At 33.5% G+C, this 72,089-nt stretch overlaps 1 protein-coding gene across 1 annotated transcript; it reads left to right on the top strand.

Annotated features, from left to right (window-relative positions):
• Window positions 1–26,001: 26,001 nt before the first annotated feature.
• XRCC2 (X-ray repair cross complementing 2) lies at window positions 26,002–63,465 on the top strand. The gene is made up of 3 exons (XM_003771777.4): window positions 26,002–26,394; window positions 49,355–49,436; window positions 61,549–63,465. The coding sequence occupies exons 1-3, from the start codon at window positions 26,356–26,358 to the stop codon at window positions 62,271–62,273; spliced, it is 846 nt and encodes a 281-aa protein (XP_003771825.1). The 5' UTR covers window positions 26,002–26,355; the 3' UTR covers window positions 62,274–63,465.
• Window positions 63,466–72,089: the final 8,624 nt, after the last annotated feature.

Raw genomic sequence — 72,089 nt, 5'->3', positions numbered from 1 at the left:
GTAGTTTGTGTTCAACTCTCAGTAACTCCCCTCCCTCCTTGGGGTATGGCAGATCTTCCTGAGCTATTTTATAAGCATCATGAAGAAGCAATCATTCCATAGGGATGTTAATAGTCTTTTGGAGGAATAATGAGAATTCTTCCCACTAAGCCAAATCCCAAACTACAGTCTCAGACTTTTAAGGTCACCACCTTGAGCAAGTTTTCTTGATCAACTCTATACACAAAAGTCAGCCCCCAAACCTGACATACTTTCTCTTCACAGAAAATCTTTGACTTCCTTTAAAATGTTATCCTCAAGGCTTGAAGCTTAGTTCAGATGTCACCTTCTTTGGAAAGCCTAAACACCTGTTCTCTATTATAGTGCACTCTTCCTCTTTCATTATCCCTGTGCTTTACTTTTTTATGTATTTATTGTATCTTCATTATCACTGATTTCTCTTATCTTACTCTTTGGTTCCAATTTTTCCTGGTCTTGTTTCTTGAGTTTTCCTCATTGTATTTGGTCCTTGGCTCCCCAAATAGATTTCCCTGTTATGGCTTGATGTTCAGTGTGACTCCTCTGTTTGAACAATAAGTGCCCTTGAGGTTGCCAACAATTGGTATGACTGTGGCCCTGCTTCTGCTTTTCCATGAACATCCTATTCTTAGACAACATTTATGAAACCAGCTATTTATCTTTCCCATTCTTTTTCTTTGTATAAGTGAAGGCACTTCAGAAATGCATAATGTTAAAAACTGTTTTTAACCAATGCAGTCAAAATTAGAAGGGAGGCAGAAAACTGAGGGAAAAGATTTTACATCCAAGACCTCTGATAAAGGCCTCATCTCTAAAATAGAGAATTGACACAAATTTATAAGAATACAAGTCATTCTCCAATTGATAAATGATCAAAGGATAGGAACAGACAATTTTCAGATGATGAAATCAAAGCCATATCTAGTCATATGAAAAAAATGTTCTGAATCACTATTGTTTAGAGAAATGCAAATCAAGACATCTCTGAGGTACCACTACACACCTCTCAGATTGGCTAAGATAACAGAAAATATAATGACAATATTAGAAAGGATGTGGGAAAACTGAGACATTAATATATTGTTGGTGAAGTTGTGAACTAATCTAACCATTCTGGAGAGCAATTTGGAACTATGCTCAAAGAGGGAGCAAACTTTGCATGCCCTTTGATCTAGCAGTGTCTCTGTTGGGTCTGTATCCCAAAGAGATCATAAAAAAAGGAAAAGGGGGCACATGTGCAAAAATGTTTGTAGCAGCTCTTTTTGGAATGACAAGAAACTGAAAAGTGAGTGGATACCCAACAATTGGAGAACACGGCATATGAATACATTGGAATATTATTGTTCTATAAGAAACAATCAGCAGATTAATTTCAGAAAGGCCTGGACAAACTTGCACGAACTGACCCTAAGTGAAATGAGTAGAACCAAGAAAACACTGTACACAACAATAAGATTATGTGATAATCAACTCTGATGCACTTGGCTCTTTTCAGCAATGAGATGATTTAGGCCAATTCCAATAGACTTATGATGGAGAAAGCCATCTGCATCTAGAGAGAGGACTATGGGGCCTAAAAGTGTATCATAATATAGTATTTGCATTTTTAAACTTAATTGTATTTTTTACTATTGCTTTTTTTTTTTACTTTCTCATTTTTTTCCTTTTTTGCTCTGATTTTTCTTATGCAGCACGATAAATATGGAAATAAGTTTAAAAGAATTGCACGTTTATCCTATATTGGATTGCTTGTTGTCTAAGGGAGGGGGCTGGAGGGAAGAGAGGGAGAAAAATTGAGGGTATAGAGGTATTTTACAGAGGTGAATGTTGAAGACTATCTTTGCATGTATTTTGAAAATAAAAAGCTATTATTAAAATTTGTTTTTATGTGTAATTGGGGCAAAATGCTATTTAAATACAATATTTAAATTGCATAATGTACTATAGAAATGTATGTAAATAATAAAGTTACAAAGTAAGGGAAAAACACCATGTGTCTCCAAGTCTTTCAATTCCCTGCTCAAGACTTCAAAATCACTAGATACATTCTATTTTTGGGGGTCATATTATATGTTCCTACATGAACCAGCAAAATTTAGGTTGGTGGATTTGAAACATCTTGTCTTGATGTCACATCATAGATATGGTGCTCTAAAATGATGATCTATTTTTTTATTAATCATGTCAAGTTCATCTTGCTATCTCAATACCCTTCAACATATCTTAAATACTCAATATATACTTAAATACTTAAATGTATCAAGTTGTGGAGTGTTCTCTGACATAAAGATGAGACTTATTCTGATGTCTCTTGAGCAGAAACAGGAACAGTGGGTAAAAGTTACAAAGAGGCAAATTTAAGATTAATGTAAGAAAAAAGTTACTAACAAATTAGATAGGGAAGAGATCTGTGATTTCATCAATTTAGGAAACTTCTGGGTTAAGAAACTTCCTCTATAAATGCAGGTCAATACCTTGTTTTCAACTTATCGTCTTGAGGGATGCCTAGAACACTGAGATGTTTAATACCTTGTTCAGGGTCAGGTGAGCAATATACCTCTGAGGGAGAACTTGAGACTGGCTATGTCTTTCTCACTTCAAAATTAGTTCTCCAATTATCCTGCCACAAATAGCAATTTAGAGCAACTCCAAGAGCAAGTTTGCTTTTAGAAGTAGTAGATTACTCACTACCACCACTGGACATCTTTAAAATAAAATCTACATGACTATTTGTGGGATGAGTTCATGAGGACATTCTTATTTAGGTATGGATTGAACTAGTTGTGAACTAACCCATCAAACTTTGAAATCCTGGGATTCTTCCTCCTGGGACCAATAACAACCAGTAAAAAGATTCCTTGAATTTTCTAGCATCTTCAAGCTGTTCTTATTGTTCTTTGGGATCTGATAATCAATTGCTTTTATAGAAGCCCAATATTTAATCTTGATGAGAAAAGTTTTACTGCATGATGTTCTTGGAATCAAGAAGACTTGAATTCAAATCCTACTTCAAAATTCTTCTGTTATAAGATCTTGGGCAAAAACCAATCTCTCTGAGCCTTTATTTGTTCGTTGTAAAAGAGGGTAACTAACAGCATCTATTTCAGAGAGTTGTAAGAAATAATATATGTGTACATATGGTTTGCAAAGTGTAAAGCCTTATTTAAATATCAGATATGTTGTTGTTGTTGTTGTTGTTACATAGTGCCCAGAGTGACAAGCTTCTTATAGACTCACTAAAAAGTAATCTAGAGATCACCTAGTTTAAAACTGTCATTTGACAGATGACCAAACTGAGGCCTAAAAAGGTGAAATAGAAGATAACCAACACAGAAAGAAGCAGAACTAGGAAAAGAAGCTCATGATTGACAAAACAAATAAATAAATAATAAAGATAAAATAATTGTAGCAAGAGTCTCTAATAAAGCTGTAGTGTTCTTTGTTTCAGTTTTCTTGGGGGTCTCTGGGAGCAGCCTTCCTTTCAGTTCAGTAATCATCATGAGAACAGCTAGGTGTTAAAGTCCAAATCCTTTATTGACTTCTTGCCTGGGTCTGGACAGCTTTCTTAGAGGCCTTCGAGAGTCTTGGTCTTAGTGGAGAAATGCAGGAGAGCCTGCCACCAGGAGCCTAATCGAAGATCAAGATCAAATGAATCTCTCCTTGGTCCTGAGAGCTTGAACTCCTTCCCCCAGTCTTTTGTCTTCTCTGCCTCTGAATCTGAATGAACCTGGCTGAGGCTCCCAGCTTATATGCTCTACACTGAGTATAAACCAATCATTATATCACTAGGAAATCATTATTTGTTGTAGGATTAAATCAATCATACTGAACCATGCTAAACTGGATAACCATTGTCTCATCAATTCCACTTAGTTAATACCTTGTAAGCATCCTTGTTTCAAGTTCAGAGTTCTGGCCCATAACATAAAGCTATTCAAAATGTATATGGAATTGATACAATTATATTAAAAACTAGCTGTTCTGCAAAAGATAAGTGGACAAAGGACATTGGATAGGCATTTTTCTTTTTCTTTCTTTTTTTTGAATAGGCATTTTTCAAATAAGAAATATAATCTATCAACAACCATTTGAAAGAATGTTCCAAGTCACTAATAACAAAAGAAATGCAAATTAAAATAAGCTCAAGTTTCATCTCCCACCCAACATATTGGCAAAGAAAAAATAATAAATGCTGGAAGACCTATGGAAATATAGGCATTGTTGGCAGAGCTGTGAAATGATCCAATGGTTTTGGGAAATAATTTGGAATTATACTAGAAAAGTCCTCAAACTGTACATACTCTTTAACTCAGTGATACCTTTACTGTGCATATATACTTAAGAAATAAAAAACAGAGGATAAAGTCTCATATATAAGATCAAGGTGGGGACCTATCAACTAGAGAATGTCTGAACAAATGATGGCATGAGAATACAATAGAATATTATTATACAATAGAGTAGAGGATAGAGCAATAGGCATAAAGTAAGAAAGATCTGAGTTGAGATCTGGCATGTGCCTCTTACCAGCTCTTTTTGCCTCAGTTTTTTCATTTATAAAATGGGGAGCATAATAATACTTATCTTCCTGGGTTGTTGTATAGACCAAATGAAATAAAATTGTGCCTAAGACAATGCCTGATACAATGTAGGTTCTTAATAAATGCCTACTATATTCCCTTTTATGAGAACTAATAAATATGAGTACAATGAAGAACTTATTAATAAAGACCCATTTGGGGGTGCATTCATAAGAGGGTCTATCTAGATCTTCACAAATTATTCCCCATTTAAATGGAAAAATCAGAGAAATTTAGAAAGAGTTGAATGAACTGATGCAGAGAAAAATTAAAAATATTAGTAAAAACTAAAAATTAATATAATTTTTAAAAATCAACAATAAAAGATATCAGAACTTTGATCAAAGTAATGACCAATCTTGACCCCGGAGGACTGGTGATGAATCATATCTCCATCTTTTTAATAGAGAGGTGCTATTTATGGCTGCAAAACTGGACATCCATAATCAAATATATGGCTTTACATAGTTGTACTTTTTTGTGTGTCATTAGGGATGGAAAGGGGAAATCATTAGAAACTGAAGTTTCTTCCCAGCTTCCCAAACATCTCTCTTAAGATCTGAATTGAGGGTCAGAATTTTTTCCCCAGCTACAGCGGCAGTTGAATCTTCTAGAGAGGGAAGGCTATTATTAATCACCAGATTTCATTATGTACTGTACGATACAGGCTTTTCTCAAAATCCTTTAGCATAAAGCAATGGAGAATTCAAAATGAAAAATGTCACCAAAAAGCTATCCAGGTTTTAGGACTAATTTATTGTTGTTTTTCAGTCATTTCTGACTCTCCGTGCCCATGAACCCATTTTGGGGTTTCCTGGGAAGGATGTTAGCTATATAGATCAGTGGATAGAGTTTAAATCCAGCCTCAGACATTTACTAGCTTTGTGACTCTGATCAAGTCACTTACCTATGTTTGCCTCAGTTTCCTCATCTGTAAAAGAGATGGAGAAGGAAATAGCAAACCACAAATTCCAAATTGGAGTCTGACAGAGTGGAAGTCAGGAGTACCTGAGTTCAAATCTGGCCTGGTACATCTATGTGACCCTGGGCAAGTCACTTAACCCCAATTGCCTCAGGGGAAAAAAAAAAGATTGACTTTTTAAACAAAGTCAAGCAGAATACATTAAATAAGAATTCTTTTTTGTTTTCATTTAGGGTATGCCTGAATTCATATCTTTCTTACCTATATACCATTCATTTGGCAACTATTTTTTCCTTACAAGAGGCAGCTACATAGTAGTTCTCTTGTGCAGCAAGAGAATTGTATTGGATAGAGGATCAGACCTAGAGTCAGGAAGATTCATCTTCCTGAGTTCAAATCTGCCCTCAGGGACTTACTAGCTGGGACTCAAGGTAAATCACATAATCTGGTTTACTTCAGTTTCCTCATGTGTAAAATGATCTGGAGATGGAAATGGCAAATTATTTCAGTGTCTTTGCCAAAAGAACCCCAAAGGGGTCACAGTTGGATACAAATGAAAAATGATTTAACAACAAATTCCATTACAACATGTTCTTATATTATTATACTATATTGTTATTTAACTTCTTGTGTATTTTGTCCCATTAACTAAATTAGATGCTCAAATATTTTATGGAATAAAATGCTAGAGCTAGAAGAGACCTAGTTCAATCTATTATATTCTACATATAATGTAGAATTCTAAATATGTAGAATATACTCAGAAGCTCTAGCTATAAAGCGGTAATTTGTTACTTTGTGACTATGGTCAGTTTCTGGAAATCTCTTCCTTATGTATGTCTCTCATGAAGAGGTGTCCCTTCTCTCTAAATGTGCAAGTGATCCCATGCCATCTTGTCTTCTGTAAGACCCTTTCCATCATTCCTACTTTCTCACTCATCCTCTGTTTCTTCCTGTACACTGTATCCTCCCTCATTTGGTCAATATAAACCTTCCTGAGAGTAACTAATAGACCTCAAATATGTTAGTGAAGAGTTTGAAGGTTATCCCCAGTAGAAGGGGCAGATGGAACAATTTGTTCCAATGTCCATGAAGACTGCTGAAACAAATGCCCCCTCTAGAGCACTCGGAGCTTGGTTAGACATTGAAGACACCAGAGTCATCGCCAGGCACCTTGACTTTTATCTTACCTTTGGTCTGTGATGACTCTGGAAGAGACTGAGGGTGATGACTGTTCAACACTGCCTCATTTCAATCCAATTCAAAAATGAATCAAGACAGCTCCCCATGGTGTTATTGGAACTCTTTGAAAATGTGGGATGAACGGCAACAACAATATGCCTTCTGGGTATAGCCCTCTATCTTTCCTTTTCATGGGTACAATCCACAGGAAGTCTTATCTTTGTCCTGTTCCTTCTTGTCATTCTCTTACTCTCTGCAGTATGGCTTTTGAACTCATTATTCAGCTGAAACTATTCTCTCTAGAGTTAATAGTGATTCCTGAATTGCCAAATCAGATGCCCTTTTCTCAGTCCTCATCCTTTTTAACCACTCTACAATGTTTGATTCTGTTGATTGCCCTTTCCTCCTTGATACTCTCTTCCTTCTCAATTTTTATGACATTACTTTACCTGCCCAAATGTGCAAAAATGTTTGTGGTAGCCCTTTTTGTAATGGCAAGAAACTGGAAATTGAATGGATGCCCATCAATTGGAGAATGGCTGAATAAGTTATGGTATATGAATGTTATGGGATATTATTGTTCTATAAGAAATGATCAGCAGGAGGATTTCAGAAAGGCCTGGAAAGATTTACATGAACTGGTGCTAAGTGAAATGAGCAGAACCAGGAGATCATTGTATATGGCAACATTAATATTATACACTCAAGAGAAACATAAATATGTAAATAGAAATCTTGGGAATTATATTTTTGTTATGAGTATACATAAAGAATACATGTTTAATTTGGTTTCACTGTTATAATATTAAAAAAAAAAAAGCTAGAGTTGTAAAGGAAATAGCATAAGAAAAAGGGAAACCTATTATATCTGAGGGAAAGAAGGGAGGGGGGTGAACATAGTGCATATCTTACTTATGTATATATATATATATATATATATATATATATATATATACACCTTTTATTTAAAAGTTATATGCATGGGTAATTTTACAGCATTGACAATTGCCAAACCTTTTGTTCCAATTTTTCCCCTCCTTCCGCCCATCCCTTTTACAGATAGCAGGTTGACCAATACATGTTAAATATGTTAAAGTATAAATTAAATACAAAATAAGTATACATGTCCAAACAGTTATTTTGCTGTATAAAAAGAATCAGACTCTGAAATAGTGTACAATTAGCCTGTGAAGGAAATAAAAAATGTGAGTGCATAAAAATAGAGGGATTGGGAATTCTATGTAGTGGTTCATAGTCATCTTCCAGAGTTCTTTCGCTGGGTGTAGCTGGTTCAATTCATTACGGCTCCACTGGAACTGATTTGGTTCATCTCATTGCTGAAGATGGCCAGGTCCATCAGAATTGATCATCATATAATATTGTTGTTTAAGTTATATCTTACTCTTATCAGAATTGGCTTAAAGAGAAAAATATTAGACATATTCAATTTACAGAGAAACTTCTCCTACCTCATTGAAAAGTGGGTAGGGAAAAGGGAAAAGGGAAGAAGTAAGCTAAATAGAAGGGAATACAGAAATGTAAGGAAAAAGTTTAAGAAAAGGGGAGGGAATCTAGGATGGGGAGATGTGAAGACCGCGTATTTTAAAATCAGCCCAAGTCAGGAATTCAGGTTAGGGGAAAATCATCAGTCTTTATTTTCAGTGAAGAAAGATCGGAGGTGGAAGAGAATGGGCAATAGCAATGTGTGTAGCTGAGTCAAGAAGCTAGCTAGACCAGTAGCCACAAGACCAGCAGCTAGGAGCATAGAACCCAGGCCAATCTCTCCCAGCTTCTCTTCCTGTCTCCCTGCCTCTACCCACCAAAATCGTCATTTCCTATACAACACATCAGGATTTGCACAGAGAGTGGAAGGGTCCATTCTTTATCCAAGCATGTATATTAATAGAGTGTAGTCCAATTACTGTAGTCCAATTATTATTTAGCCTCACGTGCTTGGGACCTCAGTGCATCAACTCAAGCCTCAGCCCATAACAGGGGGAGGGATTCTAAAAAGGGAGGGCTGCATGAGGCAAGTGAAGCTCACAAGTTTAATATTGAGAAGGGGAGTAAGGGGGAAAGAAAAGAGAAAAGCATAATCTGGGGTTAACAAGATGGCAGGAAATACAGACCATAAATGTGAATGGAGTAAACTCCCCCATAAAGCAGAGGTGGATAGCAGACTGGATTAAAAGCCAGAATCCTACAATATGTTGTTTACAGGAAACACACTTGAAGCAGGGCAATACATACAGAGTAAAGGTAAAAGGCTGGAGCAGAATCTACTTTGCTTCAGGTGAAACCAAAAAAACAAGGGTAGCTATCCTGATTTCAGATCAAGCAAAAGCAAAAATTGATCTAATTAAAAGAGATAAGGATGGACACTTTATCTTGCTAAAGGATAACATAGATAATGAAGCAATATCAATATTAAACATATATGCACCAAATCGTGTAGCATCTAAATTTTTAAAGAAGTTAAGAGAGCTACAAGAAGAAATAGACAGCAAATAGTGGGAGTGGGAGATCGCAATCTTGCACTAACAGAACTAGTGCAAATCAAACCACAAAATAAATAAGAAAGAAATTAAAGAGGTAAATAGAACACTAGAAAAGTTAGGTGTGATAGATCTTTGGAGAAAACTAAATGGAGACAGAAAGGAGTACACTTTCTTCTCAGCAGTTCATGGAACCTGTACAAAAATTGACCATATATTAGGACATAAAGACCTCAAATTCAAATGTAGAAAGGCAGAAATAGTAAATGCATCCTTTTCAGATCATGATGGAATAAAAATTACATGCAATAAAAAGCCAGGGGAAAATAGACCAAAAATAATTGGAAACATTAATATTATACAACAATCAATTCTGATGAACATGATTCTTTCCAACAATGAAATGACTGATGCCATTTCCAATGATCTTGTGTTGAAGAGCACCATCTACACCCAGAGAGAGTGTAAAATATTGTTTCATTGCTTAACCCTGAGCAGTCATTTCATTTGCAAAAGCTCTAGCATTACTCAATATTTCACATTGCCAGTCTCTCCTAATTCCCAGGGCGTCAGAGAATCTTTGGCCACTGACCTTTGTGTCAACTAATTCTACCTAGCTGCCTCCACTGAGGTCTTCAGAGATCTCTGGCTACGATTTCTTGAATCATAGTTTAATAACCGATAGCACACAAAGTCTTAAAGTCTTTATTATGTTTGCTCACATAATGCCCTGACTTGTTAACTCCCTAGTGAACACGTGATCTGGAGACCCACATGTTTACTATCAAGCTCCTTACTTCTCTCAGCTATCCATCCACCTGATTCAGCTACCCCAGGATAAAGAGATCAATCTGCTGCTGTGATGGTCTTAAAAAGGGTCTGTGAGGTCACACGCACAACCAATCAGAGAGGGAGCCATCTCCCATTACAAAGCTATCTCTATATGACAAGAGTCCTGCCCACAGGGCAGTCCCTAGCCACAGAAAATTACTTCCAGGCCACTCAAGCCTCCTGTTGCACTGTGCCGACCCATTTAAAGGACCATTACAAGAGAGGACTGTAGCAACTGAATGTGAGTCACAACATAACACTATCACTCTTTTTGTTGTTGTTTGCTTGCATTTTGTTTTCTTATTCATTTATTTTTTTTAATCTGATTTTTCTTGTGCAGCAAAAGAATTGTATAAATGTTTATACATATTGAATTTAGCATAGTAACATGTTTAACACATATTGGATTGCTTGCCATCTAGGGGAGGGAGTGGGGGAAAGGAGGGGAAAATCTGAAACAAGGCTATGCAAGGATCAATTTTGTCAAATTATCGGTGTATATGTTTTGAAAATAAAAAGCTTTATTTAAAAAAAAAAAATTACCTTACCTGGTTCTCTTCCTATCATTCTCCATCAGTCTCTTTTCTTGGATTCTAATCTGGGTCACATGCACTAACTATGGACATTCATCTAGCTTCTGTACTGGCTTCTCTTCTCTTCTTCCTTTATGTTTTTTCAATTAGTGATTTCATCAGCTAACATGGATTCAATTATTATATCTATGAAGATAATTCTAAGATTTATTTATGTACTCATAACCTTTTTTGTTGACTTCTATCCAGCTTTTCATCTCAACCTGGATGTTTTATAGACATCTTAAACTCAACATGTATAAAACTGAACTCACTCTCCTTTCTTCTCAAACTCTCTCTCTCAACTTTCCTATATTATTATAAAGCAGAGCTTCTTAAACTTTTTCCATTCATAACCCCTTTTCACCCAAGAAATTTTAAAATAATCCCAGATATATAGATATATAAAATAGGTATACAAGTGAAACATTTATTGATAATAAATCATAATTTAATGACCCCCCCCCATGAAGTTAAGAGATCCCATATGGGATTTGTTATAGAGGATACCACCATCTTCCAGAAGCTAATAAATTGTCAAAAGTTACACAGTAGTATGTAAAGAGCTGGGATTGGAACACAGTACTCTAATTCAAATCCAGTACTTTCCATTGATGTAGGTTGCCTCTCAATTAAGTTATGGATTTTATACGTGACTAGAAACCTTTGAGTAAATAGCATCCATTTAATAAACTTAATGATTCCATTATAATTTCAAATGAATATATTCAAGATGAAGTATTTCATAAGAAAAATGCTATCTTAATAAAGAAAAATGCTATTTCATTAAATAAAAATGTTATTTTAATATGTGAGCCGTATGAGAAGTTGAGTTTCCATAGATATTGTCAAAACAGGATAAAGGGAAAGGTGAGATATCTTTTTAAGATATCTCCAACCAATCACCCATGAGTCAAGGAACTGGTTAAGCAACAAAGTTCCTGACAAAGAAGCTTAGGGGTTAAACCTTCCCAAACCCGTTAGGGTCCATGAAAGGGCACATGCCTTTAGGAATGGGTGGGTAAAGGGAATTGTAAATACAACCTAATTCACATCTGGATGGTAAATTCGACCAGTAGTAACTAACTTTGATTGTAAATCTGACCAATCTGAAACCTGGAGAACTAAGAAACCAAAAACTAGTAGTATAAAGTTTGCTCCTCCATAGTACTCCATATGTCCCATCCATGAGCATATCAGCTTTTCATGAGAATTGCTGAATAAAATATTCTCTCATTTACAACCAGCAGCTTGTAAGCTTGCACCTGGAAGCCAGGAGCAGCCACAACTCTCCTGGGTTTATTCCTCCATCCTGCTGAGTTCTACGGAGTTTTTTTTTATAACAAATGTTAATGTTAATTGATTTTCAAAAAAATATTTTCTCATAATGTGTTTTCTTTTGGTGTCCAAAACTTTTCTTTTTATAAGGGTGGTAAAATATTTATCAATTGGCATATTATCGGCATATAAAAACCATGGTTTTTGACTTTGGATTAATAATTCTTCAAATGTGATTATAAAAATAGAAGAGAAAAGGAATGGACATTACAGACACCTATTGGAAACTATCAAAGGGGGAAAAAAGTGTTTTCTGAGTCATAAAAAAATGGAAGTTGTAAAGGGTAAACTTTGATAGGTGATTCCCCCCCAAAAAGCAGACCACTATTGTTCATTTACAACTTTCATTTCTCTCTTTAACTATCTGTGACTAAGTAAATTACTTCTGTTTATCTCAGTTTCCTCATCTGTAAAATGGGGACAATAAGGTTCCTCTTTCCTTCTAGGGTTGTTGTAAGGATCAAAAGAGATACTAATTGTAAAACACTTAACCCAATTCTAGGACATGTTAGCTATTGTTATTATTAGTGTCATATTTTCTTTGGAATTGGCAATTATGTTGTAGAAGTTTCAGGCTTTCAAACTCCATATTGCCATCTGCCCAATGGGAATGCTTACTTTGGCACTTTTAACAAGCCAAAACAGAATAATTAAATTGAAAGCAATTCTTTCTCAGTCTTTCAGCTATGCATAATTTATGGCATTAAAACCTAGAAGTTTCTGCCTTTTTCAAGCAAAAGAATTCCTTGTATAAAGTCAAAATATTTTACATATCCTTATATGATAGTAGCTGTACAATTAGTATCTATAGATTGAGGAAATTCCTAATGACAAAATGACTTATGGATCCCAGGAACCCTTGCAGTACTCTTACACCCTCTTGGGGGTCCAGAACGAGTGAGTTTCTGGTCACAGAACATCTTTAAGCTAGGACTGAATGATCACTTGTGAGAGATGTATAAGGTATTTATTTTGCTCTAAATATGGCTTTGACTAAATGATTTTAAGGTGCCTTCTAACTCTAGGATTTCATGAGACTCTACAAATGAATACATATATATTTTGTATATATTATGAATATGTATATAGTTTCTCAAAAACAAAACTGGCACATATATTTCTCAAAACATTACTTTATAGTCACGTATTTCATAATAAATTTTTAGACTGTATATAACCAAGTGTTAAAATATAAAAAGTCTAGACAATAAGAGTACAGGGCCTACTCTTTTTTTTTTTTTCATTGAATATTTTTTTTTATTATTAAATAACTTTTTATTGACAGAACCCATGACAGGGTAATTTTTTACAACATTATCCCTTGCACTCACTTCTGTTCTGATTTTTCCCCTCCCTCCCTCCACCCTCTCCCCAAGATGGCAAGCAGTCCTATACATGTTAGATAGGTTACAGTAGATCTTGGATACAATATATGTGTGCAGAACCGAACAGTTTTCTTGTTGCTCAGGGAGAATTGGATTTAGAAGGTATAAATAACCTGGGAAGAAGAACAAAAATGCAAGCAGTTTACATTCATTTCTTAGTGTTCTTTCTTTGAGTATAGCTGCTTCTGTCCATCCTTGATCAATTGAAACTAAGTTAGATCTTGTCTTTGTTGAAGAAATCCACTTCCATCAGAATACATCCTCATACAGTATCGTTGTTGAGGTATATAATGATTTCCTGGTTCTGCTCATTTCGCTCAGCATCAGTTCATGTAAGTCTCGTAGGGCCTACTCTTATCTTCATTCATATTATGTCATTACAATTCTAGGTTACTAACCAACAATAAAGTATTTAAGGAATGAGGGGGCTAGGTCCCTGTGCAGACTGCCAAATACTAAAAAGTATGATCTATCCAACAAAGATACTCAGGTTACACATAATACACATTGTCTCTTCTAGTAGAATGTGAGCTCTTTAAAAGCCAGGTTTCTCATTTATTTGTGTATGTATCCCTGGTGCACATATCACATAGTGAGGACTAACAATAGTAATGGTTAAAATGTTTATTGGATGATTGATAGATTTGTCAACATATGGGCAGCCATTTGCTCTCCAATGGGATGGTGCTTGTCCTGTTTTGGTCTTTTTCCTCACATCATAATCTGTGGCCTTAAGTTTTTATTACCCTATCCTTCCTTCCTATTATTGATGATGTCTAATGCATACACATTAACAAAGTAAATATTTAAACTTCTTTTTTGTTCAGTGAAAGCATTTGAGGAGTGAGGGATTAGAGAGATGTGATATGTGGAAAGGAAACAGAAATGAGGAATTATTACTTTATTCCAAAGCACAAAAGTGAATTTAGAACAGCATTAACAAGAAAACTAAGGAATTAATCCTGATGCAATAAATTTTTTTTTTAGAGAAGCATATTTTGTACTTCCAGTCAAGATGGAAGAGAGAACCCATACATCTATCTAAGCTCCTTCTTGCTCTCTGAATACTTTATTTCATGACAAGGCCTGAGAATTAGAGATAGACCGAAAAAATCCACAAATATATTACCAAGAGAAGATAGCCTCAAAATTCGCCAGAAAAGGTCTGTCTTTGCTCACTGGCGGGGATGGTTAGATCAGGTGCAGACTGAAGGTAGGCAGCAAGAGCATGCAACTGAGAGTACAGAAGGCAGCTCATCCTAAGCAGACCTGAGGGGGAAGAGTGTGATCTCAGCCATTTCTGCGGGGAGAACTTTACCACAGTGTGGCTACTTTGCTCTGGCAGCAAGCCAGTAGATCAGCAGAGAAGCTGTAAACAAGCTGAAGGGAGTAAAGACTATAACCCTGAAAAGCCAGGGTCTCTCGGCCACACCCACCCAGAATGACTCAGCACACTCTCAGAGTCTCAGAGTGCAGATGCAGCACAGCCATTGCTGTCCTTGGTAGTGCCTCATTGCTGTCCCCTGCAGCCTGTAGACAAAGCTTGGTAATACCATCCAGTTTCTCCCTTCCCCACCCAAAAAAAAGCAGATTGCATTTGTTTTTCTTGTTAGTTTGTTTTCTTTGATTCTTCTTTGACAAAATGAGCAAAAAATTAAAGTGTGCTCTATTGATAGCTTCCATATGGATAGAGAACAGACTTTAAACCCTGAGGAAACTAAAAACAGACTGTGTCCAGATGAATCCCCAAAGGAGGATATGATCTGGTCCTCAATACACAAGACTCTCATAGAAGAAATTGAAAAGGCTCTCACAAGAGAGCTAGAAGAAAAATGGGAAAAGGAAAGAGAAGCTTGGCAAGAGGGTCTGGATAAGTCATCCCACTCATTTAAAGATACAGTGGATAAAGAAATCAAATCCTTGAAAAACAGAATTAGTGAAGTGGAAAAGGTAAACAACTCCAAGGAAAACAGAATTAGTGAATTGGAAAAAGAAAATAGCTGTCTAAAAAATAAAATTGGTGAAATGGAAAAAAATTCCATAGAACAAAACAACTTACTTAAAAACTCAATTGGACAATTAGAAAAACATATAAAAAAGTGAGTGAAGAAAATAATTCATTAAAAATCAGAATTGAAAAATGGAATTGAATGATTCGAGGAGATACCAAGAATGATTCAAGCAAAACCAAAAAAATAAAACATTGGAAAAAAATGTCAAATAACTTCTTGGGAAAACAACAGACCTGGAAAATAGATCTAGGAGAGATAATCTGAGAATTATTGCATTTCCTGAAAAATAGGATGAAAAAAAGAACCTGGCCACCATTTTCCAGGAAATTGTTAAAGAGAACTGCCCAGATGTTATAGAAACAGAGGATAAAATAGACATTGAAAGAATTCATCGATCACCTACTGAAAGGGACTCTAAAATCAAAACTCCAAGAAATATAGTGGCTAAATTCCAGAACTATCAGATGAAGGAAAAAATAGTACAAACTGCTAGAAAAAATCAATTCAAATATAGAGGAGCCACAATAAGGATTACTAAAGATTTAGCAGCATCCACATTAAAGGATTGAAGGGCCTGGAATCCAATATTCCAAAAGGCTAAGAAACTTGGTATGCAGCCAAAAATAACTTACCCAGCCAAAATGAGCATGTTTTTTTCCAGGGAAGAAGATGGACATTCAATGAAATAGGTGAATTTCATCTATTTCTGATGAAAAAACCGGAACTAAACAAAAAGTTTGATCTCCAAATATAGGACTCAACAGAAACCTAAAAAGGTAAAAAGAAATCTTGAGAACTATATTTCTGTTATAAAGATATAAAGAACACATGTATAATTTGTTCTAGAAACTAGAGGTGGAAAGGAAATTGTACCAGAAAAAGGGTAAAGTGGGGGTACTACATCTCACAAAGAGGCAAAGGAAACCTATTTTATCTGAGAGAAAAAGGAAAAACAAAAGTTGATCTTTTACTCCACAGAAATGGTTTAAAAGGGAAAAAATACATTTTGTTAGGGAAATTTTCCTACCTAGAAAAGTGGAGGAAAGGAAAAGGAAAAGTAAAACAATCAAAGGGAAAAGAAACTTAGGGAAAAAATGGGGGAGGAACCTTAAGTGGGGGGATACTAAAAAAAGGAATTAGAAGAGGGGCTCCAATTTAAATGGGAGGGGGGTAAGGGGAAGGAAAGGAGGAAAAGTAAGAAGGGGAAACAAGATGGAAATAAAAAATTAGAACCAAAAGTGGGGGTAAACTTCATAAAGGGAAGGGAAAGCAACTGGATTAAAAGTCAAATTCCAAATTGTTTTTTAAAACCATTGGGGGGGGAATCATAAGGGAAAGGAAAAAGGTTGGAGCAGAATCTATATGTTAAAATTTGAAGTAAAAAAAACAGGGGTAAGCCATCCCCTGATTTGATCAAGCAAAAGTAAAATTGATCTAATTAATTTTTTTGAAAAAATTTTTTAAAGCCTTTTATTTTACAGGATATAAATGGGTAACTTTACAGTTAAAACCAAACCTCTTGTTCCAAAATTGATCTAATTAAAAGAGATAAGTAAGGGCAAAATATCTTGCTAAAGGGTAACATAGAAAGAACAATATTAATATTAAAAATATAATCAAGTGTGTAGCATCTAAATTTAAAAGAGAAATTAAAGAGCTGCAAGAAGAAATAGACACAAAATTATAAATAAGGAGATCTCAACCTTACTCTAAATTAGATAAACCAAACCACAAAAAAAATAAGAAAGAAGTCAAAGAGGTAAATAGAATACTGGTTGATATGATAGATCTTTGGGAGAAAACTAAATGGAGACAGAAAGGAGTATACTTTTTTCTCAGAAGTTCATGGAACCTATACAAAAATTAATTATTTTTGTACACAAATTATACACAAAAATTATGTGTCCATATATTAGAACACAAAAACCTCAAATTCAAATGCAGTAAGGCAGAAATAGTAAATGCATCCTTTTCAGATCACAATGCAATAAAAATTACATTCAATAAAATACCAGGGGAAAATAGACCAAAAAATAATTGGAAAGTAAAAACCATTAAAGAAAATAATTGGGTGAAACAGCAAATCGTAGGCATAATTACTAACTTCACCCAAAAAATGACAATAATGAGACATCATACCAAAATGTGTGGGATACAGCCAAAGTGGTAATAAGGGAAATTTCATATCTCTAGAGGTCTACTTGCATAAAATAGAGAAAGAAAAGGTCAATGAATTGGGCTTTCAACTAAAAATGCTAGAAAAGGAACAAATTAAAAACCCCCAGTCAAACACTAAACTTGAAATTCTAAAAATAAAAGGAGAGATTAATAAAATTGAAAATAAAAAAACTATTGAATTAATAAAACTAAGAGTTGGTTCTATGAAAAAAACAACAAAATAGATAAACCCTTAGTAAATCTGATTAAAAAAAGGAAAGATGAAAATCAAATTGTTAGTCTTAAAAATGAAAAGGGAGAACTCACCACAATTAGAGCAATAATTAGCAATACCATTTGGTATTGGCTAAAAAATAGATTAATTGAACAGTGAAATAGGCTAGGCTTACAGGACAAAATAGTCAATAACTATAGCAATCTGGTGTTTGACAAACCCAAAGATTCCAACTTTTAGGATAAGAATTCATTATTTGACAAAAACTGCTGGGAAAACTGGAAATTGGTATGGCAGAAATTAGGCATGGACCCACACTTAACACCATACACCAAGATAAGGTCACATTGGGTCCATGTTTTAGGCATAAAGAACTAGATTATAAATAAATTAGAGGAACACAGGATAGTTTACCTCTCAGACTTGTGGAGGAGGAAGAAATTTGTGACCAGAGAAAAACTAGAGATCATTATTGATCACAAAATAGAAAATTTTGATTATATCAAATTAAAAAGCCTTTGCACAAACAAAACTAATGCAAACACGATTAGAAGGGAAGCAACAAACTGGGAAAACAGTTTTACAGTTAAAGATTCTGATAAAGGCCTCATTTCCAAAATATATAGAGAATTGACTCTATAATAAATCAAGGCATTCTCTAATTGATAAATGGTCAAAGGATATGAACAGACAATTTTCAGATGATGAAATTGAAACTATTTCTACCCATATGAAAGGATGTTCCAAATCACTATTGATCAAAGAAATGCAAATTAAGACAACTCTGAGATACCATTACACACCTGTCAGATTGGCTAAGATGACGAAAAAATAATGATGAATGTTGGAGGGGATGTGGGAAAACTGGGACACTGATTCATTGTTGGTGGAGTTGTGAATGAATCCAATCATTCTAGAGAGCAATCTGGAATTAGGCCCAAAAAATTATCAAACTGTGCATACCCTTTGATCCAACAATGTTACTACTGGGCTTATATCCCAAAGAGATACTAAAGAAGGAAAAGGGACCTGTATGTGCCAAAATCTTTGTGGCGGCCCTTTTTGTAATGACTAGAAACTGGAAAATGAATGGATGCCCATCAATTGGAGAATGGTTGGGTAAATTGTGGTATATGAATGTTATGGAATATTATTGTTCTGTAAGAAATGACCAGCAGGATGAATACAGAGAGGCTTAGAGAGACTTACATGAACTGATGCTGAGTGAAATGAGCAGAACCAGGAGATCATTATACACTTCAACAACAATACTGTATAAGGATGTATTCTGATGTAAGTGGATATCTTTGGAAATGAGAAGATCTGATTCAGTTCCAATTGATCAATGATGGACAGAATCAGCTACACCCAGAGAAGGAGCACTGGGAAATGAATGTGGACTACTTGCATTTTTGTTTTTCTTCCCAGGTTATTTTTACTTTCTGAATCCAATTCTTCTTGTGCAACAAGAGAACTGTTCGGTTCTGCGCACATATATTGTATCTAGGATATACTATAACATATTTAACATGTATAAGACTGTCTGCCATCTAGGAGAGAGAGTGGAGGGAGGGAAGGGAAAAGTCAGAACAGAAGTGAGTGCAAGGATAATGTTGTAAAAAATTACCCATGCATATGCTCTGTCAATAAAAAGTTATAATAATAAAAAAAGAAAAGAAAAGAAAATCATACTTTTTAAATTCATTGGTTCAGAATCACAGAATCTCAAGAGCTGGAAAGAATCTCAGAAGGCATCAAATCTAAACAGCATCTAAACAAACAATTCTAGGATGTAAGCAAGAAGTCCTTATCCAAGCTTGGCTTGAAGGACAGTTAGAATTGTCCTTACATTAATCAATCAACCTGATATAATGCTAGGCCCTGGGGCTAAAAAGACAAAAAAGAGACAGTCTAAACCCTTCAGGAGCTTACTTTCTACTCAGATTTTCAAAGAAGTTGACATAGAAAATACATATATTTTTTTTTTAATTCAAGATAATGGGAGGGAACTTTATTTGGGAGAATGTTTTCAATACTTTGGGCAATAGTTTAAGATGAATTGGAGAAGGGAAAGAGAATATTGAGAGAACTGATATGAGTTTAGTGCAAAAGTGCAGATGAGAGATAATGAGAGTGAAGTAGGGAAATAGTTTTGTGAGTAGAGCGAAGTGGAGGTAGGTTTTATAAGACTTTGTCTAGGATAGGAAGAATATAGAAGGTTAATGAAAAAGAAAAAACAAAGATTATTTCAAGGTTACAAATTTGGGTGGCCAAAAAGACAGCAGTGCCCTCAATAAAAATGAGAATGAAAAGATATAGGCAATTTATGGAAAGATCTACATAAAATAATGAAGAGCAAAATGAGCAGAACCAAGAAAATGTTATATACAGTAGCAGCAATATTGTCTTTAGAACAATTTTAAATAATTAAGACTTTTTCTGAAGCAATTGAAGTTGTGACTTGCCCAGAATCGCACAGCTAGGAAGTATTAAATGTCTAAAGCCATACTTGAACTCAGATCCTTCTGATTCCAGGGCTAGTACTCTATTCACTTCACCATTTTACTGCCCCATGGACAATGTCATTTTGACTATTATAAATATTTAAAGACAAAGGACCTATGAAGAATGATGCTATCTGTATCCAGAGAAAGAACTAATAAATAGCACTATGTATAGTACAGGTTTACATATATATGTGTGTGTGTGTGTGTGTATGTATATTTGTGTGTGTGTATATATACATATATATATATGTATATATATATATACACACACACTTATTTGTGTCTAATGGTTGCCGTCTTGGGGAAAGAGGAGAGGAAAAACAAAGTTACATGATAACTATGTTATATATTTAAAAGGAAAAGCAAGCTATATATAACAGATTTATAGTTTCATGCACAGTCCCCTTTTTTTCTATCCTACATTGTTATGAAGGTGCTTGTTTTTTTTTCCTTAAGCTTTCTTAAGTTTTTAAGAAAAAAAAAATTAATTTGTTGCCCTAGTTTTTGCTCAATAAGTAATTTTCATTCACTCAAAAAAAAAAAAAATGTTGATGTTTTGGAAGGTGAATAAGAGTTCAGAGGTTTTGGGTTATGCGAAAGATGTTTACCAGACAGTGGATAATAAAGAACTGGAGTTGAGGAGAAGTCAATATAGGGCTAAAGATATTTAGATTTAGGAGTCACTATGAGAGATGACAATTGAATCCATAAGAACTGATGGAATTACCAATTATAGTTTCCCAGTGTAAAGAGAGCAAAACATCTAAGATTGATGGAGGTAGTTGAAAAGTATGATAGGACACTTAGTGAGTCTGAGGAGGATGCTGCAACAACGGAAATTTGGAAGAAAACAGATAGTTGTTATAGAAGCCAAGAGTGCAAAAGTGTCTTAAGAGGGATAATCTTCAGTCAAAAACTACAAATAAACTGAGGGCAAAACCCTTCAACAATTGAACAAAGGATATGACAAATGTATCATATATGGTGGATCCTTTTTTTCCCCCACTTAATAATATCTATCACTATAATTTATTATAAGATTTGGGGCTTCTTTTCTCCCTTCCTCCCCTCTACTCTTCCCCAAGACAGCAACAATCTTGATTTAGATTATGTACAACTAATTTAAACCTATTTAGGCATAAGTCATGTTATGAAAGAAGACTTAGCTCAAAAGGGAAAAACCAAGAGTAAAATTCAGATTCCATAGTTCTTTTTCTAGATGTAGATGGCATTTTCCATGAGTTTTGATTCATTGTATTGCTGAGAAGAACTAAGTCGGGTAATAGATGATCATTGCAAAATGTTGCTGTTACCGTGTACAATGTTCTCCTGGTTCTAATCGCTTCACATAGCATCAGTTCAACACATGGTAGATCCTTAACAAATATGTAGTGAGTGAATTCAAATAAATAGGATAGGTTGGGTGGGGGAAAGGGAAGTGGAAAACCTCAAACTCGAATTCTCGAATTTTTTTCTTTTAGACTAGGTACAAGTGTTTGCAAATGAGTTTTAAAAGTCTATTTTTGCCAGGCAGGTACTTCTCTAATAATTAACCACCGTTTTTTCCCCTCTAAAAACTCCAATGTTCTATGTCCCTCTGGAAGTGAAAGGATTGGGGGTTCTTTTTTTTAAAATTTCTCCCTTTAAAATAATTTATAATTTAATTAATTTTAAAAAATATTATATGAATAAAATGATTTGGTAAAGGAAAACCATAAATAAATTCCAATTATTCTTAAAGTGTAAATGATTTCAAATATTAATTCATTTTTGAGAAGGATATTTAATAATAACACAACAATTTGTAAATGTTTATGTAACCTTAGGTTTAAAAATGTTCTTAGAAGGTAAACCTTTAATTAACAATATATATATAATTAATAATATAATATTTTATAATAAATATATATTTAACCACAATAATTTTATAATAATTTATTATTAAAATTATTGTATTATTTTATAATTAACCATTTTATTTAACCCAATATATATTTTTTTATGTAAACTTTATATAAAATATATAATATTATTTATATAAATATATTATATATATAATTTTATAATAACCATTATATATATAACCAATAATATATTTTTTATAATACATTATATATATAACCATATATATATATAATTTTTATAAGTAAACTAATATATATAAACCTATATATTAATTATTTTTATAAGTAACATTATATATAAACCACATATATATATATTATTTTTATAAAACATTATATATAAATTTATAAATAATTTATATAAAAATAATTATATATAAATATATATATATTATATATTTTTTTATAACATTATAATTATAACCAATATATATATATTTTTTAATAACCATTATATATATAACTCAATATATATATATTATTTTTATAAGTAAATCATTATATATATAACCCATATATATATATATTTTTTAAGTAAACTATTTTATATTAACATATATATATATATATTTTTATAAGTAACTATTATATATAACCATATATATATATTATTTTATAAGTAACCATTATATAAACCATATATATAATTATTTTTATAAGTAAACCATTATATATAACATATATATATATTATTTTATAATAACATTATATATATAACCACTATATATATTATTTTTATAAGAACCATTAATATAACCATATATATATATATAATTTTATAATTAACCATTATATATAACATTATTATATATATTATTTTTTTTAAACATTATATATATACCATATATATATTATTTTTTATAAGTAACATTATATATAACTATATATATATTATTTTATAAGTAACTATTATATAACCACATTATATATATTATTTTTAAGTAACATTATATATAACCATATATATATATTATAATTTTTTATAAGTAACCATTATATATATAACAATATATATATTATTTTTATAAGTAACCATTATATATATAACCACATATATATATATATATTATTTTTATAAGTAACCATTATATATAACCATATATATATTATTTTATAAGTAACCATTATATATAAACCAATATATATTAATTTTTATAAGTAACCATTATATATATAACCAATATATATATTTTTTTTATATATAACCAATATATATATTATTTTTAAAATCATTATATATATAACAATATATATAATTTTATAAGTAACCATTATAATATAACATATATATATATAATTTTTATAAAGTTTATTATATATATAAATATATATTATATTATTTTTATAATTAACCATTATATATATAAACATATATATATTTTTTTATAAGTAACATTATATATAACCATATATATATATTATTTTTATAAGTAACCATTATATATATAACCACATATATATATTATTTTATTACTTATATAAACCATTATATGTATTTTATGAACATTAATATAACTATTATATATTATTTTTATAAGTAACCATTATATATATAACCATATATATATATAATTTTATAAGTAACCATTATATATAAAACCACATATATATATATATTATTTTTATAAGTAACCATTATATATATAACCACATATATATATATATATTTTATTTTTATAATATATATATATATAATTTTATAATAAATTTATATATAACATATATATATTATTTTTATAATAACCATTATATATATTAACCACATATTATATATATATATTATTTTTATAAGTAACCATTATATATAACCATATATATATTATTTTTATAAGTAACCATTATATATATAACCACATATATATATATTATTTTTATAAGTAACCATTATATATAACCATATATATATATTAATTTTTATAAGTAACCATTATATATATAACCACATATATATATTATTTTTATATAACAATTATTATTAACATATATATATAATTTTAATAACCATTATATATATATATATATATTTTTTTATAAGTAACCATTATATATAACCATATATATATATTATTTTTATAAGTAACCATTATATATATAACCACATATATATATATTATTTTTATAAGTAACCATTATATATAACCATATATATATATAATTTTTATAAGTAACCATTATATATATAAATATATATATATTATTTTTTTATAAGTAACCTTATTATATATAACCACATATATATATAATTTTTATAAGTAACCATTATATATAACCACATATATATATATATTTTATAAGTAACCATTATATATAAACCATATATATATTATTTTTTATAAGTAACATATATATATATAACCACATATATATATTAATTTTTATAATAACATTATATATATAACCATTAATATAATAATTTTTATAATAACCATTATATATATAACCACATATATATATTATTTTTAAATAACCATTATATATATAACCATATATATATATTATTTTTATAAATAAATATTATATATAAACATATATATATAATTTTTATAAGTAACCATTATATATATAACCACATATATATACATTATTTTTATAAGTAACCATTATATATATAACCACATATATATACATAATTTTTATAAGTAACCATTATATATATAACCACATATATATATATATTTTTTATAAGTAACCATTATATATATAACCATATATATATATTATTTTATAAATAACCATTATATATATAACCACATATATATATATATTTTATATAACTTATATATATAACCATATATATATATATTTTTTTATAAAATTTATATATATAACCACATATATATACATAATTTTATAGTAACCATTATATATATAACATATATATAATTAATTTTATAAGTAACCTATTATATATATAACCCATATATATACATAATTTTTTATAAGTAACTATTATATATAAACATATATATATATATTTTTATAATAACCATTATATATATAAACCATATATATATATATTTTTATATATAACTTTATTATATATAACCAATATATATATTATTTTTATAACCATTATATATAACCATATATATATATTAATTTTTATAATAACCATTATATATATAACCCATATATATATATATTATTTTTATTAACCATTATATATTAACCAATATATATAATTTTTATAAGTAACCATTATATATAAAATATATATGTATTATTTTTATAAGTAACCATTATATATATAACCACATATATATATAATTTTTATAAGTAACCATTATATATAACCATATATATATATTATTTTTATAAGTAACCATTATATATATAACCACATATATATATTATTTTTTATAAGTAAATATATATATAACTATATATATATATTATTTTTATAAGTAACCATTATATATATAACCACATATATATATTATTTTTATAAGTAACCATTATATATATAACCATATATATATATATAATTTTTATAAGTATTATATATATAACCATATATATTATTTATTTTTATAAGTAACCATTATATATATAACCACATATATATATATTATTTTTATAAGTAACCATTATATATATAACCACATATATATATATATTATTTTTATAAGTAACCATTATATATAACCATATATATATATTATTTTTATAAGTAACCATTATATATAACCATATATATATATTATTTTTATAAGTAACCATTATATATATAACCACATATATATATATATTTTTTTTATAAGTAACCATTAAACATGCGCATACAAGTGCATTTATTAAGAATGGAGAAAAAAAGACCTACTTTGTTTATGGAGTGTATGTTAAACAGTAAACATTTCATACATCTTATTCAATAAATATTAGCTGATACTGAGGACGAAAAAAAAGAAACAGTATCACAGGCTGTTTCAGTTCATTTACCCAGGAGACCGACTACAACTGCAGCAGGGGAGCAGAGTCCAGATGTCAGAGAATAGGGGAGGGGCCAGGAGCCAGCGAGGCCAGCGCTGGGGCAGAGACGAGGCCCAGGAATTCGGAAACGCGCGTGCGCAGGACCCCTCCTCCCAGGGCATCGTTCAACGCAACGCGCATGCTCGCCGAAGGGCCGCTGCGCTTCCCGGGGTTCACCCGCCCGGGAATCAGTAAATGGCGCGGAAGGAGGGAAAGTTGACTCTCGGGTCTCTAGAGCCGCTGGGGCGATGAGCGGCGACTTCCGGAAGGCGGAGTCAGGGACCGAGGTGAGCCCCGGAGTGTTTTGTTTTGTTTTTTTCTTTTAAGGCGAAGGAAGGTTAAAATCCAGAGCTACACGCGATCCCCCTAGAGGTTTGAATCCGAGTCGCTTCGGTCACATCCCGCCGCGGGGCACCTTGGGAGGGACCTGCTGGGGGCGGAGGCGGGATTATAACCCCTCCCAGGGGAGCTTCCGAATGGGAGGGGCTGCTGCTCCCTCCCCCACTCCTGCCCCGCCCTTTCCCCTTTGCTCCGGTCCATCCCCTCTCGTTCTCCTCTTGTACCTTTCTTTTTCTCTCCTTTTATTTATCCTTACACTCTTTCTTCCCCTCCCCCTCTCATCTTTCCTCTGGCTCCTCTTTTCTCTCCCGCCCCTGCTCTTCCTCTTTCATCCGCACTGAGACTTGAAATTTCTTGCTACACTAATCTTCTTCCTTGTGAGGAAGCTTCTTGAGGTGCGGCGAGATAGGGGAGTCACCTCCCTTTCTGAAGCTTTTGGTGCCAGTCAGCTGCTACCACTAAGATTTGCCCCTCCCCCCCCCGGGGCATCCTGGATGCAAATAGATGGAAATTGGGAAGGAGGGGGGGAGTTGGGAGGTAAGGGAAGAGACGGGGAAAGGTATGGAGGAAGAGGATCGATGTACTGAGCAAATATCCACTGCGGGTTTGCTGTGTGCAAGGGCACTCTGCCAGATGCTGCGAGGAAGATAAATCTAGTCCACAAACATTTCACAGAATCATAAATTAAAGTCGCGAGAAATAATAGAATGTTATTACACCTAATCAGAGATGTGATTGTGCAGATAAAGAAATGTAGTCTGGGACTACTACGGTGTCGCGTAAATATTTGAGTCAGGTTTTGAACACAGCTCTTCTTGAATCCAGATACATTGCTCGATCCACACGCCAGAACTACACATTTGAAAAATGATGTCACTGTCCCTAGAGAGCCTTCAGCGTAGTAGCTGGTTAGTAAGATTGACACACAACTAGAATAAAAGTTATTATATGACAAGAGCATAAGACAGGTTTTAGGGGGAAAAAAAAAGATGAACTAAAGGAAAGATTGCCCATGCCCAGAGTAATCAAGAAAAGTTTCATGGGAAAAAACGGAAGTTCCTGAGCTTATACTTGAAAGGGAAGATTTTGATTAGATGGGATGGAGAGGGAATATGATACTGCCCCTGCCCTCAAAGAGTTACATTCAGATATTTACTGTTTATTGAACCTTTTGTGATCACACAAATCATAATTTTTGGCATACTCCTTAATTCTTCCCTTTCTCTCAGTTCCTACTGAATGGGACTGATTGGATGAAGTAGTTGTCAGGGTTGTCACATGATCCCTGTTCCCAGAACTTTGGGACCTTGGGGAGGTCGTTTGATCTCTGAAGGAATGAACTTTGAACCCTGAGATACAAGAAGTTGCAGGAAGTGACATGACCTGTGGGAGGCAGCCAGCGTTGGTGATCTTTGGTTGTCAAGGTGGTTGCGGCCTTCCTTTTAGTCTATCCAATGAAAGAGCTGGAGTCTTTTGCTTTAAAACCCTGGACACGCCGGAAGCTGGCCAGGTTCCAGGAGCACATGGTGGGAGTTGGGATGGCTCCTAGGTGTGTCTGGGCCTCTCCCTGCAGGGATTAAATAAATGCTTTCTCTTTGTACCTGATGATGTCTCTGATTAGTTCATTGGGAAGGGGGGGGCGGGGAGGGGGCGGGGTCTTGCACCAGATCTGTCCCACACACTATTTTCTATCATTTATAAAAGGTGTGAAGTAGGGGGAAAACATGTCTAACTTTGAGGTCTCCAGTTTCAGAGAGTTTAGTTTACTTAAGCACTCATTAAGTGCAAAGGAAAATGGAAGGAGGAGATGGATAGAAGGAGTTAATAGCTTCCCTGTTGCCTCTAGAATAAAATCCAGATTCTCCTCTTACTGTTTAAAAGCCTTCCTAATGTGGCTTCCATCAGCATTACCATTTGTGTTTCATTATATTTGCAATGCATTATGTCAGTTCTAGTCAAACAGGCCTGCTAACATGATGTTTCATCCTACTTTTGTGCCTTTGCATATTATTCTCTATGATCAGAATGAGTGAAATTACTTTATATGACAATATATTTGCTTATTTTTGTATCTTTTGTGTCTTGTGTCCACTTCTCCCTTCAATTCCTTGAACATGAGGGCCGTTTAGGTTTTTTTTCTTTAGCTTCTCAGTGTCTAGCACACCTTGCACAAAACAAGCATTTCATAAAATGTTTTTTGAATTGAGTTTATGTAGGATTTGCAATGAGCTAAACTTTGAAAAGGGGCATGGTGTGGAGTCCAGAATTCCAGGTTAGGGATGAGGGAATGGCATAAGCACATACACAAAATCTGAAAATGCCAAGTTTATAGAGAGAATGGACAGTAAACTATGAGTCACTGGGTTCATGTAGTTGGAAATAAGACTTGAAGGTAGGTAAGACTCAGACTTTTCAAGTAACTTTGAGTGGTGACCTAAGTAGTGTGTAAGTGGAGAGATTTTATTCAATGAAGGAGGGATTTGAAGGAATTTAGAGGTTATTTGACAGGTAATAGGAGCCATTGGAGGTGTTTGAACAGATGATTAATATGAATTGCTGAAATTTTACCTTATCTTAGCAAGTCCCAGGATTTCCCCTTCCATGCCTGGAGATGGCTGCAGTAAACCTACCATTTTTATTTCACCTTTCCAACTCTATTTTCTCTTTACAGAGAATTGTATTGGAATATAAACTTTTTTAAGGCTCTTTTGCTTGTTTGTTATTGTAGCCCTCCCTAGCTCTTAAGACACTTCCTGACACCGTATAAATGTTAACTGATATCATTATAAAGAAGTGGGAAAAACTTCTTAAAGTAGATGGAACTTTACATGATATTTGAAGGAAGCCAGGAAAACTAGGAAAAAGTGAACAGGAAGAGTGTTCCAAGCATGAGGTACACTCAGTGAAAATACCCAAAGACAGGAAATTTGTGTTCTTTGAGAAATAGCAAGGATGCCAGTCACAGTCAGGTACTGTTGTAAACATTGGGAATTCAAAGAAAGACAAAAACACATTGCTTACCCTAATAAAGTTTACACTCTGAATGGGGATCACAGCATGCAAATAATTGTGTACATAAAAACTGCATGCAATATAAATGGAAGATAATTTTTGAGAATCCTTTTGTGAAAGGTAAAATTTGAGTTCAGTCTTGAAGGAGACTGGGGAAATTTCTAGTGTGTCTTGTTTGAGGAATGGCAAGGAGGCCACTGTCACTGGATTGCATGGTACATGGAGAAGACTGAAAAGGTTGGAAGGGGCCAGGTTATGAAGGGTTTTCAAAGCCAGAGGATTATATCTTTATTCCTAGAGGCAATAGTGAGCCACTGGTGTTTATTGAATAAGGGGTTAACATGATCAGACCTGCACTTTAGCAAGATCACTTTGATAGTGAGCAGAGAGTGTATTAAAGAATGAAAGACCCGAGGCAGGGAGCAACTGGAAATCCAAGAGAGAGGTGAAAGGGTCTGGACCAGGGTGTCAGAAGAGAAGAGGCATACATAATAAACAGGGTGAAGGTAGAGCCAACAGGCCTTGGCAAAAGATTGAGTATGGGAAGAAGGGAGAGTAAGGAGTCATTCCCATGTCCCCTAGGTTGCCCAGCCTAAGTGACTGAAAAGAGTGGTGTACCCCAGACAGTAAGTCATAGGGGACATTCTCTCTGTCTCTTTCCTTTCCTTCTTCCCTCCCTCTTCTTTTTTTTTTTTTTTTTTTTTTTTTTTTTCTCTCCTCCTCCAGTGGCTCTTTATTACTTCCAGGATCAAATATAACTTCGACCCCTTACTATATTTCCATTCTTCTTAAACCTTAATTCTCTCCATCTACTCACAAATCCAACAGCTAGTCTCCTTGCACAGTTCTCTCTGTCTCAGAAATGCTAGATAAAATCTCACCTTCTCTAAGAAGCCTTTTCCAGTTTCCCTTAATACTAGCACCTTCTCTAAAATTTATTAGAACATTGAACTATTAAGTGAATTATCCAGGGTCATGAGGCCAGTACTAAATTTCTGATAGGTGTTGGATTAAATTAGAATTTTGTGGGTTGACCTAGGAAAGAACTGTCCAGTGTAACATTTTTTCAAGGAGAAAATGCTTTTAGAGTTCCAAACAATTCAAACTTTGCACACAAACTTTTGGAACAGAACCCTTTTGCAAGATAAGCATAGCTGTACTTAATTAAAGATTGAGTTAGAACTTGGCAAAAGTGTAACTAAGCATGTTTTCTTCACCATTTGCCTCTTATGAAATTGAGCTAATTGAATTTGCTTTAAATTTATTCTGTCATCTGTGTCCTCATAATTATATTTTCTTTCTTTTATCACGTCCTTCCTTAAAACAACTACTTTCACTTCACTTCAGTTTTATCTTCTTTTCTTCTTTGTCCCTTCTTTTTTGCCTTAGAAATTTTACTGATAAGTCATGAAAAATGTTTCAAATCATTATTGATCAGAAAAATGCAAATTAAGACAACTCTGAGGTACCACTATATATCTCTCAGATTGGCTAAGATGAAAGGAAAAGATAATGATGAATGTTGGAGAGGATGTGGGAAAACTGAGACACTAATACATTGTTGGTGAAATTGTGAGCAGATCCGACCATTCTGGAAAACAATTTTGAACTATGCTCAAGGGCTATCAGACTGTGCAAATACTCTTTGATCCATCAGTGTCTCTACTGGGCCTGTATCCCAAAAAAGTATTTTTGTCTTTTTTATTGTTGTTTGCTTACTTTTTTTTTCTTTCTCATTTTTTCCTTTTTGATTTGATTTATCTTATGCAGAATGATAATTGTGGAAATATATAGAGAGAAGAATTGCACATGTTTAACATATATTGGGTTATTTGCCAACTAAGGGAGAGAGTGGAAGGAAAGGAAGGAAAAAAAAAAAAACTTTGGAACACAAGGTTTTGAAAGTATGAATGCTGAAAATTATCTATGCATATATTTTGAAAATAAATAGCTTTAATCAAAAAAAAATTTTACTGATAACACTAAAGCTATATTCTTTGTGTTTTCTCAGCTGTGTTTCTCCATTTCCTTAAATCTTTCTTTATCCTTAGCCATCTTCTTTCTTCTTTCCCATCTAAGCAGATAAGTGAGTCTTCTGGTCAAAATCCTCCAAAAAAATATCCTTTTGATGCTGATAGCCCCTTAAACTGTTGTTATCATCTATCTCTTCCTTTTCAGCCACATTTCTAGAAGAAGTAAACTAAACAAATTGTGTCTGCTTTCTCTTTATTTACAATCCTTAAGCCTCATCATATCTGATTTCCCAGCCAACCATTCTTTGCAAGATCATTAATGACTCAAATTGCCAAATTCTGTGGGTTTTTTATTCATCTATCTTGACCTTTCTTCAGTATTTGACACTAACAACCCCTTTTTGATACCATCTTTTTCCAGGGGCATTGTTGGCACTGCTCTGTGCTGCTTCTTTTTTGATAACTTCCTTGAAAACTCATCTAACATTTTCTCTTCCTAGTCCCACTGATTATAGTCAGTTTCGGGCTTATCCTTAGTCTTTTTACACTCTTTTCCTTGGAAATTTTAATTTACCACTACATCTTTACTACTTGTAAGGAGATGATAACTTGTATCTCTACTCATTATTTTTCTCTTGAGCCTAATTTATATAGTTCTGTTTGCTAGCTCAGGATGTCCAACAGCACCTTAAATGCAACACATCTGAAACTGCATTTGTTCTTCCCAATTTTTTTATTTCTGTGGATGGTACCATAATCCTCCTAGTCATACAGGTTGTAAACATTCTTTTTCTCTCAGTCTCTAATTACATGTCAAATCTTGTCAATTATTTTTGAAATATCTCTCATGTCTGCTCCCTACTTTTTATTCCCACTTCCATTACTCTAATTCAAGCCATCATCACTTGATCTGCACTATTAGAATAGTTTCTTGATCTTTTGCCTCTAGTCAACTTCATCCTTCATAAACCTGCCAAAATAATGTAATGCACATGTCTGATTGCGTTATTATTCCCCATTATACAGATAAAGATAAGATAAAATACAAATTTCTTATCTTGACTTTTATTCTACTTGTTCCACCTTGCTTTTTCACCCTTATTTCATACATTTCTCTTGTGTACACTTGATGGCCCAATCATTCCCTGATCTCTGTTTGTCCCTTCCTGTTTCTGTGTATTTGCACAACTTGTCTTTTAAGCCTGAATAGAAGCTATTTCTACTTGTTAAAATTATCTTCCTCCAAGGTCAGGCTCAAGTGCTGCCTTCTCTGGTGCTTAAGGTAATGTTTACTTTCTCCCCAATCTCATTCTTCTATGACCTCTACTTTGTATAAATATCCTAACATAGTTATTTCAATCAATCAATAAGCATTTATTAAGTGCTTACTATGTGCTAAGCCCTATGCTGCATACTAGAGATACAAAGAAAAAAACAGACTTTGCTCTTAAGAAGTTTACATTTCTATTTATATACAAGTGTTTTCCCCTACTAGATTTTAAGCTCCTTGAAAGCAGGGTCTTTACTATTTTTCATTTTTACAGCCTTCCTCCATATGATAGTATTTAGCACATTCTAGATGTTTAATAAATGCTGAATTAAATATGCCAAATATTTAGAGACTTGAGCAAAATGAATTTTTATATACCAAAACATATAGGCATAGAAATTAGAAAAAGGATCAGATTTCTTTGTCTCCTTAAATTAACTCATTAAAATTACTATTAAACTTGATTCAGTTTATTTTGAGAAATCCTACTTGAAGACTAGAGGATATCAGAAATTATAAGATTTCATCACTGAAATATCTTTACTTATATAAATTTTACTACTTGGAATTCTAACCTCATTAGATACTATTTAAACCCTGAAGTAGACTTCTTCCATATATGCTTTTTTGAAAATCATCTCTTTTCAAGTTCATGCTCAGGTGTTTCCTTCTCTGAAGTCCCTCCCTGTTATGGGCAAGAGCTTGAAACAAGGTGCCAAATCACTGGAATTGATAGAGACAATGCTTATGTACTTAGTTCACACCTTAAGAGAGTTCACACATTAGTTCACACATTAAGAGTTCACACCTTTAGAAAGCATATATAAGCTAGGAACCTCAACTAGGATTGACTTCGGGAGATTCACAAGTCAGAAGCCCACAAGCCCACTCTCTTGGAGGCGGAGTCAAATTCATTCCAACTTCCACCTTTGTGCTAGCTGGAGACTCGGAGAGAGCTAGAGGCTGAAGCTGGCAGAGACAAGGGACTAGCAGCAAAAGGTCTCGAAAACCAAGGAGAGAGATAGGCCTCTAGGAAAGCTAACCGGGTTATTTTGAAGGAGACAATAAAGGATCTGAACTTTTAACAGCTGGCTGCATTTGAGGGGATTATTACTTTGAACTGAAAAACTGAAACTAAGTCTGCTCCCAGAAGCCCCCCAAAAAGCCTGCTCCCCAAGAACATTACAATTTAAAGAAGAGAATATTTCACCTCCCCATTCTCATACCTCTCCGACTTTTATTGCATAGTAGTGTTTTATGGACTTTTAAATTTTAACGAGCTAAAAATTAACAAAATTAACAATTTTTCATTTAAATAACTTTTTACATATTTTTAATTCTCTTTTCAGACTGAGTGATAAAGAATAGCAAAGAAATTATTTATTACTTGTTTTAAACCCGATCAGGAGGGAATAAGTAATATTTGACACATTCATAGTAAAGATAGTAGCACATTAGTATTTATTACCTAGATCAGTAAGGAACTCTAAAGGTTATGGAGGCCATCATTGTTCAAAATGTAAGCTGTGACCTGACCTCAGGATTTGTGTGGTCAGCTTGTTGTGGGTAGGAAGATTGAGTTGGATACTACCCTCCCCACATAGCTGATTGATAAGACTTGTCTCCACCAAAATCATTCCTTCCACCTTATTATTTAGGGATAAATTCTTGAGGGAAGTTAGAAAAAACTTCTAACTTTCTTTACTAACTTCAGTCTGATACCTCAGTTTCCATTGGGAAAATTCTTGATTATTCCCCAGCTAAGCATAACCATCTCTGCACCCTAGATGCCTACACCAGATGGATGCATTTTGGAGGGTTGGCTCTACATTTAAAGACAGACATTGGTGAATTGCAGCCCAATAACCAAGGTCTGTAACTTTAATATCTTCAATTCATCATTTTCTCTCAATCTGTATATCCAGACAGTTGCCAAATCTTGTCATTTTTTTCTTCCACATCTCTCATTCTTCTTCTCTAATCACAGAAGCACCCCTCTAGTTCAGATCTTTCTCACTACTTACAGAATATTGCAATAATTTCCCCCAGTTTCCTCATTCAGTGTTCTCCCCTCTCTAATCCATTTTCTACACTGCTATCAAAAGTGATTTTCCTAAAGTGTTATGGCACTCCCCTACTCAATAAATGCCAGTGGCTCCCTGTTGACCCTGAAATTAAATTTTATTTCAACTATATCTCAACTTTTAAACATTTATATTTTTCATGTAAGTTTTATGATATATTCGATATAGTAATACATGTATATAATTTATAAATAAGCAAATAAACAATTATTGGGAACATGTAATGTTCAAAAATTTTTCACTGATAGAAATAAATGATCAAAAGAGTTTGGAGACTGTTATCAAGATCAGTCCCTTACTTTTATAGATCAGAAAACTGAGGTTCAGAGAAATTGCATATGGTGCAATATCACACAGTCATTTGAAAAATCTAAGGTGCTAATATTGATCCTGCAACTCCAAATGTGATGCTGTTTTAGTCTATACCATGTGCTATACTTAACAATTATAATAATAATGATCATAACTTTGACTTATTGTACTTTCAGGTTTGCAAAGCACTTTGCTGATCTTCTTAATGACATAATAGTAGTTGCTATTATTATTGCTGTTATTATTCCCATTTTACATATGAGGAAACTAAGGCAGATGGCTTAAATGACTTGCCGAACATCAATTAAGGTGTCTGAGACCAGATTTGAATTTGTCTACCTGACTTTAGGAGCAGCTTTCTATCCACTGTACCATTTAGCTGTCTTACTTCTCTTGAAATAAGTATTTTGCAAAAAAAAAAAAAAAAAAAAAATAGTAAATAGAATAATACATTTCATATATATGAAAGTTTGTGGTTTTAAAATATATCTTCTGAAAATGTCAACATGTATTAAGTTCTGTTTTTCCCCGCCTCACGGTCTTTTTCTAATTAGTTCTACCTTCCCATAGGAAAATATTTAAGCTTCAGTTTGATTATTTGACCTTCCAATGAATAGCCTGAGTTAATTTCTTTAACTCTTAACTCATTTGATCTTGTTATTCCAAGGACTCTCAAAAATCTTCAGCAAGACAGTTTGAAAGTATCAATTCTGCAGCACTCCTTTCCTTATAGACTAACTTTCACAGCCATATATTTCTACATTTCTAGGTTTGACTGTATGAACCTGTGTTAGCAAACTGACATCTCTGCTTTTTATGCTGTCCAGATTTGCTATAGCTTTTTTTCCCAAGGAGCAAGCATCTTTTAATTCCATTTAATTTAATGCTGTCTGCAATGATCTTTGAGCCCAAGAATATAAAATCTGACATTCCTTCCATTTCTTCTCTCTCTAATTTATTTGCCATGATGCGACCAGTTGTTAAAATCTTAGTTTTTTTTGTTTTTTTGTTAAGCTTCAGACCACCTTTTATACTCTCACTTTCTTCAAGAAGCTTCTTAATTGTTCTTCACTTTCTGCCTTCAAAGTGGTATCATCTACATATTTGAGATTGTGACTGTTTCTCTCAGCAGCCTTAATTCTGTCTTTTGATATCCAGCTTGCCATTTTGCAAGATATATTCTGCATATAAGTTAAGGTGACAATATAAAACCTTGCCATACTTTTCTTTTCCAACCTTTACCAGTTGGTTATTCCATGTTTGTTTGACTGTTGCTTCTTGACCCACATACAGGTTCCTTTTGGGGGATTTAGCCATATTTTTTTTTTTGTGATTCATACACTCAAAGGCTTTAATATAGTTGATGAAGTACAAATAGATGTTTTTCTGGAACTCCCTTGCTTTCTCCACTATACAGCAATTTGGTCGCTACTTCCTCTGCCTCTTTGAAAACCAGTATTTTCCTGTAATTCTCAATTTACATATTGCTGAAGACTGACTTGCAGAATCTTAAGCATAACCCTGCTGACTTATGAAATGAGTGCAATTCACTAATTTGAGCATCCCTAGACATTGCTCTTTAGCTTCAGGACATGAACTGATCTTTTCTAATCTAGCAGTCACTATTGAGTTTTCCAAATTGTCTAACTTATAGAATGGAATACTTTAACAGCATCATCTTTTAGGATTTTAAATAACTTGGCTAGGGTTCAGTCACATCCACTAGGCCTTGTTTTAGCAATACTTTCTAAGGCCCAATTGATTTCATTTTCCAAGATATTTGGCTTTAAATCGGTAACCAAGCCCCTCTGCCACAAGGCAGCGATTCAGTTTCTGCACAAGCACCTCTGCCATACCATAGAGAAATTAGTACAATTTTTGCAGCTGTCATTTTATGCTGAAAGTATTTGCTTGTTTTTCAAGGGTTAATTACACTGATTTTCCTGTATAGTTTGTCAATTCTTGATTTTTTTTTCATTTTTAATTAAATTTTCCTTTTAGTGAACCTCTTTTTGTTCTAATGTGACTGATAGTTTTATTTTAATCATTCTTGAGATGCTTAACTTTCCCCACATCCATAGCTATTATAATGTCTCTAATAGTAAATAAGTTATAATTTAAAAAAAAATTATAAATTACAATTTTTAAAGAGTTAAAATTGTTGGAATCTTTACAAAGTGTTAAGCCATTGGAGTTGATTTAATCTTAGAAAAAGTTATTTTGGGCCAGAACTTGAACTAGGTACTAAGTACAACTGATAGAAACAATGCCTCATACCTTTAGAGAGCTCATAAGTATCTAAGTACTCAACGGAGTTCACATGTTTGGGAGATTTCAGAGAGCATGCTGGGAGATATCCCACAATCCCACTCTCAGAGAAGTAGCATAAATACAGTTCCAGTGAGCGACTCAAGGGAGTTCTGGGGAACTTCAACTGGGGTTGGAGACAGAGCACTCTGGGAGATACAGAAGAATACTCGCCTCAGTTGGAGATTGAGAAGCCACAAGTCGGTGCTGGCTGTGCTATTTTGCACATTTTCTTGGAGTCCTTCTTTAAAATTACAGAATTAATAACAAAAAAGAACAATGGAATGCATATATAGTACAAAATCCAGTGTACATTTGATAGAGTATTTACTAACAAAGGTAGGGAAACCAATTTAGTTTCATCTGGTTAAAATCAAGCATTCTGAGTCACTATAGTTTTAGTAGAAATACATATATTTGAACATTGCTGTATCAAAATGGAACCATACCAAAATTACTGATTGTCTCAGGTAATTTGCCCACCACTGGCATATCCTCAAGTATTTTTAGGATCAAAAATAGTGTCTTATGCAAATTCCCAATTCCTAGGACCTAGAATATTGGACCATAGATGTAGTAGGCCATAAGCGTTTCTTTTCTTTTCTCTACTTCTAAATTATTACAACCTTGGCCTTCTTGCCTAGAATTAGGTCATATTATAGCTCCAACAGCCTTGAATTCAGCCATTCAGGATTTTTTTAAAACTGTTTTATTATTCCTACCAAATTTTAAACTTATATCCCCAATGCTTAGCACAATATATAAATAAAGCCTATAAATATATTTAGATAAGTACATAAGGTTAGTTAAGTGACACTTGAATTATCTGTGCCAATTCTTTTCAATGATAGCAGAATATCTTTGACAGGGTGATATTAGGCGATTCATGAATGCTTAATTAATTGAATAATTGTCTTTTTTTTCCTAAGAAAAAAGATTGACTTTTGTTACTGGGGTTAAGTTAACCACACATAGGCTTTAAATCTAGGCAATCAAGCAGAAAGGCCGAAAGTTAAAATTAATAAATCAATGGTGCACTCTTGTTATAAGATCAAATAATTATTTGTCTTCTTTTGTATCACTTAGCATTTTAAAAAAAGTAAAAAAAGAAATAACTTTTCTACATCATTTTTCTTTGCTAATCTTCATATATATGATTGAGGCACACACACACAAAAAAAAAAAAACCTGTTACTGCACACTTCTATTATTTTGGATGTTGTAGTTCTAGAAACATCATTTTACAGTTGAGTTTTAGGAATACTCTAGGATCAGGAAAAAATAATAACAAAATTCATCTGGAAGAACAAAAGGTCAAGACTTTCAAGGGAAATAATGAAAAAAAAAATCAAATGAAGGTGGCCTAGCTGTACCAGATCTAAAATTATATTATAAAGCAGCGGTCACCAAAACCATTTGGTATTGGCTAAAAAATAGACTAGTTGATCAGTGGAATAGCATAGGTTCACAGGACAAAATAGTCAATAACTATAGCAATCTAGTGTTTGACAAACCCAGATACTTTAGCTTTTGGGTTAAGAATTCACTGTTTGACAAAAACTGCTGGGAAAACTGGAAATTAGTTTGGCAGAAACTAGGCAATGACCAACACTTAACACCGTACACCAAGATAAGGTCAAAATGGGTTCATGTTCTAGGCATAAAGAATGAGACTATAAATAAATCAGAAGAACATAGAATAAGAAATCAAGCCATTCTCCAACTGATAAATGGTCAAAGGATATGAACAGACAATTCTCAGACAAAGAAATTGAAACTATTTCTAGTCATATGAAAAGATGCTCCAAGTCATTATTAATCAGAGAAATGCAAATTAAGACAACTCTGAGATACCACTACACACCTGTCAGACTGACAAGAATGACAGGAAAATTTAATGATGAATGTTGGAGGGGATGTGGGAAAACAGGGACACTGATACATTGTTGGTGGAATTGTGAACACATCCAGCCATTCTGGAGAGCGATTTGGAACTATATATAACTATATTTAACATGTATTGGTCTACCTACCATCTAGAAGAGGGATGGGGGAAGGGGGGGAAAAATTGGAACAAAAGGTTTTGCAATTGTCAGTGCTGAAAAATTATCCATGCATATGTTTTATAAATAAAAAACTATAATAAAAATAAATAAATAAATGGATGAATAAATAAGCAAGTAAATAAATAAATAAAAAGAAAAAAAAATAAAAGGAACACTCTAGCATCTGGTCTAACTCCTTATTTCACAGAAGAGAAAACTGAAACCCAGAGACAATATGATTTGTCCAAGGTCCTGTAGTGGCTTATGGACTGAAGTCTAAAATCTGTGGTTTAGATCTCACTTTTTTAAAGTGCTCTTGTGCCTTTAATATTTAGCAGTTAACTGTGCTCAATATATTATAGGAGTAATGTACTTTTTTTTTTTTAAATATATACCTTGTATAAACCTGAAGGGGTAAGTCAGAAAAAACTAATGAACATAATTTATTTTTAATTGTCAGCTCAGATATTGCTCTTAGAAAATATTATACTTCATGAAGTCTGATTATTAAAATTCACTGTTGATAATTACTTCTTTTTTTTTTACTACCTAGAAACTAGCCTTATGGAAAGCTTCATATAATTTTTTTCTTCTTCTAGTAGCTTGCAAATTACTAACTATATATAAAATGTTTAACAATCTTTTTTTTTCATCTCTTTTTTTATTATTAAGGCTTTTTATTTTCAGAACATATGCATGGATAACTTTTCAACATTGACCCTTGCAAAACCTTGTGTTCCAAATTTTCCTCCCTTCCCTCCACTTTCTCCCTACATGGCAAGTAATCCAATATAGTTTAACAATTTTCTATTTGGGTCTTTTAATAAATCCATTTTATTAGAAGTTGATTTTTTTTTTAAGGGATTTTTCAAACTAAAAAAAAAGTGTTGATTTTTTTTTTGAAGTACCAATGAAAATTTCTATTAGAAAATTTTGCCACCTAAAGTTATCTCAGTATTATAAACTGATAAATAGGTTACTTTTATTTTTTCCTTTTCTATGGTATGATATGAACATTTAAAAATATTAAATGTTCCATGAACTGTCCTCAGAGTATATGCATAGAAACAATGCAGTTTAGCAGTGTAGTCAGAGAGTATTGATTGACTTTTCCATCTTATTTAGACAAAAGCTGTTTTGAACAGATGGTCCTAATTCAGTACCCTGAAGGCAAATATTCTTTAAAGCAGCAAAGGAAACCTACATTCAAATGTATAGATCATGCCTTAAAAGGTAGGGAACTATTATTAGAGCAGCCAAAAGTTAGTCAGCTCTTATTAACCATTGCCTACATTCTTCCTTCCTATTTATTGCCACTTCACTTAGCCTTCCCCTATTACAAGGCTCAGAGAACTTGAACCTCCTTCTGTAATAAAATCCCTAAGCTATGATCTTTCCCCTTATCCCATTTACCAAATATCTTCAGTTATCCCATGTTGGAAATGGGGTTTCCATTTCCAGTACCTTAGTCTTACTCTATAAATAAAATGTCTAGTTTTCTAATTCTACCAGTTACATAATTTTTTTATTTTCTTTTCTGTCTTCTCTTCAATTCTTTCGTGAGACTTTCTCAATTTTTATAAAAGTAGCAACTTCCCTTTAGTCATTTCCATACATTTAACTCCAATAATATCATTCTTCAGTTTTAAAATGTCCTTTCATTAATGTGATGCAAATTTTAACTTTATGTTTGTTTATTGTTTTGGGGATAGTCTAGGTTTGAATCTTCTTTCAGACACATTACAACTAGATGAATCTAGAAAGTCCCTTAATCTCTCTAAACTTTAGTCTTTTGTTTTTAAGTTATTTTATTTACTTTGTTAAATATTTAAGTAAAACATTAAAAATAAAGCAACAGAAGTATGCAGCAATCTACATTCAAAGTTCATCAGTACTGTCTCTAGAGAAGAGCATTTTTCATCATGGGTTCTTTGCAATTGGCTTAGGTGATTGTCTTAATCAGAATAGCTAAATCTTGATCATTACCATATTGCTGTTACTATGGACAGGGAACCTCAGTTTTCTTATCTATAAAGTGGGAATCATAGTTCCCACTTTTCTTCACAGGATCTTTTCAAGGAACAAATATGAGGTAGTTAACTATATATAAAGAACTTTGCAAATCTTAATGCATTATCTGAGCTGGGACTTACAGTTTATCTCATTCTTGTCACTTTTGAAAGAGTTCAGTTAGAATGGGTGCTGGAACAAGTTATTTATTCAGTTATTTTTTGTTTTTATTGATATTGTTTTATCATCTAGTTTTCATTTTTCAACCCTTCTCCCAGAAAGTTAACCTTCATAAAAAGAATAAAATAAAAAAGAGAAAATTAGTTCAGAAAACTAACCAGTACTTCAAATAAGTATTGATATTCATAAGCAGTATTTCACACCCATAGTTACCCTCCTCTGAAAAGAAGAGATTGATGCCCTCTCATATTTCTTCTTTAAATCCATCCAACCTTGCTTATTATAATTTTAAAATTAAACTAATTTATTATGTTTTTGGTGAGGCAATTAGGGTTGAGTGACTTACCCAAGATTACACAGTAAATATTATGTGTCTGAAGCCGAATTTGAATTCAGGACTTCCTGGCTATGGGATCAGTGCTATAGCCAATACTGTACCGGCTAGGTGCCCCTTATTTATTTGTTTGTTAAATTTTTTTTTTACTTATGTAAATTAACACAAATGTATTTTCTTTTTTTTCCTACCTCCTTACCTGACTCTACAAAGGGATGAGTTGAGAGTCTCTGTCTTTTCTTTCAAAGCATGCTTGTGGTTTAGTGTTTCACAACATTCACTTTTGTTTATGTGTATATGGTTGTTCTTTCCTTTACCTCCTTACCTTCCTATCTGTTAAAAAAGGAAACCCTTTTAACAAATGTGCTTGATCAAGCAAAACTAATTCCCTCATAGCTCAGTAATAACCCTTTACATTCATGCATCACAATTTGTTTAGTCATTCCCCAATTTGTTTCTAGTTCTTCCCCACTGAAAATGTGCTACTTTTTAAGTATATGGAGTCTTTCTCTTTGTCACTGCTATCCTAGTATATTCCTAGTAGTGGAATCTCTATTTCAAAGAGCATGAATGTTTTATTTATATTCTTTTCATAATTACAAATTGTTTTCCACAATAATAGTTCACAGCTCCATCCTTAGTGTATTAGTTGGCCCATCTTTATAAAAATCTCTCTGATACTAACTCTTACTCTTCCATTTTTCTAGGTATGAGGTAAAAATTCAAAAATTTTAATTTGCTGTGTCTCTAATGACATTTACATCAGACTTTTTAATTTCCAAATATTATAACCTTTTCTTGTAAAGACCATGTATTTTTAAATCAGCAGGAGTCAGGAATTCAGGTTAGGGGAAAATGGTCAGTCTTTATTCTCAGTGAAGAAGGATCGGAGGTGGAAGAGAATCAGCGATAGCAATGTGTGTAGCTGAGTCAAGAAGCTAGCTAGACCAGCAGCACACGACCAGCAGCTAGGAGAATGGAACCCAGGCCCAATCTCTCCCAGCTTCTCTTCCTGTCTCTCTCTCTGCTTCCACCCACCAAAATCGTCATTTCCTATACAACACATCAGGACTTGCACAGAGAGTGGGCGGGGGCCATTCTTTATCCAAGCATGTATATTAATAGAGTATAGCCCAATTACTATTTAGCCTTACGTACTTGGGACCTCAATGCATCAACTCAAACCTCAGCCCATTACATCTTCTCAGTACTAATCCTCCTTGATCATCTGTGGTATTTGTCACTATATATCATACCCCCACACCATCTTCCTGGATAGCTCCCTTCCTTGGTCTTTGTGATATTGCTTGCTCATAGTTTTCCTATGTGCTCCTTATTCTCTTTTAGTGGTTCATTGTCCTCTTCTCACCCCCAATTTGGGTATTCCTAGAGGATCTATTATGGATCCTCCTCTCTCTTCAATCTCTCCTTTGGTGAACCTACCTGTTCGTATGGGTTTGATGCACCTCTTTGTAGATCACAAATCTGTATATCTAGCCCTCATCTCCAGTCCTACATCTCTAGTTACCCATAGGACATTTCCACCTAAATGTCTTGCTGAGACTCAAACTCTAAAATTGAATTCATCTTCCCTTCCAACCCCCATCACTCATCCTCTCTTCCCAAATTCTATTTTCTTTAGTTCATCCTAGAAACCCAAGAGAAATTTTTAAAATCAACTTTAACTCTTTCCTTTCCTTAAAACTCTACAGATTAGCAATTTGATTTTCACAATTTCTTTCCAATCCTTTCTTTCTTCATACTGTTTAGTTCAGGTCCTTCTCATTTCTTCCCTTTCCAGGCCATCTTTCTCACAGCTGCCAAAATTATCTTCTTGAGGCATAAGTCTGACCCTGTCAGCCTTTTACCCCCAAAACCTTCTATGACTCTCTATTGATTCTTAAATTAAACCTTTCCCTCTTTCTTGTCATTTATATCCTGATATAATTTGTCTCCAACCTACTTTTCAAATTTTACTTCATATTATTTCCATGTTGTATAATATATATATATATATTTCCTGAAAATCATTATTCTATCTCCTAACTTCATACATTTGCACAAACTGTTCTACACCTGCCTGAAACACATTTTGTTTTGTGCCTTTTACAGTCTTTCTCTTGCTGAAAAACTCACTTAGGTGCTGCTCTCCCTCATCTCTCCTCATCCTCTTCCAACTTAAAAAAAAAAAAATCCTCTCCCCAAATAAATTTTCCTAGAGCTCTTTGACTGGATTTCTCCTTTGCTCTTATCACACCCTACCTGAGATTGTACTTCTCTATGTCTTATCCCTCATACAGTACAAGACAATATAATACAGTTCACTGGGAGGGTAGGGGGAGACTGTAATGTTTTATCGTTTCCCTTATGACCATGTATGTTAACACAGTTCCACAGTAAGTATTTTGAGAACTCATTTCCCTAAAGTAGTTAGTTCACATAGCTATACCCAGAAAAAGAACTCTGGGAGATGACTAAAAACCATTACATTGAATTCCCAATCCCTATATTTATGCACACCTGCATTTTTGATTTCCTTCACAAGCTAATTGTACAATAATTCAGAGTCTGATTCTTTTTGTACAGCAAAATAACGTTTTGGTCATGTATACTTATTGTGTATCTAATTTATATTTTAATATATTTAACATCTACTGGTCATACTGCCATTTAGGGGAGGGGGTGGGGGGGTAAGAGGTGAAAAATTGGAACAAGAGGTTTGGCAATTGTTAATGCTGTAAAGTTACCCATGTATATATCCTGTAAATAAAAGGCTATTAAATTTTAAAAAAAAAAAAAGTAGTTCACAGATTAAGTTTCTGTAACTCAAAGGAGTTTCTTGAGGCATATAGAAGCTAAATGACTCAACTAGGGTCACATATCTAGTCTGAGGAAGTGCCCAGGTCAACTATAACTCTTGGCTCCATTCTTGATTTTCTGGACTTTACCAACTTCTTCCTCTTGCCCTTCTTTCTCTTTTCCCATGCCTTATCTTACCCCTTACCCCAATTTTTTAGCTCTGTTCTGTTTAGAATGTCAGCTGCTTGACATTTGGTATTATATTTGTATTCCCAGAGTTTAACATAGTTCCTAGCACTAGTATTTAATGAATACTTGTTGGCTTGCTTTCCTAATCTATTCCATACTCCTATACCCAGCTGCCAGCGTTTCCCCACACACACAGAACTGTCCTGTATTCATTTTGTATATATTTTCTATATATTTAGACATATGTGGTATCATCCCTTTTAGAATGTAAGATCCTTGAGGCCAAGGAATGTTTCAATTTTGTCTTTGTTCCCTCAACAATTAACACAGTGACATGTAGTAACTGATTTGCCTAGGCCTGCCAGGCAGAGTGTGTGGACCCTGGAAGAAAAGATAAGGGCAAGAGAGAGGGGCCTGGGAGGATGGAGGCAAGACAAAACAATCTGATCAAGCCTCCTTTTAATTTGTGCAATAGTACAGGTATATATAGCAATAGGAAACAGGGTGGCACAAACAGTACAGGGTGGGGGTCCTAGACAAAGGGTTGGTTTCCCGCCCAAGGATGAGCTGATCAGGTGTCTTTGGTCATAGGAAGCTCCATGATGTGATTAGGGGATGCCTAGATATCTGCCTCTTCAAGGTTAGGGCAGTCTTTGATCATGTAGGAAACTCCATGATGTGATTAGGCGATTCCTATTCAAGGTTAAGGCATTTTGGAATGTGGCCTTATCACCTGTATGGCCTTATGGCCTTATCACCTGTAGATTAGTGCTGGCTCCCCACACTGATTAATAAATCTTTGTTGACTGATTAATAGTAATAATATTACTATCAATTATTACTACTAAATAAATAATATTTATAGAGGACTTTAAGAGTTGTAAAGTGCTTTATATATCCAATTTAAATATCTAAAGAAACCTGAGGGAGGTATAATATGGGTGATATTATTCTAAATTATTAATATTTGATAAATGAATGCTTTAAATTTATTTTTACCTCTGGTAACAAAAATTGCCTATAGTAAAGGCTAAGTTCCTATTAACTGTGATATTATATTTCATTTAAAAAAAATTTCTACTGTAATAAATTATTTACATTTACCAGATATTTAACTTAGTGTCTATTTTGTGCAAAAAATATTCTCAAAGTTCATTGCTGAGATTTAAAGAATTTGCTTAACCAGACAGATCTGAAAATAATAGATTCTTTTATTTGGCCTAAAAACTAAAAGGCCAGTTGGTTTAACTGGAGGCAACCAAGGTGTCAAGATACAGAAATTAAAAAGGGGAAGATATTAAGGCAATAGCAATCCCCTTACACTAGGACTATTTGGTGAATTCCTCACATGAGGGCCATGACTACCCTAATAAACCAGAGCTTTCCAAGCTGGACTGGGGGGATCCAACAGAAAGAGTTACAGCTGTGAATACTGGAGAGGAACTTTGGACATGATAGGCTAAAGGCCATTGCAGAAAGAAGGAATCATAGGCCAGTTTCAATGGTCTTGTGATGGAGAGAGCCATCTGCACCCAAAGAGAGAACTTTGGGAACTGAGTGTGAATCACAACATAGTATTTTTATTCTTTTTGTTGTTGTTTGCTTGCATTTTGTTTTCTTTCTCATTTTTTTCTTTTTTGATCTGATTTTTCTTGTGTAACATGATAACATAAATTGAAATACTTGCCATCTAGGTGAGGGAGTTGGGAGAAGGGAGAGAAAAATTTATAACACAAGATTTTGCAGGGGTGAATGTTGAAAATTACCCAAGTATATGTTTTGAAAATAAAAGGCTTTAATCAAAACAAAAAAGAAGGAAAGAAGGAAGGGAGGGAGGGAGGGAGAAAGGGAGAGAGAGGAAGGAAGGGAGAGGGGGGGAGGAGGGAGGGAAGGAGGGAGCAATAATCTAGATGAAGACTCATGCCCCATCCAGGACACCTCTTAGCTCAGCTGAGAATAAGTGGCAGTTCATTTTTGGGGTTTTTTGATAGGGAGAGAAAAGGAAGTCCCCTCACCTCCACCCCATCCCCTCTGATTGGTTTCTCATTTCTGAAGTCCCTGTTAGGAAAGTCCTAATCATTCAGGAGATTATACATTTCTACTGTGATATTGTCCAAGTTTCTAGATATAAGGATTCCAGCTAAGAGGCAAGTCAAAAGGGAGGAGAGGATACGGGCCAAGAGGAATGAACATAGGGGGAAGGGGGAATAAGATTTTTCTAGGCTACAGGTTAACTTTAACCTGTTTCAGAATTTTTCCAAACTAATCTGACCACAAAACACATCAGGCTTGAAACAGAATGGGAGAACCTGCACTTGCTGATTAGGGAGTTCCTGGACCAGCGGATGAAATACTTCTTGGAAAGTTCGGAGCAAAATAAAAGAAAATAAGCTTATTTTCACATAGAAAAACAAATCTTATAGTACTAGGATACTTTCACCTCAGGGAAGGTGTTATCCTTTAGCATCTTGAAGGTGTAGATCTTCAGATGGCTACTTAACTGTTCCCAGGTCAGGTGTACAACATCTCTTGGTCTAAGAGAAGATCTAAAGCTCTATGATCCTCCCTTTCTTGCAGCTTCTTCATCTGCTTCTTTTATCAGGGTATCTAGGCTACCAACCCAGTCTATCTGTACATAAAATTTATTCCCCAAATTTTGGAATCTTTGACAAATGAAAAATTGTTTCCTTATCTTTTAGAAGTATTTTTTACAGTTTTAGTTTGTTGCCAGGACCATACTTGAGGGCTTTCCAGCATGATAGAACATTCTAGAACAATTGTACATGTTTAAAAAAATAGTATGACAAAAGTAATATGGAAGAAAGAAGAAGAGCCTACTGCTAGGGAGAATCTCTGTATACTAGTGAGAGCCCTCTAAATGTGACACCTCAAGACAAAGCCTCCTTTACTGTATTAAAAAAAAAAAAAAAAGAAAGAAAGAAAGAAAGAAAAATCAGAATAAAAGGGAAAAAACCAGGAGAAAGAAAAAGCAAACAACAAAAACAGGTGAAAATAGTATGCTTTGATCCATATTACATCTTCACAGTTCTCTTTCTGGATGCAGATAGCATTTTCCATCTCAATTCTATTGGAATTGTCTTAAATCACTGTATTGCTGAGAAGAGCTAAGCCTATCATAATTGATCATCAATTATGTACAATGTTCTGGTTCTGCTTACTTCACTCAGCATCAATTCACATAAATTTCCAGGCTTTTCTGAAATCAGCCTGCTCATCAGTTCTTATAGAACAATAACAATCCATCTTATTCCTTTACCATAACTTATTCAGCCATTCCCTGTTTGATGGACATCTATTCTAATTTCCAGTTCCTTGTCACTACAAAAGACCTGCGTTGAATAGTTTTGTACATGTTGGGCCTTTTTCTTCTTTTATAATCTCTTTGGGATACAGACCCAGTAAAGAATACTATTAGATCAAGGGATAAGTAGAGTTTTATAGCCCCCTTGGGCATAGAATAGGGTTAGTTTTGGTTGAGGGTTTTTTTTTTTGCTACATAAATCCCTTATTACTGTACTCCATGTTACCATACAATAATGATGAGATTGATGAATTTGTTTGCTTGCTTGACTGAAGATAATTTTTAAAGAGGTTTCTAAAAATGTTTTGAATGATAGAAGAATTATTGTAACAAGTATATAACCTCTCAAGCTAAGTACTTTGAAGTGGAGTACTCAGGTTAATAAATACTAGTGTGATTTTTAAAGTCTCGTTTAATATTCTGTGTATGTATACAGTCACTTACAGAATATTGAATAACCTAATTTTCTTAAATGGTTCCCCTATCTGTGATTTTACTGGTGAGTCCTTACTCTTATAATACGAATTACAACCCCTACAGTAGAGTTGCTGGGCTTCCTCTACTCTTAAAAAAAAAATAATCACATTGTGCCTAACCTTCTGGATAGGGAGTCTCCCAGGCTTGGCCAGGTTGGTCCTGGAAAAAAGAGATAAGAGAATCCATCACCGGATTAATACTCAGAAACTTTTCAACTTCACTCTGTTCCATAATGAGACCTCATAATAAAACTTTGTTAGAGTTATAAAATGTTTCACACCTTTAAATATGCATCTGCTTCATGGCCAAACTAATGGTTAGATTCCTCTTGATTGTCTGAAAAGAAGTAGTTCATAATCTTTTTCTCCTTCCTGGTGGTCAGTTTTTATTGTTAATGTTTTGGCATGACAAACAGCCTCCTAAATTACCTTATCATTTTACCTTGTTTTATATTTTTAGTATCTACAACACTTTATCCCAGTCCAAAGTGTAAAAAAGGGATTGCTAACAATCATTCAGTACTCATAAATGTAGTTATTTAATGGTCATTATTTATAGCTAATGAGCTTTTTTTCTCACTTTTTTTTTTGAAAGCTACTTGCTCGACTTGAAGGTAGAAGTTCCCTGAAAGAAATAGAACCTTTTTTGTTTGCTGATGAAGGCTCTCCTATCCATGGTAAAAAAAAATAATAATAATAATAATTTTTTAAATTGTGGGGGGAAGGTAGATATTTTTGAAAACATATCCCTTATGTTATTTTTGTACTTTCATTTATGAGGATGTCAAAAGTTACAAATTTTAAAGCACATAAATATCTAGCAGGTAGCAGGCTGGAAGATAAAAAGGAAAAACCAAGATAATGATAATAGGCTAAATGCTTTATAATAACCAATACTTAGCCCAATTTAGCACTTACTACAGTGTCTCAAACATAGAATACATTTAATTAGTATTTGTTGCCTGACTTTTTGTTATTATTTAGTAATCTGTTTTTCTAATTTTTGTGGATAGATAATGTTAATTTTATTTTTTTCTGGGGCATTATTTTTCATTTAATAATTTTGATTGTATTTGATATTTGATTTGTATTTTCATAAATTGCTACTTTGACATTTATTATACTTTACTAATATCACCCCTTCCCCAAACCAACTTTTCCTTTGGAATGGGGGAGGTAAAATATCTCAGTAACTCATCATTTGTAAATAAACTGTGATCTAATAGAGGAAACATTACCATTTACGATTTCCTATTCCAGAAAAACTTTGTAAAAAATACCTTTGCTTAGGTTGCATATTTGCATTAATTTAGTTTAGAAGACTTATTTGTCTTCAGAATTTGTCCCCATAGTCCTCTCTCTGGATCCAAATGTCTCTCTCCATCACAAGTCAAACTGTGTGAATAGATAAGATAAAATACATACAGTAATATTTCATGTAACTAGGAGTCATTTATTTGGGAATTTTATGGATTTGTAGGAAAAATCAAGACCTGGACTGCCTTCCTCTTGAATTCCTGCATAAAAATTCAATTCAAATACTGTCTCTTTCATGAAACTGATTCTATCCAGTCATCTCTTATACCACTGTGCTTACGTTTTGCTTACAAAGTATTTTGTATTATACTTGACTGTATGTCATGTTCTTAACCATAATGATGCCATGAAGACCATGGATCAAAGTAATGCACTTACCTTAGAGGAAAGTTAGTAAAAATTTCCACATGGAATTTATTTGCATGTTTCATAGATTGCCATGACCAAAGAATTCGATGGCCAGTTTACTGGTGTTGAGTTCCTACTTAATAAGTAGGTAGGAACTCAACTTATTCTTGTTTTAGAGATTATTCTAACAGACTTAAATAGCTGACTTCCCAGTTGATGATCTAATGAAACAATTGAAACCTCTTCCTAGTGAAAGAAATGATTGAAAAAAAGTGGAAACAAGTCCCAAAAGTACAGCATTTTGGGACTATTTAGTGTATTGGAAAACAACTTTGTGGAGTTCACCAGACATTGAAGAAATTAACATGTTATATTTCAATACGATATCCTGGATCATCAAGAAAAGGTGAGATTCTGTCTTATGAGGAAACAAATTGTGTAATACATTTTAGGAAGATTTCTACCACAGAATTTTTAATATATTTTGGTGATTGTTTTTTAAACAGTTTTTCAAAATACATGCAAAGATAGTTTTCAACATTTACTCTTGTAAAACCCTATGCTCCAAAATTTTCTTCTTCCCTACTTCCCCTTCCCTAGACAGCAAACAATGCAATATAAGTCAATGCAATTCTTTCTAAACATATTTCCATATAAGTCATAACTACACCAGAAAAATTCAATCAAAGGGGGAAAATGAGAAAGAACAAAAGCAATCAAACAACAGCAAAAGGTGAAAATCCTGTTTTGTGATCCACATTCAGTCCCTATGGTCTTCTCTTTGGATGCAGATGGCTCTGTCCATCACAAGTATTTTGAAATTAGCCTGAATCACCTCATCGTTGAAAATAGCCAAGTCCATCACAGTTGATCATCACACAGTCTTGTTATTGGGTACAATGTTCTTTTGGTTCTCCTCACTTTACTTAGCTTTAGTTCATCTAAATCTCTCCAGACTTTCCTGAAATCAGCCTGCTGATTGTTTGTTATAGAACGATAATATTCCATAACATTTATATGTACCATAACTTATTCAGCCATTCCCCAACTGATCTGCATCCACTCAGTCTCCAGTTTCTACCCACTGCAAAATGGGATGCTACAAACATTTTTGCACATATGGGTACTTTTTCTTTTTTTAATGATCTCTTTGGGATGCAGACCCAGTAGGGTCATTGCTGGATCAAAAGGTATGCAGTTTGATAGCTCTTTGGGCATAGTTCCATATTGCTATCCAGAATCAGTTCACAATTCCACCGATAATATTTTGATGTCCCAGTTTTTTCATATCCCTCTCCAACATTTATCATTATCTTTCTCTGTCATCTTAGCCAATTTGAGAAGTGTGAAGTATCTACCATAGAATTTAGAACTAAAAGGAATCCTGGAAGCGAGTTAGCCTAAACCCCTTTATTTCTCAAAGGTAATTTTTAAGGGGGACAGAGTTTAACTATCTAGAAAGTTAATTCCATATTAATATTTTTTAAGACATGCTTTACTAGCTCCTTATGCATCAGGGTATATTCAAAAAGTACAGAAACGGTGTTAATAAAAACATCGTTGGTTTTTGTGCTATTGATTTGACTCTAATTATAAATAATGTATATACCTTTATACATACTAGTGTAGGGGAAAAAAACCAACAGGAATTTAAAACATGCTCTCCTCCTGTTAAAATTCTATCCCTATTTTAAGACCTAACCAGTTGGTAAGTGTTGGCTAGCTTTATGCTTCTACTTATTTTATGCATTTAAAAGCATTCTAAAGGGGGGTTCATGACCTCTCCCAATTTGAGAGTCTCAGTGTGATAAGCATATTACACATGAATAAATAGCATCTGAATCTTATTGAATAAATGAAAACCATTTGTTTAAATAGTTGCTAGTAGTTACTTGGGGAAAAGAAAGAAACATTGTCCAAATGCTGTTAAGGAAATGTCAATAACTATTACCTTTGAGAAGAATTATGAAATAGCAGGGCATTGTGCTAAGAAATAAATGCCAAGTTTGAATAAGATGCCTCTATAATCATGAAGCATTATAGTCTAATAAGAGAGTATAACATGTAGTCAAGTATAATACAAAATGCCATAAAAGTGAGTATATAAGAGAGCAGCAAACCAAGTACTTTATAAGATCTGTTATTTTAGGGTTCTTATTGTTGTTTGTCCCTCATTCTCAAAGAGGACCATGACATCAGGGAGGTGATGCCATGACACATATGTGAATTAGATTGAAGTGAGGGAGAGCTGTGCAGTCACCTGCCTCACTTTCCCTCCAGAGCCATCTGGGGCTAGTGGAAAGATGTGGATCAGGACGACTGAAAAGGACTCTGGGTGTAGTGGGAGACTTTGGCCTTTTTTAAGCTGAAGTTTTTGGCTGAAGCTACACCCGTTCACTGATTAAGGATAGGTAGCAATTGAGGCCAAAAAAAGGGTCTCTTTCACCTGGTCAGAAAAAATATATATACATAAATAAATCTGGGAGGGGAATACTTCCAGGGTTTCTGGCCAAAACAGATTTCCATTCACTCTATCTGGACCCAAACTCTGATCCATTGGGGTTTGGCCTGGGACCTTTTGCTGGCCAATCAATGAGACTCAGAGTGGCTTTGGTTTAAGGCTTGGTTCTTAAGAAAGAAATCTAGTCAGTAAACCTGTGTTGAGGTGAGAGAGGAGGATGAGAGAGGAAAAGTCCCAACATATTTAGAGAGGGTATAAGGAAAGGCTTCTTCAAAGAAATAGCACTTTAATTAGATTTTAAAGGAGGTATACGGAGGAGGAGGGCATTCCAGGCATAGACAAAACAATGAACAAATACAAACATACAAGCAAGTAAAAGTGTTGGAGAAAAGGGATAATCAGTAGTCTAGTTTTGGCTGAAGTACAGATGTCATGGACAGATGTAATTTTAAAAAAATAGAAAAGTAAACTGGGTAAAATAAGGATGCCCCATTATCACTACTATTATTCAACACAGTACTAGAAATGTTGGCTTTAGCAATAAAAAAAGAAAAAGACATTAAAGGAATTAGAATAGGCAGTGAGGAAATAAAACTATCACTCTTTGCAGATGATACGATGATATACTTAGAGAATCCTAAAAAATCATCCAAAAAACCTACTAAAAACAATTCACAGCTTTAGCAAAGTTGCAGGGTATCAAGTAAACTCACACAAATCACAAGAATTTCTATATATTATTGGCAAAGCCCATTAGCAAGAGGAAGAAAAAGAAATTCCAACTGAATTGATGCCTATCAGTTGGAGAATGGCTGAATAAATTATGGTATATGAATGTTATGTAATATTCTTCTGTGAGAAACGATCAGGAGGATGAGTTCAGAGAGATCTGGAGAGACTTACGTGAACTGATGCTAAGTTGTTAGAGATTGTTGTACACAATAACAACGAGATTATACGAAGATCAATTCTGATGGATGTGGCTCTTTTCAACAATGAGATGATTCAATCCAGTTCTAATGATCTTGTGATGATGAGAGCCATCTACACCCGAGAGAGGACTGTGGGAACTGATGGTGGATCACAACATAGCATTTTAACTCTTTTTGTTGTGGTTTGATTGAATTTTATTTTTTCTCATTTTTAAAAAAAATTTTTTGATCTGATTTTTCTTGTGCAGCAAGATGATTGTATAAATATGTTTTCCTATATTGGATTTAACATATATTTTTACCATGTTTAACATATATTGGATTACATGCCATCTAGGGGATGGGGAAATGGGGGGAAAAATTGGAACATCAGGTTTTTCAAGGGTCAAAATTGAAAAATTATCCTTGCCTATGTTTTGAAACAAAAAACTTCAATAAAAAAAAAAATCCATTTAAAATTACTGGAGACAAAATAAAATGCTTGAGGGTCTACCTACCAAGACAAACCCAAGCACTATATGAACAAAACTACAAAACACTTCTCACACAAATAAAATCAGATTTTAACAATTGGAAATATATATGATATGATATAGATAGATATGATAAATGATATCACAAGGCTGTGTTTGATAAATGCCAAATGACTGACACAACTTTAGGAGTTCAAAAGAGTAATGATTTCTATGTAAGGAGAGGAAATAAGATTTAAGCTAGCCCTACTCATGCATAACTATTGAAAAGTATTATGTTATGAAAGGCAAAATGGACAACTTTGATTACATTAAATTGAAAAGGTTTTGTATAAACAAAACCAACAGAAACAAGATTAAAAAGGAAGTACAAAGCTGGGGGAAAATCTTTACAGCCAGTGTTTCTGATAAAGGTCTCATTTCTAAAATATATGAAGAACTGTGTGAAATATATGAGATTGCAAAGTCATTCCTCAGTTGATAAATGATCAAAGGATATGAACACAATTTTCAGATGACAAAATTAAAACCATTTATAGTTATATGAAAAAAATGCTCTAAATCACTATTGATTAGAGAAATGCAAATTAAAATAATTCTGAAGTACCACCTCACACCTCTCAGATTGGCTAAGATGACAGGAAAAGATGATAAACATTGTAAAGGATGTAGGAAAACTGGAACCCTAATGCATTGTTAGTGGAGTTGTGAACTTATCCAACCATTCTGGAGAGCAATTTGGAACTATTAGTTGCCCAAAAGGGCTAGAAAACTGTGCATACATACCCTTTGACTTTCCAGTGTCACATCAGGGTCTGTATGCCAGGGAAATCATAAAGGAGGAAAAAGGACCCGCATGTGCAAAAATGTTTGTAGCAGCTCTTTTTGTGGCGACGAAGGATTGGAAAAAGGAGTGGATGCCCATTAATTGGGGAATAGCTGAACAAATTGTGATGTATGAAGTTAATAGATTATTCTTTCAAAAATGATGAACAAGATGATTTTTAGAAAAGCCTGGAAAGATTTACATGAGCTAAAGCTGAGTGAAACAAGCGGAATCAGGAATACATTGTACACAGTAACAGCAAGAATGTGCAATTATCAACTATGAAAGACTTGTTTCTTCTCTTCTTCTCATTGTTCAATGATACAAAGCAATCCCAATAGACTTGGGACAGAAAATGCCATCTGCATCTAGGAAACTGAGTGTAAATCAACACATGCTCTGTTCACTTCTTTTTTCAATCTCTCCCATGGTTTTTCCCTTTTACTCTGTTCTCTTTGATCCATTAAGCAATGTATATTAAAAATAAATAAACTTACTACAAAAAAAAAAAGATAAACTGCTATCTTATGGTAGGTAACTTTAGATGCCAAAATAGGTGTTTGAACTACAAAGATAGATAATAGACTACCAAGACCAAATCACAAAAATGTGATTTCTTTGAACTTAGAAAAATAATAAATTTATTTAAAAGTTCCCCATTTAAAGCAAAATATGTGTATTATGTATATAAGTATATAAAGTAATGGATTATGTAAATATAAGAAATGTGATTTTTTTTTTAATTAAGAGCAGACATTTTCTAATAATGCTTTTCATATGGAAATGTTAACATTATTCTGGATTTTTTATGTTTTGTTCTGTATATAAATATTTTATCTTTTTAATTTTCTTGAAACTCTTACAAGGAATTATTTTGATTTGATATATTGTTATTCAAAGGATTATAATCTCTTACATTTCTGTATTTTTTAAATTGAACTGAAAGATGTGAGATATAAATATTAAGGCTAAACAGCAAAAATCAGTCATTAATTTCATCATCATGATGTTTAATTTTATTTGCCTTTAAGAGCTGACTTTTTAAATATAAATGTTTCCCTGATAAGGGAGGGTTTTTATTTAGTTATTATTTAGTTGGAGTGGTGCTCTCATTGGTGTGGGTTTCTCTCATCCATACATATTGCAACTCCTGCTTCTTCTCTGTCTGCAGGCTTCCATTAAAAACATAGTCAGTGTGCTGTATGCTAGGTGCTTCTTTTAGCATCTCAAAAATACCATTGTAGCAATCAGGTTGTCCATCTTTTCATCTTTTTCTCACTACATAATCAAATCATCTTCCTTTTCTGGTGATATATGTCCTTGACACATAGCTAGCAGCTCAGGTTGGATGTGAACTCAAGACCTCCTGACTCTGGGGGCGTTGTTTTATCCACAGCATCACAGAGTTGCCCCTGAGTTTATAATCCATAAAGGAAAACAGTATGCCATAAGGACAGGACCAGTCTTTAGTTTTATTGATATAAGGAAATATAATTGATTCTGTTTTTAGTAAAATTGCTTTGCTTAAAATTTACTTCTCCAGGTTTATTTGATGATATTCTTCTCCATGCATTCTATGTTCCAGGAAAATCCTCTTAAATTCATCATACCATACCTTATCTTTGTGTAAGTCATCAGTCCTACCTGAAATGTATACCCTCCTCATTTTCTGCCTTCCAGAATCCTTACCTTCCTTCAGTGCTCAGCTTAAGTTCTTTTTCTGTGAAGCCATCCCTGACCCACCTCTCTGTGGAAAGTAGAGAAAATCCCTCATTTTTATTTTTGCATTCCTAGGACTTTGCACTTTGGGATTTGATTACATTCAGTATAGCTGTTTATTGAAAACTGTTGTGTTCTTTTTTATACTTTAATCTTTTTAATGTACATCAGGATTATCTCCTCAACTAGATTAATAAAATGCTTCAGGTCATGAACCAGACCATACCTTTATGTATCCTCTATAGAGCTTAGCCTTAATTTTATATGAATACGAGGCAAGTTCTTGTTTAATTTAATTGAAAAGAAGTAATATAGTTGCAAAAAAAAAATGAAAATATTATGTTTAAGATAATGTTTAGCAGTTTTGAAAATATAGATCCAAAAAAGGAGGTATATAGACTCTCCTCATTTTTTAAAACTCTCAATTCATGTGTTACCTATATATATATCTGTGAATGGACTAGTAAGAATAGTTTTTCCCATGAGTCCTAGACATTGAAAGGCTAATTAGTAATCTAAACCATAAAGTTTTACTAGGGAGGTAGTAAGATAGCATGTTCACAATACCTTGAACTGAGAAAGAATATGGTGTAGAAGAAAGAACATTAAACTTGAAATTTAGAAAAATTTATTTTTTACTTCTGTCTTGGATAATTAATTACTAGCCGTCTGACTATGTACAAAGACTTAAAGAGCCATTTATTTATAATGGAAGGGGAAGATAGAAACTCCCTAACTCACTTTTTGTTTAGGCACAATGATCACTTTTTTTTAAAAAAAATTAAAGCTTTTTAATTTCCAAAAGATATGCATGGATAATTTTTTTTAAACATTAATCCTTGCAAAACCTTCTGTTCCAGTTTTTCCCACCCCTTCTCCCCTTATCTTGCTGACAAGAAAAATCAAATCAAAAAGGAAAAAAAAATGAGAAAGAAAACAAAAGGCAAGCAAACAACAAAGAGTGAGAAAGCTATGTTATGAGCCAACTCAGTCACCACAGTCCTCTCTTTGGATATAGATGACTCTCATCATCATAAGCATTAGAACTGGCCTGAATCACTTCACTGTTGAAAAGAGCCACGTCCATCTGAATTGATCATTGTATATATTGATGTTGCTGTGTACAATGATCTCCTGGTTCTCCTTGCTTCACTTAGCATCAATTCATCTAAGTCTCTCCAGGCCTCTCTGAAATCATCCTGCTGATCATTTCTTTCTTTTTTTTTTTTTAAATAGCCTTTTATTTACAGATTATATGCATGGGTATCTTTACAGCATTAACAATTGCCAAACCTCTTGTTCCAATTTTTCACCTCTTACCTCCCACTCCCTCCCCCAGATGGCAGGATGACCAGTAGATGTTAAATATATTAAAATATAAATTAGATACACAATAAGTATACATGACCAAACCGTTATTTTGCTGTACAAAAAGAATCAGACTCTGAAATATTGTACAATTAGCTTGTGAAGGAAATCAAAAATGCAGGTGGGCCTAAATATAGGGATTGGGAATTCAATGTAATGGTTTTTAGTCATCACCCAGAGTTCTTTCTCTGGGCATAGCTGGTTCAGTTCATTACTGCTCCATGAAATGATTTGGTTGATCTCCTTGCTGAGGATGGCCAGGTCCATCAGAACTGGTCATCATATAGTATTGTTGTTGAAGTATATAATGATCTCCTGGTCCTACTCATTTCACTCAGCATCAGTTCGTGTAAGTCTCTCCAGGCCTTTCTGAAATCATCCTGTTGGTCATTTCTTACAGAACAATAATATTCCATAATATTCATATACCACAATTTATTCAGCCATTCTCCAACTGATGGACATCCATTCAGTTTCCAGTTTCTAGCCACTACAAAGAGGGCTGCCACAAACATTCGTGCACATACAGGTCCCTTTCCCTTCTTTATGATCTCTTTGGGATATAAGCCCAGTAGTAACACTGTTGGATCAAAGGGATGCACAGTTTGATAGCCCTTTGAGAATAGTTGCATACTGCTCTCCAGAATGGCTAGATCTGTTCACAACTCTACCAACAGTGTTATCAGTGTCCCAGTTTTCCCACATCCCCTCCCAACATTTATTATTGTCCTTTCCTGTCATTTTGGCCAATCTGACAGATTTGTACTTTTTGGTGATACGGGAGCCACCTGCCAGTGGCTGCTGGAGGTCTAACTCAGACCTGTAGAATGGATCTCTTCATGTGAGATGGTGATGATACAAGGAGACTGAGAGGCAGTTGCTGTTCTCTGACTTATCTCCTCTTCCCTCTGCCTCCAGTTTATTTCATTCCCAATCCACAAGGAACATCTGCATAAGTAAAGGCCGCTTTGCAACTCCTTCAGATGTTATGATCCACAGCTGCGGAGGGTCTCAGAGAATTGACCCGTCCCTTTGCTTAGACATGGTCCTTAACATGTAGTGATACCTCAAAGTTACCTTAATTTGCATTTCTCTTATCAGTAGTGATTTGGAGCACCTTTTCATATGACTAGAAGTGGTTTTAATTTCTTCATCTGAAAATTGTCTGTTCATATCCTTTGACCACAATGGTCACTTTTAACAAATATGTTCCAATCTGAACTGCTTCAGATTCTCAGACCACATCATCTTATTCTCAGTTTAGCTATTTAAAGGTCTTTAAGAGTTTGGCCAGTTTTAATTATTACTTCAATTCAATGGGAAAAGACAGCAGGATGATAACACCTTTTAAAACATTAATTCATTATCTGTGATTACATCAAGTGAGAGAGGACCGAAATCATGTAGTCTAAAGACCACATATAATTTGTACTAACTCCAGCTAAAGATGTATTGAAAGATTTATTGTATATGCACTTTATCAAAATGAAATTAGCAGAAAAGGAAAAATAGTATATATAGTAATAACACTGACATAAAAAGAAAGAACAGCAACAATTGAAACTGAACACTGAACTTTTGAGGTAACAAAGAACAGGAAATGAAGTAGATGCCTATTTACTTCCACATAGAGGAATAGCTAACCATGTTTAGCAGTAGACACTTCAAATGAACAAAAATTGTTTTAAAAAAATAATAAACTTTTGTAGTTTTGATATTAGTTACATTTGACCAAAATTTTTCTTTACATAAATCCTTTAGTATCTTCCCAGTCTATAATAAAACAGCATTAGAAACCATCTGGTCAGCTCCAGCATCTTTCCATGAGAAACTAAAGATCAGAGTTTATTGACTTTGATATGATCACATAGAAGTGATACAGCCAAGATTAGAACCCAGGTTTTCTTTATTCTTTTAATCCAGCCCTTTTAATTCAATACTTTGTCAAGTTGAAGGCAATCTTAGTAATGGAGCTACTAGTCACTATAATGTGTTAAAATTGTCATCATTATATTTCAATGTATTGAATATATTCAATGTAACTTCCTCCCCCTTCCTAGAAGTTAAATAAGTACTAGCATATAAGCTTCCAGAGGGCAGGGGCTGTTTTTGTTTCTGTCTTTATTTTTCATACTATTTGGCAGTACCTAACATAGTCTAACTGCTTAATAAAGCTTTGTTGAATGAACTTTCCAATTCTTACCTTTTAGAGGAATTAGCAAAGAGGTTTGGGATCCTTTCAGGAAGTGCTTATTTAACTATTATGCATAAAAATTTCTTATTTTATAAGATTTTTTATTTTATAATTTTTATTTTTTATTTTATAATTATTTTATAACATATTTTATGTTTTTTTTAAGTGTTAACTAGGAGGTTATCAAAATGGTAACTAACCTAAATTGAAATTCTGTCAATTCTTAATTTTTTTATGCTTGCAGAATGGAACAGAGATATAAATATTCAAAACAGTAACAGTCTCAAAAATGTATATTTGTCGTGTTGATTCTGAAAACTTACATTTATATGATGGTGTCATATATTTTAGGAATTAATAATGTGTTATCTGTCTGAGTACATGCTGTCGTTTTTCAATCTGGCTTGTCCAAGACCTGAGAACAACATGTAATTGTCATTTTAGTAAGAGAGCAATAAAAAGGACAATAACACAAATCAGAGACACTAAATATATGTGAATTATTTAAATGCAAAGAAATAGGAGAAGGAGTAGTTTAGTAGATGGGTATTTTAATATTTTAATTTTGTAGTTATTTTTTATGTATCCCTATCAGTTTGGTATTGCAAATTAAATAATTTGCACAAGAAGAGCTGACAAGCCATTCAGTTTTGCCGTATAAGTTTTTCATACAAAACAGCTTGAATCTAGGTAGTTGCCTTCACCTCTTAAATTGAAGAAGGTATTGATTTAATCTGAACTCATGCTTTTCAAAGAAGGCTTACCTTTCAAAAGACTCTAGGAGGGCAAGGAAGAAAGAGCAAGATTAAGAATCAACACTAAAATATATAAATAAGTTGTATGGTGTTTTCAGCAAAAAATTTTAAAATAAAATTGACCAAGGATAAACTGAAATGCTTTTAATCTGCTTGAGGATAATTGATAACTGATTTGTTCTCATTTGGTTGTTATCTATTCCCTTTTTTAATACTTGCTGATAAGTTTCGCTTATAATTTTGACTAAATGTGAGTGTTTTTTTTCATGGTACAAGAAGCCGTCTTTAAAAAAAAAAAATGAAGCAAAAAAGTATATTTTAACCATTGTCTGAATTTTTTCATCAACTACAGCTCTGATTACTATATTCCAATTAGCATTCCTTCATTTTTTACAGGTGACATACTTGAATTCCATGGTCCAGAAGGAACAGGAAAAACAGAAATGCTCTATCATCTGACTGCAAGATGTATCCTTCCAAAATCAGAAGGCGGATTAGAAGTCGAAGTCTTATTTATTGACACAGATTACCACTTTGATATGCTTCGGCTAGTTACAATTCTTGAACATAGACTGTCCCAAAGCACAGAAGATATAATAAAACACTGTCTTGGAAGATTTTTTCTCGTAAATTGCAGCAGCAGTAATCAATTACTTATCACCCTTTACTCATTGGAAACTATGTTTTGTAGCCACCCATCCCTCTGCCTTTTCATTTTAGATAGTTTATCAGCCTTCTATTGGATAGACCGGGTCAATGGAGGAGAAAGCCTTCACTTACAAGAGGTTACTTTGAAAAAATGTTCAAAATTCATGGAGAAGCTTGTAAAAGAATATCACTTGGTTCTCTTTGCAACAACACAAACTATAATGCAAAAAAGTTCAAATTCAACAGAAAGATCATCTTCCTTAAAACTTTCTTGTGAAGAAGTAGATATAGACTACAGACCCTATCTTTGTAAGTCATGGCAACAAATAGTAAACCATAGAATATTTTTTTCCAAACATGATAATTCTGAAAGCAACAACCAAATGTTTTCAATAGTGTCATGTCATCTAAAAAGCAACAATCTAATAAAGCGTTTATTTACTATTGGAGAAAGTGGAATTCATTTTTGTTAATCTATATCAGAAATAGTCTACATGCAGGTATTGAGTTGAAGTATTTAAAAATGTTTTCCCCTTGATGATAATGCTTTGATGATATATCAACATTTCTGAATTTTAAAGACTAAAAAGGTTAACATCGATGTTTCTATATAAATTGCAGTGTTTCTTAAGCGTGAATTTCAGGCATAAGAAAATACATTTTATGTTCTTAGGTTATCATGGGCTAAATAACAATATCAGTGCTTTGATGTTGATTAAAATCTATGCAAAAGAAGTGTATTTCAGTTTAAATAAAAGATTTTATAATTTTGTATCATATCTTTGGATGTTTAAGTAATCATAATCTTAAACTCAGTTGTGATCCCAATTTACTGTATTCTTTTAGAAAAGTATAAATTTATAAAATATTGAAATAAAACCATTTGTATATGTGTACTTTAAATAGTATTGTTATATAATGAATGTTATTAATCAGCTACCTACTTGCTTTATAATTGCTTAGAATACCATATAGATAAAGGGATGCTTAAAATATCTATTTTAAATAAGTAAAGTAAGGTTAAGTAAGAGTAGATAGATAGAAAGTAGATCCAGGTCCTTACTATACTGTGTAATTTCTTTTTAAGTATATCTATTATAACCATAGTTATAAAAGGTACCCCATGTGATATTTGCTTTTTATCTTGTTACTGCTGTTCACAGGTTAATATAACTATTGACCTAATTGTAAAAGAGCATATATTACTGGTCTTTTCATAAACTGTAGACTAATCAGACTAACCTGAGCTCTGCTGCTCTTTTTAGGATAACTGAACTACTTGTTGTAGTTCATGTGGGATCAAAAACACGGAGGGAATTGTGATTTGAAACATACTTACTTGAACCATCCCTTAGCAATAAGATTAGACCTAAGGGCTTTATTTTACTTTTGGAATTTGTATTGTTATAATTTTGACTTTGAACATGTCATGGGATTTTTCCATTTCTGCCATCTAGAATAAAAGGCATTGTTTAGATAGATAAAGCAATTTTATTAAGCAGCTATTATTATGTGGCATTGTACCACAAATTTATGTCTTATTCTTCAGGAATTAGTGATAAGATGAACTTTTCTGTTAACTTACAAATTATCATCAGTTGTATAACTACTAGTATCAATACACCTATCAATGACTTGAAATCATAATAAATGTTTGTTATGTGACTCACTGAGGAAATGAGACATGTTTAATCAAAAATTTTCTGTAATTGAAAATTGTAGTAATGGTAACTTGAAGGTTAATATGCAAGACTGAGTAGAAAAGAACCAACTCTGGTTTAAGAAAACAATGAATAACATAAGGTAAGCCTAACCTGCCCAACCTTTGCTTAGTAAGTGATATGCTTGGTTATCTTAATTCTGTCAAATGTGTGAACATCATTTAATTCTGGTTGTGAAAATCATTCCCAATAATTTAGAAGGAAGACAAAAAACTTTATGAGAGAAATAATGGATTTATTACTAAACCAAACAGGGATTAAAGGAGAGAATGATCACTAAAAAAGTATGTCCCTAAAGAATATCAATGCAAAAATAAAATATTTTCATGGTATCAGAAAGGTTATAGCCATATGCCTATTTTCTCCCCACAGTAAACAAGACATAAGAGAAATAGTTCGCAATTAGGTAAATAACTAGCATAACTCTTTTTTTAAACCACATACTTATATCAGTACATGTAAGAAAAAGTCTTTGACAAAATATAGCACTCATATACGTTAACCTAAAATGGATTAGCATGGAAAGTCACTTCTTTAATATGATCATAAAGCATCTAAAAGCAAGAGCCAATATCTACAAAAATGAAATACAAGATTCTTGAAATGAGCACAAGGATGAAGTAAGATGATTTCTTTTATTTCCCCTTTAATAATTTTATTGTTTATTTTTAGTATTCTTTTTTTTTCTTAAATATTGAGTTCCAAATTCTCTCCCTCCCTTTCACATTTCCTCTACCCACTGAGAAGGCATGCAGATGATATCAATTATACATGTAATAAGTCATGCACATATTTCCATGTTAGCCATAAAACAACAACAAAAGTGAAAAAATTTTTCCTCACTTTCCTCTCAGAGATTATCAATTTTCCCTCTGGAGATAGCATTGTTGTATTGTTCAGAGGCGCCAGGTCTTTCACAGTTGATCTTCATTATGACTCGCTGGTTCTGTGCAGTGATCTTCTGCCATTGTTGCAGCCACCTCCAAGGTCCCCTGCTGATGCTGCTGAGTGGGTGCCCACCCTAGGGTCATATACTTCTTCCTGCTGAATGTGCTGTTTTTTTCTGGAAAAATGTCTCATTGTGATCTCTTTTTGGCTTTGTCGTTCCAAAATTTTATTTGAGGAGTTATTTTAAAATTGTTTGGAAGGGAATTTGGGGAGAGCTCAACTGGGTTGCTGCCTTTACTCCACCCACATGCTTGTTTCTTGCTATAGTTTTTGAAGGGAAAAAGAAATTAAAATTACAAACATTGGCCAAAAAAAATCCCTCTTAAACAATATTATAGTTTTCTTTGAAAACTCCAGAGCATCAGTAAAGAAACTAATGGAGACAATAGCATCATTAAAGTTAACAGGCTATAAAATTATAAAAGTCATCATTATTTCTGCATAGCACTAATGAAATCATGCAGAAGATAGTTCAAGATATCTACAAAATGTATGAATTAACCCCGATAGTGCACTTTGAAGATATAATACAATTATAAAACATTTTACATAAATAAATAATAATTGGAGGAAATTTCATTGTTCATGGGAGATGAGTTGTTATTTGTCATTTAAGTCAGTATGATCAAAGAAAGAATGAGTTAGTTCACATCTGGCTTTAGACAATATCTTTCAGTGACCAAGTTACTTAAACTATCTATTTTGGTTTATTCATCTATAAAAAGGGAATAATAACAATTAGTACTTTTTCCAGGAAAGTTGCGAGGATAAAATAAGATTTATAAAGTGTTTTGTAAATCATATGTGTGTGTGACATATATACATGTGTTTTATATATATATATTTGTATACATATGCCCCTATGTGTATACCCACACACACACATACACACATATAAATCACCTGTCTTATAAGATCTGTAAATACTTTTTTTGTAGTATCTATATCTGTAGATATCTTTTAGCCTAATTGAGTGCTAAATAGTGAAACTTTTGGAAGCAACAATTCTTAGAGACCATCAGAGAAGCAAGTAATAGCTACTCGGATACAATCTGAAATCTTTGGAGACAAAATATACAAGGAAGGATTATCCATATGGCGGAACAGAAAGAATAGTTGGGAGTAACTGAGAGTAAAGAAGATCTAATCTCTAGACACAGTTCTGTTTCATCTGTAAAACAGGAAAATATTTGCTGTGCCTCAGGGCTTTTAAATACAAAATGAGCTTGGGAACTCATGTATCAGTCTTTTATATGTATCAATTTCATTGCTTGTTTTAACTCCTCCAACATGGATGCTCTAGGATGCTCATCACCAAAAATCTCATCATCATGGAAACTGCTTTAGCTCTGATACTCAATCCTTCTCTATTCCTGCTTTCTTTTTTCAGATTGGAGGGCAGGAGGGCAGAGCAAACTTCTCCCAACACCTCTTTTTATAATCTAGCAATCTTTCCATTTCCTACCAGTTACTATTCTAGATTTCAATTCCATGAACAGCCAGTACTCTACTTATCATTAAAGATAGAAACTCTTTTTCTCAATACTTGGTACAAGAGCATAGAGTATGTGCTTTAAAAGGTTATTTGACAATTAACTATTTAAATTGGTGATCTTATCAGTTTCTGTGGATCCGATTATCATTTCTATGCTGATAATTCTCAAATCTATTCATCAAATCTCTGCTTATCCCCAGAACTACATTTCCAAGTGCCTATTAGACATCTTAAAATAAATGTCCAGTAGATTTCTTATAGGACAATCAAGTATGAGCAGATAGAGTGCCAGGCTTGGAATTAGGAAAACTCATATTCCTTAGTTCAAATCTGTCCTTCGACAATTAGAAGCTGTGTAACCCTAAGTCACTTAACCCTGTTTTTCTCTATTCATTTGAAAAAAGAGCTGAAGAATAAAATGGCTGACTACTCAGTACCTTTGCCAAGAAAGAGGTCATGAAGAGTCAGATATAACATATACAAAACTAAATATCTGATCTTTTTACCAACCTTCCACTCCCCCTAATTTCCTGGTGCTATTGAACATACCACCATCTTCCCAGTCACTGAGGCACCCAGCCTAATGTCATCCTGGCTCCTCTCTCATCCCTCGTGTCCAGTCTGTTGCCAAGACTTCTCAAATTTACTTAACTCTCACATATTGCCCCCTTTTCTTACACTGACACCATCAAGCGGTGATCCCTCATCCCCACATATCTGAGCCTTTGCAACAACCTGCTGATTGGTCTCCCTACCTACAAGTCTTTTCCCACTCCAGTCTATTCTCCTCTCACCTGTCAAAGTGATAATCTTAAAGTACATGTTTGAAAACCTCATCCCTTACTCAATAATCCCAGTGGCTCCCTGTCGCCTTCAGAAGCAGATATAAAATCTTTTGTTTGGCTTTCAGAACCCTGCATAACCTACATTCCCTTCCTTTCCAGTCTTCTTACATTTTATTCTCATAATTATACTCTGAACTGGTGATATTCTATTTCTACTCTCCAGGCATTTCCTTAACCATCCCCCAAGTCTGAATTGCTCCCTTCCTCCATCTCCTGGCTGCCCTGCCTTCTTTCCAGTCCCAGCTTCTAATTAGGGGGGTATGGTGAGAAGACAACATGCAAACAAGTTATATATTGGAATTATATTGAAAAATAATCTATCAAGGATGGCACAATGGTGGGTGTAGGACATGGAGCCAGGATGAACTGACTCCCACAGATGCTCCAGTCCTCTCACAGATGCTAGCTAGCTGTATGACCTGGAAAAGGTTATTTAACCTCTGCCTCAGTTTCCTCATCTATAAAATAGGGATGATAATAGCAACTGCTTTCTAGGATTTTTGTGAAGATCAAATAAGACAAATGCAAAGTCCTTAGCACAGTGCCTAGCACATAATAAACACCTATAAATATTCATATTATTGCCTAAGGTAAAAGAGGTAATATCAGAAATGGAATTGAATTCAAATCCTCTTATTCCAAATCCAGGATACTTTCCATTGTACCATGTTTAGTTTAATCTAGATTTTAAATATTTGATCAGACCTTAGAAACTGACCTCCTCATTTTACAGATGAGAAAATTGAGGCCCAGAAAGGTAAAAGGATTTACCCAAAGTCACATGGCTAAAAAGTAAAAGTAGAGGTAAGAGGGTCAGATAGGTCAAATGCTCTTGCCTCATATCTAAAGTATTTAATATTAAAAAGATGATAATTTTCATTTGCAATCAGATTTGCCTAATGAAAAAGAAATAGAATTCTCAAAAGGAATTTTTTTAAGCTGCATTTGGATTACTGATTTGCTCTTTTGAAATGAAGAGTTTTTTTTTTTAATTTCTGTATTACTTTTTTTTTTAATCAGTTCAAGGTTATGTTACTAATCTATTTGCACCAGCTGCTTCATATGCACTGGAATCTGGTTTATTACTGTGAAATTACATGTAAAAAATATTAATTTCCATTGAATTATTTGTAACCTTGATTTGAAATATTAGATTCAAGAGCATGTTTAAAACACACATAGACACACAAACACACACATATACACATACCCAACAGGAAATTCTGGTATTTATTTCCTTTTAAATTATCCTTTGGAAAAAATCTATGCCTTGAACTAAAGTAAGATCTAAATAGGAAGCATTTATTGTAGGAAAACCAGTTCTACTAAATATTGAATAGAATGAATTGACAAAATGAGATGCTAGTTCCTTTCTTCAACTTTGAACTTCAGGAACTGTCAGACTAACGTTAAAGAGTGGTGTCTGCTGAAGTGTGACATTAGGTTTTTATGAATTATTAGCCTAAGGTTCTCCTAGATGTTCTGTTAGACCCAGACATACAGACAGAGAAGGGAATTAAGCTCTCAAGTTGAGTGAAATTTTAGGAATTTCTTGTGACATGACATAAATTCCAGTAATCTAAATGAGTGAAGTAGGAAAGAGAGTGAAAAAATCACAACAGCAATTGGGAAATCACCAAGAAGCAATCCCATGCGGAGCTGCGATGCCTTCTTTCAGCACCTATCATATCTAATTTCTGGCTATCATGGCCTATTCCTTGCCAAAAGTTTTCAAAACACTATATTTTAGAGGGTGTTTTTCCATAAGAACTTCTCCCTGATCTTGTTATGGAAATCAAGACAAATAGTACTCACTTTATGGAAATATACTTCATAGTCAGCTTCATTTGCAGGTTTCCCTCTTAGTATCTGAATAAATGTGGACAAAACTCTTTGAGTTTTTCCTTATTTCTGCATCTGCAAAACTAAGTGGTTGGACTAAGATGACTTCTCTGAGTTCCTTCCACTTCTAAATCTATGATTACTTTCATAAACCAAAGACCATTTCTGTAGTAAAGTTTTACCATTTTTAAGACTGAATTTCCTGTTTTTAGAAATTTAGAATCCATATTCATAAGCAGCATGTTCTAATGTTACTTTGTTGTTTTTTTTAATTATATAGTCCCTTAAATTACTGAGGAATTGCCAATGAACACTGAAATAGGGGAGTTTCCTCATTAAAATTCAAAGTAAAAAGAAACCTATTGGGGAAATTTTTGTTTATGCAGCTCTTTGAAATAAGTTCACAGATGTTATCAGATCATAAAAATGTCTTTTATCACTAAAGAAATAGGAGAGGGATAAACTAATTGGATTGTCTAAAGGATATCCTTTGACTAAACCAGCAGAAGTGTTTACTAAGATCAAAGAGGCAAGAGCTATTTGAAAGGTAGGTCCATATTTTGGGAATACATGAGTAGGTCATTGACAAGTTTGACAGGATATCATCCTAAATTAAGGAAACCTCTATGTGTTGTAATCAGTAATTAGCAAGAGATTTTTAAATGAACTTCAGACCCTATCCATAGTGGTGTGGGAGGGAATACTGTATCAGTACTCCTAATGTTGTGTTATCTGGGGGACTATATCTGAGTCATTTCCTTTTCTTCCCATTTACTCTTCCTATAATCCTAGACGTCATTTCTTCTACTGATTCTGTCCTTCCTTCTTTCATATTCCACCCTATACTTACATACTCCACCATAAGTAGGTCATAAGTTTACTTGCTTGAGTATTGGGGACTAGAAAGGAGAAGCAAACTGTGGAAAAACCAGAGAATGTAAGTTTGAGTTTTAGTTATCAAATATTTTTTAAAAACCTTCACATTCACATCTAGGTGAATTTTAGGATAATAATTTGTAAATACCTAATGTCTACATTAAATGAAATGTCAGTTTAAGGCTAAATTTTTCTCTTTATAGAAATTTGAAGTCCATGTTTGCAAGCAGTATGATTTGCTATTATTTGGGGGGTTTTGTTGTTGCTTTCATTTTGTTTTTTGTTTTTCCCCCCAAAAAAGTTACCCCCAAAACTATTGTAACTTTTATCATTGAGAACCTGCTTTTATAGCAGGGCTTCTGAAACTTTTTCTACTCACAACCCTTTATTGCAGAAGAAATTTTTGTATGACTTTGGGCATATAAGCATATAAAGTAGATATACAAATCAAACATTTACTAACAATAAATCATAAAGAAACTTACTTTCAAACAATTCTTCAGTATAATCTTAGCATTTATTAAAGAAGAAAGCAAGATTTGCATATTAATGAGATGGATGTCCCAGTTTATTTTTACATAAAGAATTAAATCTTGGAGACTATTTGATACTACGAATATATGAATGCTCTATTACCGTAGTATCAAATAGTCTTCAAGATTTAATTCTTTATATAAAAAATTTTTATTTGATTTGATACTACAGATATAGAGCATACAGGAACCTTTTACTATTGACAATTTTTTTGCAACCCCCACCCACAGTTTAAGAAGCTTTACTTTATATCAAAAGGCCATAGGATTTTTCACTAAAAGGGACCTTAGCGATAACCTAGTTGTATTTCTTAATTGTACAAATGAAGAAACTGGGTCCAAAGAAATCAATCCACTCACAAACTGGTAACCAACCAGTGGCATTGTGGTTAAAGTAATCTGAAATTCTAAAATGTGATGCTATGAGAAGTACAGTAGCTCCCTGAACAAAATATTTGCACTTAAAATTAAATTAAAAGCACTGTGGCACAAAGACAAAAAAGAAAGTGTTTCCCTTCAAGAAGATTACATTCTATTGGAGGGAGGGGGAGGTAGAACAACATGTATAACAAGTTACCAAACCAAAGTCCACCTAAAATGATTTTCAGAGAAAGAGAGCCATGAAGGGAGAGATCAAGAAAGGCCTCTTACTTGTGGTGGAAAGTGCCACATCCAGACTGAATGTGGATCAAAGCACAGTATTTTCACGTTTTTGTTGTTTTTTTGCTTGTTTTTTTTTTCCTTTCTTGCGTTTTTTTCCCTTTTGGTGTAACATGATGAATATGGAGATATGTTTAGAAGAATTGTACATTTTGACCCTATTAAGAATTGCTTGCTACCTTAGGGAGGAAGAAAAAGGGAAGAAAGGGGAAAAAATTCAGAACCCAAGGTTTTGTAAAGGTGAATACTGATAACTATTTGCATGTATTTGGGGGGAAAATACTATTAATTTTTTTAAAAGATCTCTTAGAAAAAGTACTATCTGAGCTTTGCTTTATTGTTATTAATGATAATAATAATTATCATTTATATATTGCTTTAAGGTTTGCAAAGCACTTTACAAATATCTTATTTTATCCTTTAACGATCCTGTATTATTGTTCAAATTTCAGAGATAAAGAAACTGAGACACAGACTAAATGACTTGCTTGGGTCATCATCCTACTAATAAGCAATGGAGGCTAAATTTAACTCAGAACTTCCCTTCTCCAAGGCTTACTTAACTCTGACTAGGTAAAAGAGGAAATTCTTTGCCTTAATTGCTACCTAGACTTAATCACTAAAGAGCAGCTTCAGTCAAACTGAGACCTGTTGAAGGTTTTAGCTTACAGAGGCCACGGTCTCCCATTGCATCCAGGGCCATCTCCCAGTGTCCTGATCTCTATTTGGCCACAGGACCAGCTGGCTCTGGAAGGAAAGTGAGGCAGGTGAGCTTGTCCAGCCCTCCCTCACTGAAATCCAGCTCATTTGTGTGTCATGGCAGCACCTCCCTGATGTCATGTTCTCTTCGAGAACAAAGAATAAACAACAATTTCCTGTACCATCCACCTGCTTCAATATTATCTTTGAATATTGTCTGAGAAATGGATGGGCATTTGTTTGTTTTCCACAATTATGAAGATCAAATTGGAGAAATGAAACTTAAATTAGAAAACTGAAACCCACAAGGACATCAAAGAATAACCAAGGGGGATTACCTTCCCCCCAGAAGAATGGAAGCTCCTCTGGGGCAGAGACTGGCTATTTTACCAGGGGTGGAGATTTATGTCATGTAACATCCAATAAATGGGGAATCAGGGGAGGGATTTGGACTTCAAGATAGGAAATAAAAATGTTGCCTTTGGAGTTTTAAAGGTGTTTCTATTAACCTAGGCACCCATTCTTGCAAGAATGTAAAATCTTGGTAAGATAGTTTGTTTCTTACATTGTTCATGCGATATAATAGACAGCACATTAATTATAAGTTGATAGTGATACAGATAAAAGATATCAAGTTAAACAACATGTCTGAAAGGAACATGACAGAAAA

This window comes from Sarcophilus harrisii, chromosome 5, assembly GCF_902635505.1.
Source record: "Sarcophilus harrisii chromosome 5, mSarHar1.11, whole genome shotgun sequence".
Lineage (NCBI taxonomy): Eukaryota > Metazoa > Chordata > Mammalia > Dasyuromorphia > Dasyuridae > Sarcophilus > Sarcophilus harrisii.
Note: the sequence above shows the minus strand (reverse complement) of the source record. Positions and strands in the feature narration are given on the sequence as shown.

Excerpts from the sequence above, each read along its gene's own strand:
- XRCC2 (XM_003771777.4), top strand. The coding sequence starts at position 26,356 with ATGAGCGGCGACTTCCGGAAGGCGGAGTCAGGGACCGAG. Across the intron at positions 26,395-49,354 it reads AGGCGGAGTCAGGGACCGAG|CTACTTGCTCGACTTGAAGG; the intron begins GTGAGCCCCGGA and ends TTTTTTTGAAAG. Across the intron at positions 49,437-61,548 it reads TGAAGGCTCTCCTATCCATG|GTGACATACTTGAATTCCAT; the intron begins GTAAAAAAAAAT and ends CATTTTTTACAG.